The 58,764-nt window shown below is 32.1% G+C and overlaps 1 protein-coding gene across 3 annotated transcripts; it reads right to left on the reverse strand.

Annotated features, from left to right (window-relative positions):
- Positions 1 to 3,227: 3,227 nt before the first annotated feature.
- On the reverse strand, positions 3,228 to 51,423 carry LOC134707700 (ATP-dependent RNA helicase A-like). Of its 3 annotated transcripts, none has more exons than XM_063567695.1 (31): positions 51,378 to 51,423; positions 47,576 to 47,686; positions 41,953 to 42,093; positions 39,868 to 39,976; positions 38,846 to 38,967; positions 38,058 to 38,197; positions 35,392 to 35,438; positions 34,756 to 34,892; positions 34,188 to 34,277; positions 33,468 to 33,632; positions 32,740 to 32,817; positions 32,222 to 32,341; positions 31,662 to 31,733; positions 30,473 to 30,614; positions 29,535 to 29,617; positions 28,008 to 28,164; positions 27,331 to 27,440; positions 26,666 to 26,764; positions 22,472 to 22,586; positions 22,013 to 22,107; positions 21,210 to 21,283; positions 20,000 to 20,152; positions 19,547 to 19,707; positions 18,045 to 18,156; positions 16,614 to 16,781; positions 16,159 to 16,243; positions 12,859 to 12,957; positions 11,696 to 11,863; positions 10,922 to 11,037; positions 10,216 to 10,416; positions 3,228 to 4,192 (listed from the first exon to the last, which is right to left on the reverse strand). In XM_063567695.1, exons 2-31 carry the CDS (start codon positions 47,684 to 47,686, stop codon positions 3,862 to 3,864), a joined length of 3,801 nt encoding a protein of 1,266 aa, XP_063423765.1. In that variant the 5' UTR covers positions 51,378 to 51,423; the 3' UTR covers positions 3,228 to 3,861. The 3 variants fall into 3 exon arrangements, with proteins under 3 accessions (XP_063423765.1, XP_063423766.1, XP_063423767.1); XM_063567696.1 differs by having other exon boundaries at positions 51,326 to 51,394; XM_063567697.1 differs by lacking the exons at positions 38,846 to 38,967; positions 39,868 to 39,976; positions 41,953 to 42,093; positions 47,576 to 47,686; positions 51,378 to 51,423 and adding an exon at positions 36,819 to 36,871 and having other exon boundaries at positions 38,058 to 38,136.
- Positions 51,424 to 58,764: the final 7,341 nt, after the last annotated feature.

Genomic DNA, 58,764 nt, shown 5'->3' on the forward strand with positions numbered 1-58,764 from the left:
ATACACAAATATGACTAAACTATATAAAAAAAAATTATAAAGGGAACCAAAAAATATTTGCGAAGAAAAAAAAAAAAATTTTCTTCAGCCTTTCTCTGCTTTTTATAAGATCCCTGCGTATAGGTATAGGTGGACTGGGCTCAGCTGTTGTTGGTTGTTTCAATGGAATATCAGGTACTGCAATTGGAGTTTTGGCTTCATGAAAGGACATCCCTCGAGATTCTTCATAACTTCTGGGTCACGATCGTAACAAACATTTGTAAAGTGGGCGGAACAAAGTCTATATGACTAGTGCTTGGTAGGAAGTCCTATCTCTTCCTGGGTTAGATGATGATCTACTCGGAAAACGAAAAAAAAATAATTTCAAACTGTCTTATGCCTTCTGTTGCTTCCACTGGCAGCACACAGAACCATTTTTAATCACTGTCATGCTTTTTTTTAAGATATTCGAAAATGAAATTGCGCTAATTATGCCTATACACCCGTCAGTCAAATATGATTGATGTAACCACTGACGTCACAGCCTCGTTCTGAGTGACTTCCGGGATTGAAATATGCATAATTAGTAGGTCGACAGATCGATACATTTAGATTCATTATTTATCCATTTAAACGATAATTATATTGCTTTCGATGTTTTTTGGGGTGTAATTATGTATAAATAAATATTTATTTACAAAAAAAAAATTATAAAAAAATCATGTCACATCTCCTTTAAATACAGACCAAAAATAAGCAACCTTACCGAAAAACAATGAACCATGAAAATGAGACCAATGTCAGATAAAACCTGTCAGACTGATATGTACCCGGTACCATCATTCCATACACCACATATAGTTGACCTACTGCATATAGTATCTCAGAATCCTATATCATTAACCGTGATCACTGATCATTATGAGGTCAAGGTCAGATGAACTCTGTCTGACGGACACGTAGAAATTGCAAAGGACCGATATACTAAATATATTTATCCTGTTAATCAAAAGTGAGAAATTCTCTTAACAAAATTTTTTTTTTTTTTTCAATCAGTCGCTGAACCATGAAAACGTGGTCAAGGACAATTGACACGACACATGGGATCTTCTTAGCATAAAGTATATGCATACAAGCATCACGGTCTTCTACTTTCTGAAATATTTAGCTTAGTACAAATAGTTTATGCTACGCTGTGATGTGATGTAATAGCACCTTTATTGGCAATATTTATTTGGGTACATTTTTGGGGTGTCAAACTGTAGATTATTGAATAAGGTACTAATGATGTTATATATATTATATAACACCTTTATTGGAAATATTTACTCAGATACCTTGTTGGGGTTTTATCACTATGTACATTATTAAATACAGTACCAAAAAATGTTCTTATAATGTTATGGCACCTTTAATTGGAAGCTGAGTAGATTATTAAAAAAAGTATTAATGATGTTATGGCACCTTTAATTGAATACATTGTTGGGGTGTCACACTGTGTAAATTATTAAAAATAGTATTAATGATGTTATGGCATCTTTAATTGAAAACATTGTTGGGGTGTCTCGTACTGTGTAAATTATTAAATAAAGAAATAATGATGTTATACACATCACATTAGCTTTATTCGAAACATTTAATAGAATACATTGTTGGGATGTGTATAACTGTGAAGAATCTTAAATATGGTACTAATGATTTAGCAGCACCTTTATGACCGTTAAGGACCATTGGTTGACCATTATGGAATAACCGTTTCACAAATGATATTAGATATATTCCTTACGTTATAACTACAGTCCCATTTCCTTTCATAAATGTGATCTACCGAATTAGACTATTTACCGGATTTTTTTTTTATCTCATTAGCAACATGACGGGTGCCACAGGATCTGCTTACCCTTCCGGAGCAACTGAGATCACCCCTATTTTTGGTGGGGTTCGTGTTGTTTATTCTGTAGTTTTCTAATGTTGTGTTATGTGTACTATTGTTTGTCTGTTTGTCCTTTTCATTTTTTGCCATGGCGTTGTCAGTTTATTGTCGATTTATGAGTTTGACTGTCCCCCTGGTATCTTTCGTCCCTCTTTTATTGGAAACATTTATCTGAGAATTGGTAAATCTTAAATTAACAAAAATCATAAAAAGGAAGCTTTATACATCAATAGATATAAACAGTTCATCCCAGTTTCATGAAAATAGGTAAAAGGCTTTTTGAGTAGTTGTCCTACAGAACATTTTTAACTTGTCAGGTTGACATTTGATTGATCGGTTAGAAATGGTTTAAGTGTTCATGGATGGCCTTTGAAAAGTGATCAAACATTGAGGATAATAAGTATTGGTATTAACAACACATACTCAGGTACTCCTCTTTGTATACATTTATACATAATTCTACTGTAGCAGGTGGTTTACTTTTATAGAATGAAATCAGGATGTCAAGGCTAAACTGTACGTCTACAAATCAATGTTATTTACATAGAAAGTTTAAAACCCTTTTCAAAAAAATAAGCATTTGCAGTGATCTATACATAACAAACTAATACATGTTAACTAAGCAAAAGTTTCAAAATCAATAGACCATGACTGAGGGACAAGACCAAATATTCTGCATGGAAATGAGATGTGCTAAAGCTTATACAACTGAATACCAATTAACTTTGGCCTACCACTAATGGTTCCCCTTGAACTGACCTAATCACAAACTAATACATGTTAACTAAGCAAAGTTGTCAAAGTAAATAAACCATGATTACAGGGGCAGACTCAAACAATCTTTATCGTAATGAGATATGATGAATGCTTATACAACTGCATACCAAATATCCTTGAGCTACCACTAGTGGTTTCCCATAAACTGACCTAATCACGAACTTCTGCATGTAAAATAAGCAAAAGTTTCTCATTCAATATACCATGACTGAGTGGGAAGGGCCAAATAATCTCTATGGAAATGAGATTTACCAATTCTAATGCAACTACATACCATATATGATTGACCTACCACTTATGGTTCCCACAAACTAGACCTAATCACAAACAAATACGTTGTTGGACACCGACGTCACAGCCGGAAACAGCATAACTATGTCTCACTTTTTGGCTTCGTCAAGCAAGACAAAATCTGTGACATATTAATTTCCAGATCCACCTTTTCCATGAAATGAATATAATGATACACTTAAAATCAACTCAAAAATAGAGTGACATCTTTTAAAGTCTTTAATAAATGAGATATGACTCTGAAAACAACTGTATATTTATATTTATTTAGACACATAAATATTCATCAATATTTTCAATAAAATGGCCATTCTAACACAAAAACACATGATTATGGTAATTTCTAGATCCTATAGCTGTAATGATGCAAGACTTTTGTTTTAAACTTGAAAACTTGTACTTTTGTACAACTTCTATTACTTATAAACTACAAATTGCAAAAAGGATGAAAATAAGTTTTCATCAAACAATATTAAAATAATATGAACTTGATAGTTTTGAATTTATAATGCAATGATAAAACGATTTTCATAGCTGAATGAAAGCATACATCTATTTACTTTATGGTTACACATCAACATACCTAAATGTATTTAAAAAAAAAAATGTCTATTTATAAGATTATTTGGACTTTAGTTACAGGTAAATGTACTCCAAGATTTAAACAATCATTATTATAATGAAATTGTACATGTAACACAACAATTACAAAAATGAAATGTAACGATTAGTAGAAGACAGAACACTGGCTTTGGTAAAATAACAAAAACAATATTTAAAAAATCATTAACATTTAACAGGAAACTTATCATACTTGTCTTAAAAATGTCTTAAACAACGACTGTTATGATTATGTACAGAAAACATTTCACATATTAGAATTAATATCCCCCCCGTCCTCTAAAGTTTCCCCCACCAAATCCACCAGATTGTCCATAACCTCCACGTCCTCTTCCAAAGCCACTTGATTGACCACCTCTACTGAATCCTCCTCCTCCTCCTCCTCCTCCTCCACCTCTTCCAAAGCCCCCTCCACCAAAATTTCCTCTTCCTCCCCCACTGAATCCACGTCCTCCATACCCACCACCTCCAAAATTTCCTCTTGATCCTCCATAACTTCCCCTACCACCAAATCCTCGTCCACCACCGCCACCACTGAACCCACCGCCTCCAAATCGTCCTCTTTTGTGTGGTCCACCAAATCCTTTAGCTCTGAAAAATTAGATTTTGATTTAAAATAATACTTCAGACTCCATTTTTACATTAAAAGCAAACATCATCCTTAAGGATGTACTTAGGTGAGGTTTGGGAATTTGTGTCAGATGTTCGGACTCCTTGGTGTTTTTCCATACAATACAAGGTACAATATTTTGCCACATAACACCTATTCATTTTTTAATGTAAGACTTAATAGCTCATAAAAGGTCATTTGACAAAATTTAAGCAGATTCTTCATTTTCTTTCTTTTGATTTGATACTTGAATAATACCAATGCAAATATAAGGTAAAAGTCTGAGTCAGCCTTTTCCCGCCATATTTTATAAATCAAACGCTCCATAACCTATCAATATTTTAAGCTTATTTTGATCCTTAACTTATACTCTTCCAGCTTATAGTATCAACATGATCAACGGTAAATTCTTGATTTATTTAATTTCACATAAGATCACCTAAGTACATCCTTAAAATAACAAAAATATATATTTCACTGTAAATGGCATTTAATATTTAATTTAATTCAATTCTTAAATTTGCTTGATTTAAAGTACAAAGTTACTTCTTATATATATAACTTAACAAGTCTAAATTGAAAACTATGTTCAAACCTATGACTGCGTTGGATAAAAACCACAATTTTTATACATGTGCATGTAAAAACAAGTTTCCTTGTAGAACGGTCTAAATACAGCACAAAAAACATTTTCCATAAGACCAAGTCAGTGAAAAAGTATATTTAAACAAAACGCATTTGACTAACAGGTCAAACAACTGATGTTCTTTAACCCTGCTGACTGCCATTAGCGATTGCCAAATAAAATTGATCAAAAGATGTAACAAAATGGATCTTAATATAAATTTAATACTAATTCTAATATGACGTGCTTCTTTCGCTTTGTAAACAACACTGTGTGAAAATTCTCAATATATCTATACTTAGCGCAGACTCAGAAATATTGAAAATAATGGATGTTACAATATACCTCCCACATAAATCCACATGTATTTGAACTTATTTGCAAATGCACTGCCGATTTTATTGTATTAAAAATTGAAATAAAACAAAAGACAAAAGAATTTTTATTCTTATTTGGATGCATATTAAAAAGAAATAATATACTACAACTAGTTGTGTTTATTTCCTAAATATAGTAACACAGCTTTCTTCTGTGCAATGTCAATTTCATCATGGAACAATAGAATACAATAGACATATCAAACAAGTTAAAATGAGATGGTTAAACAGGTTTTATAGGTTTATTCAACACAAATTTATTTTAGAACATTTGAACATTAAATAATTACTGAACAACAAAACATTTCTACTAATTAACTACTATAACTTTAAATATGGGGAGGGTAAGAAGGATTAAAAAAGGATCTGAAACCATAAATCCTGTTTAAACCAAACTGTCTGACTATAACATGCAATTTGTTTTCATCTGAAAATCATAAATATATGCTTTAAATGTTTCAATGTATAATATGAATTTGAAATTAAAAAAAAATTGCATAAATTGCATAATCAAATTAATTTCTGAATTCAAATCAATATTTTTCAAATATACTGATGTGATGGATCTTTAAACATTTGGTTTAAACAGGTTCCACTTTAACAAAACAAAAACTGTTCCAATACAAAACAAACTTCCAGCTTACAGATACTGTTCCTGGGTTTGTTCAGATTCATTTTTTAATAATCCAGTCTTGTAATATCGTCCTCTATGCTCATTATTGATTTCATCCTCCATTTCAATCTTCATATTTCTGAATCCCAACTTTTTATTTTGTCCTATTGTCTCCTCTTTCACTTCGTCTGTTTTATCAATGTCATTCCTTCCATAATTCTGTTCTGAATCATTTCTTATTAATTCTGCCTCATACAAGTAACAACCAGTGTATCTTTCAGTATTATCACTGGTGATATCATCCTGTGTTTCAATTTTAACACCATTGATTCCTATTTCTGTATTTTGCCAATTTGTCACATCTTTGTATCCTCTTTCAGTATTTTGCCAATTTGTTTCAGGTTTGAATCCTCTTTCAGTATTTTGCCAATTTGTCCCATCTCTGAATCCTCTTTCAGTATTTTGCCAATTTGTCCCATCTTCGAATCCTCTTTCAGTATTTTGCCAATTTGTTTCAGGTTTGAATCCTCTTTCAGTATTTTGCCAATTTGTTTCATCTTCAAATCCTCTTTCAGTATTTTGCCAATTTGTCCCATCTTCAAACCCTCTTTCAGTATTTTGCCAATTTGTTTCAGGTTTGAATCCTCTTTCAGTATTTTGCCAATTCATCCCATCTTTGAATCCCCTTTCAGTATTTTGCCAATTTGTTTCAGGTTTGAATCCTATTTCTGTATTTTGCCAATCTGTCATAGGTTTGTTTCCTATTTTTGAGTTATGCCAATTTGTCACAGAATTCATTTGTTTTTCTGTATCCTGCCAATTTGTCACAGGTCTGACTCCCATTTTTGTATCCTGCCAATTTGTCAAAGGTTTAATTCTTTTTTTTGTATCCTGCCATTTTGTCACAAGTGTGACTCCCGTTTTTGTATCCTGCCAATTTGTCACAGGTTTGATTCCTTTTTTTATATTATGACAATCTGTCACAGGTTTAATTCCTATTTCTGTATCCTGCCAGTCTGACTCCTGACTGGTTCTCATTTCTGTATCATGCCAATCTGTCACAGGATTGTTTCTCATTTCTGTATTATGCCAATCTGTCACAGGATTGATTCCCATTTCTGTATTATGCAAGTCTGACTCCTGAATGGTTCCCATTTCTGTATTATGCCAGCCTGTCACAGGATTGTTTCCCATTTCCCTGTCCTGCCAATTTGCCATAGGTTTGATTCCCATTTCTGTATCCTGCAAATTTGTCAAAGGTTTTTTTCCTATTTCTTTACCATGCCAATTTGTCCCACTTATTTCCATTTCTATATTATGCGAATTCGTCATACAATTGATTCCCATTTCTGTATCATGTGAATTTGTCACATGATTGATTCCCATTTCTGTATCATGCCAATTTGTCACAGGATTTAGTCCCATCTCTGTATCATGCCATTTATTCAAGGGATTGATTTCCATTTCTGGATGAAACCATCCTGTTTCATGGCTGTCATAATTTCTATCTGTTTCCTGAGAGACTTCCAACTGTTTCTCTCTACTTTCAATATTTCTAATTGTATTTCCAGTCTCTACTTTCACCTGAACACCACCTCCTAAATCATCAATTGCAGTCCAGATTTTGATATTATCATTAGCATTGAAATTTAAACTGTCTTTCTGACTTCTTTCTTCAGTTTTTGAATGATTCATTTGGTAATCCAGTAGTGAGTATGAAATAGCATTTGTATCTTGTGGTTCATTTTTAATCATCACTTGCTCTGGACAAATCTCTGTATTTTTCTCTACCACAGACTGTTTGTTATTTGATTCCTTAGGCAACACTGATCCGTCAGAATCATTCAAATTTTTCATCTCTTCAAAGGTTGTCTTTGACACGTTCACTTGTTTGAATGAGTTCTCTATCTCCTTTCCTTTGTTCTTTTTTCCATGACTAAGCCTGGATGCATGTTTCCTGAAGCTATAAGGCTGGGGTATAAAGACAGGTATTACATTGTTATGGCCATCGCTTACTTCTTCTCTAAAACAGTTAGTGACCTGGCTATTGTAAATATTCATTTTTTTCTTCTGACATTCAGACATGCCTACCTTAGAGACATAATCTTTCTCTTCATTGGATTGGAAATCATCAATATCTTTTCTACTTTCTGTCTGTTTGTAACTGCTGGTTGTTTTTAAGTACTCCTCTCTTTGACAAGAAACATTATTTGTAGAAGATTTTGACTCCTTCCTGAGAATGGCTTTAGATTCAGTTTTCCTATAATCATCTACAAACTTATTTAGAAGTCTGTCTTTTTGGACTTTAAACTTTTTTGCTATCATAACAGAATCAATTTCCTCAGTGTTTACTTCATAGATTTTAGGATCAAATACTATTTTTGGTATTCTCCACTTTATTTTCAGTCTTTCATCTCCGTCTTTCTTTTCTGATTTCTCTGTTGATCTATTCCTTTTAGACTTTTCAAGTTTTCCATCGTTCTCTAACAATTCTGATTTCTCTGGCGACCTGTCCCTTTTAGGCTTTTTAAGTTTTTCCCACTTGACTGTAGTTTTTGTGGAAATGTTTTTTGTTGAGCTCCTTAAACACATTCTTGTGCCAGAATTGACAGTGATTCTTTTTGATTTATGAGTATTTGTTTGCCTCGTGAGCTTTCTATTGTCCAAGTCAGTTTTCAATGTCTTTTGATCAATATCAGAACTACTATGGCTTAATGTCATGTCAGAACCATTTAAACAGCTTTTTTTCCCACTGATGAAACCCTTCTTAGCAATATCGATCTCTTCTTGTGATGAAAACCATAAAACTGAATCTTCTTCTCTAGCATTGCCACTTACAGATATATCCTTGATGAATTCTTTGTTTTTAATATCCTCTAGCATTGATGCATCTAATTTTAATTTGTCAGAAAAAAGTGGGGACAAACAATTATCAACACCCAGGTATTGTGATACTTTATTCACTGACATTAATGTATCACTATTATCCTCTAGTTTCACCTTTGGGTATGTGTTACTGCCTATTTGTAGATTAATTTCAGGTCTTTTTTCCAGACTACTGCTAATTATTCCTACTCGATCTTCTGGGAAATATCCAACAATATCCATTTTGCATTGATGGAATGATGGCAAAGTTTGAAAAGCTGATGTTTTCTCTTGTGTCTGACATAAGTTTGATGTTGTTTCCTGAAGTTCTCTCTTTATAGTTACTATAGTAAATACATCTGTTTTGTTTTCTTGATTTGTAGTGGTCACAATGTGTTTTTCCTCTCCAACAGATTGATGGTCTTTAGAACCTAAATCCTTATGCGCATCAGCTACTGGTGTGAATTCTGAATTTTGATACAAACTAGTTATATGACTAGTTTCATTGGTGTTGGAATTTGTTGTATTCTGCTTTTGAATATGATCATAACCAACTTTCTGAAGATCAGCAATCTTGACAGGAAAACTATTTAAAGATTGAAAAATAAATAATATGTAATCAATTAATTATTGTGACACAATTACACTGTCTTCCAAGGAGACAGTTTTTATTGTGCATCAACTGATATAGAAAATCTGAAAAAGAACTAGTGTCCCTAGTAACTGTATGATTTGTAAATAATGGTGAAAATAAAAGACAACAATTTTTCTCAAAGTATAAATAATGTGCATGCTTCTAAAAGGATGTGGTTAAATGACAGATGGATCACATGATACACCCATCTAACAATCAGTTGGAGTGGATATTGAGTGAAGATTTAATATATGCTATCTAATTAGCTTCATAATTTTTGAAGAATTTGTTAAAGCTTACTAAAGCTATGGTGAGATGCATGAAAAAATGTCTAGTTTTTGACCAGTCCAATAACTCAAGACTGTAACACTTGAAAATCGTCAAAATCAAAAGGAAGTGTATCATGAATTTTCTTCTTAAATATATTGAGTGAACACCAGATTTGATCAAACATGCTTGATAGTACTTAAGGTTAAAGATTGCATTCATATTTTAGCAGTGGCTAAATAAACAATGAAAGGCAATATTTTGAATTGAAGATATCAGCATTTGTCTATTATTAGTTCAATTACTATTATGGACACAGGAAGACACTTTTCATATTAATTTTAACTTCAATGGTATTTTAACAAGTCAATTCACTAAAAAAAGTTTTAATGAAACTATATTGTAAATTTTTTAAATGAAACAAAAGTTGCACAAAATCCAAAAAAATAATACAAATTACAAATCAATCTTTTTTATTCAGAAAAGGCATAAAAAGACAAAAAAATGTGCTCGCTCTCAGCTGTTTATTTCTCTTTCTAAAAATAAAATTGAAATGGATAAAAATGGAGTAACATAAGAGGTTTTTGTTGGATTTTTAAAACAGAATCTATATTTAAACTTACGTTTTTTCATCCTGTGCAATACCGAACCTCCCAGCATTGACCTTTGCTAGAGTTCTGAAGGCAGCCATCAGTGGCTCCTCCTGGTGTCCTGGACTACTAACAACCTCTGGATCTGTTGTAGCTCTAACAACCATGGCTTCCAAAGCTGGTCTTAAACCTACTATCTTAGCAGCATGATCATAGTCCATTTTTAAATTAATCCTGCAAAAATATTCAAATTAAAAATTAACTGTCAAATGAAATTACAGTAACCACATCATTCAAAGAAATATTAAATGAAAATGTTTGGATTATCTCCAATCATACAACAACAATATAACACAAAATAAACTCTTAACTAAAGGTTAACATACTAAAAATATAAATAAACGATGCATGCTGTACATTAATGACACAAGAACATAAACACATAAAAATTCAAAGAAATCAAGAGATCAGCATACATTGTCAATCATTAGAAGATCTAAATTACCTCAAGCCTAAAGAGTTGTGAATACATTTATCAAGCTTAAACTACACAAATCTATGACAAGGTCCCTGATGGCAATGGTAATATAAATAAATGGAATATGAACACAACAATGAAAACTTAAGGTAAATGAGGATTATATTTTACAGATACATAGAAAATATTGGAATGCACCACAGTTGTCTTTCCTTGAACAATTTTTCTTGTACTATATCATTTAGTTATTGTCCAATTTACCAGTTGTCCAGAACAATGCCATCATCGTGAACTGCAACATGTCTTGAGCCAAATATCAGAAGCTGAAGAGGTGTCACCATTGTCATCTGTTTGCAAGAAACTGCTCTTGTTCGTATCTAAAATTCAGAAATTTTTTAAGTATAATTCTTAAATATATTTAAGGAATGACTAATATTTTTTCTGCCTATAAAGAAATAACATCAAAAATGTGATGCACACTGAATAACTGGGTAGATGGTTATTTTAAAGTGTGAACCATTATTTCGAATAGACAGAAAAAATATTACGATCATTTCTTATAATTTAAATTCCATTTTAAACCGGAGTAAACCATGAAAAAACGTTGATGACCACATGGTCACATGACAAAATTATGTCTGAGCTGATAAACAAAACAACTTCAGCCAATCAGAAGACTCGTAGCTTCTATCCCTTTAAGTTTGCAATGACATTTAAAGTTTTGTTTTTCTAAGTTTGAGCCTCTTACATAAATGGTCAGAAATATACAATAAAATTTATTGTACCATCCCATTTTTGATATCTTGTACTTAACCAAAATGAATAAATTAAAGGCTTATCAAACACCTATATTGAATCACAGTTTTTGTTTAATCATAATCTACTAAGTCTCAGTTAACCTTAAAAGTCCAAAGGCAATCAGATACAGTCATAGTTCTGATTATATATGATTCACAAACAAATGATCAAACTGAATTGCCACAATGACAACTATTTCTGCTTTGATATACAGCTTATACTTCAAATTGTCATTACCTTTTCACCAAATATAAAAAATGGAGATGGAAATTTGATCTCCTGGTTACTGCAGTTAACAGATGACTTGTGAACTAAGGCAGCTCTACTTTCAGTTGTTAACACCTTTCTCTTTTCCTTATGGTAACATACATTTGGATATAAACCAAGACAGAGGAGAGATATAACCTGAAAAAAGATAATGTTTATGACAAAATATTACAGTAAATAACTTATAGATACCTGAATAGCAATCAACAATATCTGGTTGGTCTTAATATATATCCATTTACATTTTACGGATGCTATGTGATAATTATAAATATTGATGGGGTTAAGTGGAAGAAACTATAGATAGTTTTCTATTGACATAATTTGAACTTGAGCTGTTTTCCTTTGCTGCTATGTTGTAGGCCAATGTACATAAATTCCTTCAAAAAATCAATATATTTTGAACTTATAACAATATTGACTGCTAGCTTAGAGAATGGACGGCTAGAGAAGTTATTTTCATATAAAAAATAAAGGATTTTGATTTGTGTAACATTTATTTCATTCATCACTTTGATCATGTATACATTTTGTTTTATACTGCCTCAAACTTTACTGTTAAACAACCAGCTTGCATTATGTATAAGGTAAGTCACAAGGAAAAAGATGGCCACACCAATAACAAGGATATGTTAGAAGCAGGAGTTATAGAACCTTGAGAAGGTCCATGGTCTCTTCAAATAGAGAAGGAGAAGGACTGGTCACAAGTATTTGTGTCGACTGTAAATGAATTAACTGTCAAGAAAGTATATCTGCTGCCTGCCTTCTATACACGAGGGCATAGAGCATGTTATGCTTGGTTTCTGCTTAGGTTACTGGTAGGAAGAAGTAGGAGACATTGACACCCCCTAAAGAAAAATGCTATGGTGTCAGTTCATTATATATAAAGGCAAAATGTATTGAAGTGGCAGGAACTCATGTATTAAATGAGCCAAAAGGAATACCATTTTTACTATGTATCGTGCATTCACAACATTAATGACGAATTCCCTATATGCTATTTCATCACAGTGAGGATTGAATAATGTTTTCAATCTGAATTCTTCAATAAGAATGTAATGTTAAGCTCTGCATAATTTTAGGTTTGTCTCACAACAATGAGAGAATTGAGACCTCTGCTTGTTTAAACATACCACATCTAGATTACTGTCAGGTCCATGAAAGTTGTAAGCTTGAGGCATCAGAGAGTCTTCAGGGAATCCAGAATTCACTAGGATATCTGCTAACTGTCTCTGAAAAACCAAAGATGCCATATTAAGGAAGTTCATATCTTATCATATATAATACCTCCATCATCAAATTCACCTTTTTATTGTAATTTATAAAATTCAGAATAATAGTTGCAATTGTGGACTTACATCAGAGTAAATTTCATTACTTACAGAAACATACCGTATTTATTCTAATAAACGCCCCGGGGCGAAGACAATTTCCGAAGGGGGGCGTTAATTAGAGAAACGAATTTCGTACCTTACTTCATTGACCTTTACCTGAATTTTGTTGAAACAGACTATAGTAACTTTCACGTGTTTCTTATTGTGTTCAGAATCTATAAATAGCGTTTATCGGAATGTGACCTCATCTAATAATTTGTTAAAATTTTCGAATGATATGGAACATAATTTCAACAGTTCAATTAGGGGTTATCATGTGTACAAAAGTATCTGGAGTTATGCAATCGGCGACAAACTAAGATGTGAACAAGAGGAAGCAAATCCAAACGATAAATTTGCCGTCAAACTCGTCTTTGTCATTGGAAATGAAGAAAAATGTGTAGGCCATGTGCCGATTGAACATAGTAAAATCTTCAATTTTTTCTTAAAAAGAGGAGGTAAAATCAACGCGACTGTGACTGGAAGCAAGTTTTTTAATATCGGACTGGAAATACCTTGCATATATACATTTTCCGGGAACGATACTGACATTGAAAAACTTAAAATTTTACTGAAATAGACCAAAATAATGGATTCAAAACCGTCAACGTCTAAAAATAAATATACTTTTAATTTTAAACTTAAAGTTATAAAATTTGCCGAAGAAAAAGGGAAACATGCTGCAGCAAAATTTTTCAATGTTGATAGAAAACGTGTGCGAGAATGGTCCCAAAATAAACTGAAAATTGAAAATGGATCAAAAACTCAAAACAGATTACCGGGTGCTGGGCGGCCTGTTAAGTACAAGGAAATTGATCAGAAATTGATGATATGGTTTAAGGAAAAACGGAGTGCGGGAATTCGTGTGACAGGAAAAGCAATGCGAATTGAAGCATTGAGACTTCACAAGGAGAATGGAAGCCAATCGTTTAAGGCATCACTTGGGTGGTTTAATAAATTTAAAAGGCGTCATAAAATTAGGTTCCAACGAGCAACGCATATAGCCCAACACTCAAAATCAATTGTTGATGACCGCATTGACAAATTTCTAAACTTTGTTATCCGTATGAGACGGTTTCGAGGGTATGCTACGAGTGAAATCGGGAATATGAACGAAACTCCTGTATGGTTTGAAATGCCAGGGAAATCCACATTAGCAGAATGTGGAGAGAGAGAGATACGTATGTCATCAACAGGACACGAAAAGGAAAAATTGACAGTCACGCTAGCTGCATATGCTGATGGCACAAAGCTGCCTCCTTTAGTTCATTTACCCGGGGTTCGTCCACTTCCAAAAAATGAAATACCAAACGGTGTTGTTGTATACATGTGTGGTTCAGGAAAGAAATCTTTGGCCAATGAGGATAGTATCAACTTTTGGTTGAAAAGAGTGTGGGGTTTAAACAATCAAAAACGGCGATTACTTGTATGGGACGCATTTAGAGCACATATCACTCCGAGAGTAAAGGAATCAGTACGAATGAAGTACAATTCTGACATGGCTGTAATTCCCGGGGGCTGCACTTCAAAATTACAACCAGCTGATGTTTCGTGGAATAGGCCATTCAAATCATACTAATCAGAAATGTATGACGAATGGTTATTTAATGGACCTGTTGAAAGAACCAAAGGTGGCAATAGACGGGCCCCTTCAAAGTCCGTAATTCTCAGTTGGATTAAAAAAGCATGGGATTCTATCACTCCAGAAATTATACGAAAATCGTTTAAAAAGTGTGGGATCTCGAATGAGTTGGACGGAAGCGAAGATCATTTATTTCAAAATGACCACGATGATGATAATGATCCTTTCGAGGGGTTCGACATGGAAGATGTCCAAATGGATGAGGAAATGTTGGCTAACGTTTCAGTGTACGACGAAGAAGCCATGGAAGTTAGCGAGAGTGAGGGTGAAATAGATTCTGACCTCAATGAGGCTACAGAATCAGACTGTGATAGCCCTGGTCACTGAAAAAACAATAACATTTGATGTATAAATTTATTCAATATTAGTTTAGAAATGCATGCCTGTTTATAACGTTGAACTTTTAAAATAGCGTACTGTGTAACTGACAAATCTATTTTTGGAACTTGTACACACTGTGTTGTATTATCGGAGTGGATTAAAACATGGAAGTTATTGATTTTTCGTTTCATGTTTCTGAGTTACCGGGTCGATGTCTTTGCAATATTGTAATGGGTAAGTTTCAAATTTATTTTTTTAACTACAAAATGGGGGCGTTTATTAGAAGTCAAAAGTTCTGAACACACTATTTTCGGTAGGGGGGCGTTAATTAGAAGGGGGGCTTTAAATAGAATAAATATGGTACCCTTAGAAACTCATTTATTATGTTAATTAAGTGATTGAAATTTTAATATCTAAACAAATAAAGACACTCATATAGCTCTTCAAAGTTCATCATATAGCATATTAATAGAAAAGCATCTCGGACACATGCAATTAATAACATTTTGTTTTCATTTCTTTGTATAACAACTGATACCATTCCTCAACTGTTGAAATCATAACTTTAGCTACATTGGCTAATAAAAATTCCTAAAGATTAGACAAGGACACCCTTTTTTTACCTTCCATCAGAAATCATTTTGTAAAAGCCAATTATTGGAATAAGTTACTATCAAGTCCATTAGTTTGTTCATATGATAAGTTCTTTCATTTTGATAACTTATAATTTAATGAATAGACTAATAAGATAGACAAAGTCACCAGCCATCATTGTACTGTCTTCAAAATTTAATGCATTCATTCATACTAAACAACAAATAGGAGATATATTAATTAGACTCCTGTAGATATTGTAGAATATATCACAATCACCAAACTAAATGAGAGTTTTAAATGGTGTGATGTTCATATCACATTTTAGCATGAATAAAAACCTTGCATTTGTTTATAATTCTACAGTATCAGATTTTAATGTATCAAATCAAAATGGAAAACAATCCAAATTCTTATAGAAAAGAATAATTATCTGAGAAGGCTAATTTTTTTATAAGCCTATATTAACATATCTTTTCCTATAAATGACAGAGTTATCTTACCTTGGCTTCAGATGTCATTCTAAGTGTTGGCATTGACAATGACTTTTGATCACAGAAATTCATCTCTGACATTTCTCCACCAGATCTGAAAATATATACATAACCATATTCGTATGACTGACTTTTTAAAACTCATAGATTGCAAGTGTTGAAGTTTATAGAAATAAAAAAGATTTTTGGGTTAGCAGATGTATTGATTTTATGAAATTTGTGTGAAAATCAGTATCAAGTCAATTTTAACACAATATGTTGCAGCAAAAAAAAGGCCATAATTTATTTTTTTTATTTTTGGAGCAGCAAAATGTTTTCAAGGCAAAATATCTGTATTAATATTTGATCGATCAATGAAATCATATTCAGAATTAGCAGACTGATAAGATTTTTTTTGTACCAATTTGAACAATTTAACCCTATACTTTAAAAACATTTATTACCAATACTTTAAGAAAATTTACCTTGAATCTTCCCACATTTGAAAAGCATTTAATAATGCTACATGATCACTGAATCTGTCTCCAGCTAAAGATTTATGTACCCAGCCTAATCTTCTTCTATCTGTAGGGGTTATAAATGGTTCTGGGAAGGTTGTACTGGCAGCTATTGTACACACTGCATCACCAACACTAAAATATTACAGGAATTATTTGTTTTGAATTTTTGTTTAATTAGAAGATCAGCGGTTTAAGGGTTGGTGGAATGTGAAGACACTAACAATATGTAATAAAATTGAGAATGGAAATGGGGAATGTGTCAAAGAGACAACAACCCGACCAATGAAAAAAACAACAGCAGAAGGTCACCAACAGGTTTTCAATGTAGCGGGAAATTCCCGCACCCGGAGGCGTCCTTCAGCTGGCCCCTAAACAAATATATACTAGTTCAGTGATAATGAACGCCATACTAATTTCCAAATTGTACACAAGAAACTAAAAGTAAAATAATACAAGACTAACAAAGGCCAGAGGCTCCTGACTTGGGACAGGCGCAAAAATGCGGCGGGGTTAAACATGTTTGTGAGATCTCAACCCTCCCGCTATACCTCTAACTAATGTAGAAAAGTAAAAGCATAACAATACGTACATTAAAATTCAGTTCAAGAGAAGTCCGAGTCTGATGTCAGAAGATATAACCAAAGAAAATAAACAAAATGACAATAATACATAAATAACAACAGACTACTAGCAGTTAACTGACATGCCAGCTCCAGACTTCAATTAAACTGACTGAAAAATTATGATTTCATTTTTAGAGAATGTTGTAGAGCGTTTTAAAAATAAAAGTTGTATTGAATATACAAGTTCTTTCTGATTAACATGATACTTTTTTCATACAAAAACATTCAACATTTGTTCACATTAAACAATCAGTATTCAGCATTTAACTTAACATCTTACTTACCACAACCTTATTTATATACCATCAATATTCAAAGAAAAGAGGAGAAACAAGATACTGTGGATTCATTTATTTTAGTGGGCACCAATTTTGGTGGATTGAGGAAAATTGCATATTTGTGGATATTCAATTTCGTGGTTTTGGTAAAGTCTGCAAACAATCCTGAAGAAAATTTGTATTTCGTTGAACATTTGAATTCATGGTTCTCCTGTATCCACGAAAATTGGTATCCAACGAATATTAATGAATCCACAGTACTTAATTCTGTCAATATTACACACACAAAAAATCTTATATTTTTAACTATCCATGGAGACTAACAAGTCTCCATGGATAGTTAAAAATATAAGATTTCATAATAAACAATATTATATGAAGGCTTAAAACTACAGATATGTCTTATGAATGTTAAGTTATACTAATTAGATACATATGTTACTTATCTTTTTCCTCTTCAGGTTATAAATTTACTTAACATTGATAATACTTACTAAAACATACATCCAAAGATGATCATCTTGCCTAGTCTTGGTTCTATAGGTAGTTTAGCCAAAATTTTACCAAGTGGTGTAAGCTCATCATTAGTATCCAAAGCTCTCATCTCTAATAAAAGAATAGGAAACCAATTATTAAAAGCTGTGTATCAGCATCACATGAACATTTAGATGCTATATTTATTTTAGATTTAAAAAGATATTTTTTTCTTTTTCTTGTTCATAACCTAAATAATAAACAGCTGCGCCATGAGCGCATGATACGCCCGACGTCTTGTGTGGAAGTTTTATGCAATAATCATAAAAAACTAAATATCACTAAAATAAAATTTTGAATCAAAATCAAAAAGTATACAGATCTTTAGATTAATATAACAAAGAAGTGTGTAAAGTTTTAAGCAATAATCATAAATTGTTTTTGAGATACGGCACAACATGTAAAAAAAAACCTCCCCCTTTTTTACAAAATACTCAATAACTCAAAAATGAAAGTTTGAATTATCACCAAAAAGTATACAGATCTTTAGATTAATATAACAAAGACATGTGTAAAGTTTTAAGCAATAATCATAAATCGTTTTTGAGATTTGGTGCGACATGTAAAAAAAAACTCCCCCTTTTTAAAAAAATACTCAATAACTCAAAAATATAATTTTGAATCATCACCAAAAAGTATACAGATATTAAGATTAATAAAACTAAGAAGTGTTTAAAGGTTTAAGCAATAATCATAAATCGTTTTTGAGATACGGTGCGACATGTGAAAAAAACACACCCCTGTTTTAGTTACAAAGTGCCGTAACTCAAAAAGTTTAAATCTTATTTTCACCAAAAAGTATACAGATAATTTGCCCATCATGAAAAACAACTATGTTAAGTTTCATGAAATTTGGATAAGTCGTTCTCAAGTTACGTAGCGACATGTTTACGCCGGACAGACAGACGAACGGACAGACAGACGGACGGACACCGGACATTTGTATACCATAATACGTCCCGTCAAAATTTTGACGGGCGTATAAAAAGGTATTATGTCACAACTTAAAAACTTGTTAAGCATTATTTTAGATATTTGGAGACAAGTGAAACTAACATGTAACACCATTTTACTGACAGTGGCCTATACTGTTGTGTGGATTCAGAAGAAATGAGATGACAAACTGTTGCAATAGTACATTCAGGCAAAAAGTTTAAAGGGCATTACTCCTAGAATTTTTTTTAATCATAATTTCCAGTCGATATTCACATCTACACAGTATTTCCTTGTGATCTATAAAGTTTCCTGAATTCATTTTGAGGTTAAAGAGGAGTTGCAATGACAAGAACAATTAAATGTCAAATTATGTGACTTTGACTTGCAAAGCATTTTGGTAGGAAATATTTCATCTCAGTAAACAAAACTGTAAAATTATGATGATAGGATTCCCCAAAATGAATGTTATAAAGCATACCAATAAAAAATCATTAGCAATGATCTTGTCACTGCAACTGTTACGTACCTTTAAGAAGAGCTTCAGCTTCAATGACAGCATCAATGGGTGGTGGTTCCACTGCTTTAGCCATGAATTTAGCTATTGGGCCCAGCCTCAGTAGCTTAATTGACAATGCTAGTTCATGAAGAGGCGTTCTGAAAATCTCTGGTGTTGTATGCTGTTCCAACCTATTCAAATCAAAATTACAATGAAGAAAGTTAAAATTAGACATACATCAAATTTTTTTGATATATAATATGTCAGCTCAAAATCAGTAAATTTACCCATAAAAAAAATATATGTTGGACAAAGAGACGAATTCCTGCCTTTTATTCCACAATAAGTACCAAACTTTTCCTATTATATATCTATATATGTACAATGCATATTTCCCTCACTTACCTTATAGTGCATTGTCACAAACATAAACAAAGCTTTCACTTTGAAGTAATTTTTGGACATCCTAAATATTGAAATAACCTTTCAAATCTGGCTCTACTGCACAAATGGAAGGCAAATCCTGGTCTAACACGTCCAGCTCTCCCTCTTCTCTGCTCTAAGTTGGTCTTTGATGCCCAGACTGTGGCATAATTGGTCATGTTGTTATGGGAGGTGAATAGTTTCATTTTGGCTCTGTAATCATTGAAAACATATTATCAAGTTTATCATTAATCTTAAAACCATCATAGTAAGAAATAAAACATATAAAAGATTCAAAATTCAAAACTTTCTTGTAGTTAGATAATATATACAAGAACCACTCAATAATCAAAATGCTTGTAGCACTGAAGGGTAAAAATTGTTTTAATTTATCAGTGGGAAGTAAAATTTAATATTGCATTGTATAAAGCATTAGTTGTAGTTGATTCAACAACATTTCTTGACAATTGGAGATAAATTTCTTGAATTGTTCATGGATAAGATGTATAGAATTTTATATATAATCAATGCATTATATTTTATGTATCAAAAAGGTAGTGATAAGACTTGGAAGATTTAGATATCAAGTCAGTAACATAGGGTTTTGATTGCATTGAGTGCAGTCTTTACCCCAAAATTTGCTATTGAATAATTCCATACTTCTGTATGATATGAATGTTACAATTGAGTATAAGTTTGTTCATTTGTTTGTTCAGCTTTAATCCCACTTTCTATGGGTTTATTTGAATTCATGAATCTGTTTATTTAGTGGAAGAGAACTGGAGTAAGAGGCACTAAGTAACATAGTGTTGGACTACAGTGATCTGTACAGAGAAAAGTCAAAGTAAGAATTGAAAGCTTGTTTTTGTAAATTCATTGGGGTGTAAAAGAGTTGACTGAAGTACATTTTGTATGAAGCGCAGAAGAGCTTCATTCATAAAATGTGCACATGGTCAGCGCTTATACAATCCTATGAAATTACAAAAAGAAGCATTCAATACTTGTTATTACATTTTTTAGCTAGGATCGTAAAAACACGATTTCTTTCAATGGGCTTTCTTCAATTTACCTGGGCACTTAACAGCGGGATCTTGTGTCATCATGAATGTTAAATTTCATTATGTAATAAATGTCAATTTTAGAAGGACGCGAGATTGCTGGTAGCCAATCAAATTATCGTATCATTGTGAAACATACAATCAATGTAATTATTAGCGTGTGTTGCAACAGACAGTTTCCTGACATTTTTGGACAGTATTTTTTTACTTACTTGCAGCTGTCAACAACAAAGACAACATCATTAATAGTAACACTGGTTTCTGCTATGTTGGTTGATAGAATAATCTGAAAACAGAAAAAAAACATTGAAAATTGAAAAAGAAAAATTATTTATTTCATGGTTATGACTGTAAGTATTCAATACACCTGAGTGCAATTTGTCAGCCATTACTGGACATCACAAAAGTTCCAGTAAAATTTTGACGTCATAATAGAAAATATCTGACGCCACAATGGAAAAGTGATTATTGTATGATGTCAAAAGTTCAAGCAGGACAGATTCTTGGGTCAAGCCGGAATAGCAATAAGGAATATATATTTTTCTGTTATGACTAAAAAATCAGTAGAATTTCACAAGTGAAAATTATGTTCTTATGGCTTTTGAAGAAATAGATGTTCAAATGACAGCCATGGCATTTAGGTCATCTAAAAAAAGGTTTATTCTTAAAGAGAAATACAAATAAATAAATGAGTCACAACTTAAATATAGGAAACTAACATCATATGTTTTTAGGGTTGATGAAAACATCAATCAATAATATATTTGTATGTTGCCTCATGTCATAGTATTCAATATCTATGGAACATTACAGCTGTTTTCCTAATGCATGTAATTCCAAGGTTTGATTTGTATGTATTACTGTTTGCTCAAGCATTGTAATTAAGTTTTACAATTGCTATCAATAGATAGGTGGGGCTTCAGCTTGTATGATGCTATTGCTTGTTTCAGCAAACATTTATACAAATAAACCTTTAAACTACATGCATTAGGATAATAGCGTTAACGTCTTTTACCTTAGTTACACCATCTGGGACTGGATCAAACACTCTCCTCTGGTCCTCCCTAGGTATTTGTGAATGCAAGGGTAACAGTCTATACTGTGGACCACCTGTTAATATATCAAAGTCATTGCAGATGAGGACAATAGTGTGTATACAGGATTAAAGTAATCATATATAATAAATGACCATGTTATCATTGTATGTACAGACAGATTGACAAGTGTATACCTTAATGCTCCTACCACTAAGACAGGGGCATAAAAAGTGCATTTTAATTGTAAATTAACATTTCTCAAAAACGTTCAAAGAATTTGGTTAATAATGATAGATTACTGCTAGGAACATTTCCATTTAATGATATAACTCAAATTGATATGGGGTTACCAGATTCATTTTTAGAATATACTTTGTCTAGATAGGGAGGAGGAAAAGATATTAAGCATATATTGGTGCAAAAACATTATTTCATACCAAATTCAGGATGCATCTCCAGATGTTTATGTAGGGCAAAGATAAGATTCCATCCAGGCAAGAATATCAATAAAGCTCCTGGTATACCTAGTGTCTTTATGTACTTGATAAGAGCCTGTAAAATATAGTATACAAATTATATGAAACCAGATGCTCCGCAGGGCGTAGCTTTATACGACCGCAGAGGTTGAACCCTGAACGGTTGGGGCAAGTATGGACACAACATTCAAGCTGTATTCAGCTCTAAATTTGGATTGTGATTAAATAGTTGACACAGCATAGGTTTCTGACACAGAATGAATGTGTTCTAATGAACTTAAAATTGTTTGTTTTCTCTTAGAGCAATTCACTATGCTGTTGAATATTAATCCTCTCAAAAAAATGTTTGAAGAAATTTTCTTTTTATTTATGAAATCAAATGCGAAAAATTGAACCCAATTTTTTAATCACATCCCCCTTTCCCTTATTCCAAAACTAATCTCAATTAAAATATTCTAATGGAGTTTGCAACAATAACTACTCATTTAAATACATCATAAAATATTAAGATGTAAAAAAACTGCTTGTTATCACTGAATGGTAAAGATTATTTAAATTTATCAGTTGGTAGTAAAAAGTGAATATACATTGTATATTGTATATAACAAAGATTTAAGTTGATTCTGGACAAAGAAAGATAACTGCAATTAAAAAAAAATCTTGCTATTGCACAATAATGTGCAATAAGATATTTCTTGCTTACTATTCTGGACAAAGAAAGATAACTCTAATTAAAAAAAAATTTGCTATTTCACAATATTGTGAAATTATATATTTCTTGCCATTGCACAATACTGTGCAATTGAAAAGACTTGCTATTACACAATACTTAATATAATAATTTTAGATCCTGATTTGGACCAACTTGAAAACTGGGCCCATAATCAAAAATCTAAGTACATGTTTAGATTCAGCATATCAAAGAGGCCCAAGAATTTAATTTTTGTTAAAATCAAACTTAGTTTAATTTTGGACCCTTTGGACCTTAATGTAGGCCAATTTGAAAACGGGACCAAAAATGAAGAATCTACATACACAGTTAGATTTGGCATAACAAAGAACCCCATTTATTCAATTTTTGATGAAATCAAATAAAGTTTAATTTTGGACCCAGATTTGGACCAACTTGAAAACTGGGCCAATAATCAAGAATCTAAGTACATTTTTAGATTCAACATATCAAAGAACCCAACCGATTCATTTTTTGTCAAAATCAAACGAAGTTTAATTTTGGACCCTTTGGACCTTAATGTAGACCAATTTGAAAACATGACCAAAAGTTAAGAATCTACATACACAGTTAGATTAGGCATATAAAAGAACCCCAATTATTCAATTTTTATGAAATCAAGCAAAGTTTAATTTTGGACCCTTTGGGCCCCTTTTTCCTAAACTGTTGGGACCAAAACTCCCAAAATCAATACCAACCTTCCTTTTATGGTCATAAACCTTGTGTTTAAATTTCAGAGATTTCTATTTACTTATACTAACGTTATGGTGCGAAAACCAAGAAAATGCTTATTTGGGTCCCTTTTTGGACCCTAATTCCTAAACTGTTGGGACCTTAACTCCCAAAATCAATACCAATCTTCCTTTTGTGGTCATTAACATTGTGTTTAAATTTCATTGATTTCTATATACTTAAACTGAAGTTATTGTGCGAAAACCAAGAATAATGCTTATTTGGGCCCTTTTTTGGCCCCTTATTCCTAAACTGTTGAAACCAAAACTCCCAAAATCAATCCCGACCTTTCTTTTGTGGTCATAAACCTTGTGTCAAAATTTCATAGATTTCTATTAACTTAAACTAAAGTTATAGTGCGAAAACCAAGAAAATGCTTATTTGGGCCCTTTTTGGCCCCTAATTCCTAAAATGTTGGGACCAAAACTCCCAAAATCAATACCAACCTTCTTTTTATGGTCATAAACCTTGTGTTAAAATTTCATAGATTTCTTTTCACTTTTACTAAAGTTAGAGTGCGAAAACTAAAAGTATTCGGACGACGACGACGACGCAGACGACAACGCCAACATGATAGCAATATACGACGAAAATTTTTTCAAAATTTGCGGTCGTATAAAAAAACTCACTCCCATAAACAAAATTTTATTATGTATTGTTTCAGACAGTTTTTGGTATACTTTTTAAGATATGTATTGCTGATGTTTCTGCCAACCTATTTTATCTCAAAAATAATAATATGTAAAAAGGTTGAAAATAAAAAATAAACAGCTGCGCCATGAGTGTATAATACACCCATTGTCTTGTGTTAAAGTTTTATGCAATTAAAGAACCTTAGTGAGAACTCTCACATACCCCACGTCCCCACATTGTCATTGGAGAAATTAAATAAGTGTAAGAAAAAAAAATTGTATAAGAAAAATTAATTTCCTGCCAATATGCACATCTAAATAGTATGTCCTTATTATCTACAAAATTTCATGAAAATCTGTTGTGTTTCAGAGGAGTTGAGATGACAAACTGTTGCAGAAGTACATTGAAGCAAATCAGTTCAAAGGGGCGTAACTCCTAGAAAAAAAATTGAATCGCAATTTCCCGTCGATATGCACAACTACATAGTATGTCCTTATTATCTGAAAAGGTTTCGTGAAATTCTGTTGTGTGGTTTGAGAGGAGTTGCGATGACAAGAAACAGGACTGACTGACGGACGGGTCAAAAACATTATACCCTCCGCAACTCGTTGCGTGGGGTATAATAATCATAAATAGTTTCTGAGAAAGTTTTAAGCAATAACCATATATTGTTTTTGAGATACGGAGCGACATATGAAACCCCCTCCCCCCTCTTTTTTTTTCAAAAAAACTAAATATCACTAAAATAAAATTTTAAATCAAAACTAAAAAGTATACAGATCTTTAGATTAATATATCAAAGAAGTGTGTAAAGTTTTAAGCAACCATCATAAATTGTTTTTGAGATACGGTGCGACATGTAAAAAATGCTTCCCCCTTTTTTACAAAATACTCAATAACTCAAAAATGAAATTTTGAATCATCACCAAAAAGTATACAGATCTTAAGATTAATATTACTAATAAGTGTGTAAAGTTTTAAGCAATAATCAAAGTGCCTTAACTCAAAAAGTTTTATTCTTATTTCACCAAAAAGTATACAGATCATTTGACTATCATAAGAAACAACTATAATAAGTTTCATGAAATTTTAATCAGTCGTTCTCATGTTACGGTGCGACATGTTTACGCCGGACTGTGGACATTTGTATAACATAATACGTCCCGTCAAAATTTTGACGGGCGTATAAAAATGTCATTTAGGGGCAATAACTTCTTTAAGAAATAAATATGTGGGTCCATTATGATATATTTCTATTATGAATTACTATATACGTTGAACCACAAACGTCAAAATCATTCAATCGGTAAGTGGAATTAACTATTTTTGGATACTTATAAATTCTATCTATAACTTTTGGACTAGTTTAATTCTCAGTCTATTTCTGTAATTAATTCTTACATACTTTTGATTTTTTCACCCTGCATGCTTACATTGCCTAGGTAAATTTTAAAATTGTTTGTATGCACATTGAACGACAAATTCATGTGACATATAAAAAAAAATTCTGATGTTAGACACTCAAATCAATCAATGTGTTTGTAGATAGTAGATGTTTTTGTGTTCTGTTAAAGTGTTCCTTTTAAAATTGTTATACTATGATGACTGATGTACCCATATTTTGACTATTTTATTCATTGTGCCTGTTTATTTAACGCATCAATGTAAATATAACGGAATTTGATGAGACTGTCATTAAAGTGAGAGGTTTAGCGCTATAGAACCAGGTTTAATTCACCATTTTCTGCATTTGAAAATGCCTGTACCAAGTCAGGAATATGACAGTTCTTGTCCATTTGTTTTTGATGCGTTTTGTTATTTGATTTTGCCATGTGATTATGGACTTTCCGAATTGATTTTCCTCTAAGTTCAGTATTTTTGTGATTTTCCTTTTTTTCAAGTCATATCCATACATTTGATGATCATTTTTCCTGTTTACAGTTTTCTATAAATGCAAACAAAATTTAAAAATGAGAAGAGATTATCTTGCATGTATTGTTGTAGATCTTGATTTCCTGATAATTTTGCTCTTAGGAATAAATAATTTGAACTTGTCTTACCTCTATCAGTTCAAAGGACAATTCTTTTTCATTTAGCATAGCCAAAGCTCGTTTGGTCTGTTCAGAGTATTCTGAACTCACTTTCAAATTACAGTTTTCCTGAAAAAGTCACAATTAAAATAATATTCCACTTATCCTTATACATGAACACCTATCTAGATTATGTGGATCAAAGTTCTTTATTCAATGTATTTTGTTTTCAGATTTGAACAATTTGCAGATGTAATGTAGGTAGAGCAGCATAACTTTGATGTTTCTATCCACATAAATCATTTCACAGAACATTATTTCAGGATCAGTTACCTCAATTTCCTTTCACTTTTTGAAAGATAAAAATCATAAATGAAAATATTTTTCTTTTTTCTTAAAATTAGGATTATCAATATCAAAAAATATTTCTCAATAAGATTAACAATTCATGACAACATGACAACAATCCATAAAAACCAAATGAGAAATTTGCTATAAATCATCATTTCATCTTTGTAGCATTACAATGTTGCTATAAGAATTGATTGCTACTTTTTGTTATTTCATCGGTTTGAAAAAGCACTTCATACAAAATGTGTTTCTGTCAATGATTTTACACCCCAATAAATTACAATAAGATGAATTCAATTCTTAAATAATGCACGAGATAATGCATATAATAAAGTATAAATTACTTCCTGGTCTCCTTCCTCAGCATCTAATTCATCTTTATCTTTCTTCTTCTTCCTATCATTTGGAAGTGGGATAAAATTTAACATCTGTATACAGTCTTCTAGGTAATATTCTACAATACAAATAACTTGCACGATCAAAGGTGGAGAATTAATGGAGTACTAATAGTCCTTTTCTGATGAATATTGTGAGTACTTCATCCATTTGGGGATACATTTTTACTAAGAAATGAACTTCCAGGACTTGGTTATTTCTGAATATTACTGCAAAAGTTTTCATAATTCTGAATTCTGTATCACAGATAATTCATATTACGACTTAATTTCATACCATTACACTGTTTAAAGAGACTCAACCTTGATATCCTGAATGAATACCCTGATATGGTAAATAAACTACCTTTCTTGAATTGAGAATATAGTAAATTTTTTTTTACTACAGTATTTAATTATAGAATAATTTCATATTTTAAAAAGAAGACAGATGTTTCACTACTTATGCAAGGGGATGCTATAATCACTTCAGTCTAGCAGAAACCAAAACTTCTTCCATTACAAGTTGCCATCAATATGCTATTTAACTTAATTCAAATGTAACTTTCTGCACCTATACCTTAGAGAATACTGCTTTCGTTATCATTCATCAAGTCTAAAGCCTCAGAGGAATAAAAACCACATACCTTGTACAGGATGAGTTCTTCCATACACTTCAACAATTTTACAATCTCCAAAATATTCAGAAAACAGTGAAGTATCTATTGTGGCTGACATCAGTACAACACGTAACTGTGGATATGTATTTACCATGTCTCGTAACATAATCAGAAGGAAATCAGTCTGAAATAGACAAGAGTATAAAGAAACTGACAATAAAAATCAATAAATATATAAAACATAATAAAGTGGACTGATGTATTAACAAATGCATATTATAACAAGAGTGCACACGCTGAAATGTCTTGCCTTCTTTACTTATCATTGGTTTTATGCCCTTAATATAAAGCTTTATTACAATTTAAACATACACTTAGCATTAACCCAGAAAACAAACAAAAATACCACTGAACCATGCAAATGAGGTCAAGGTGAGATGAACCATATGTACAGCTATACATTCCAACAAATATAGTTGACCTATTGCTTAAAGTTTTAAAAAAAACCGGACCAAAACACAAACACTTAACACTGAGCAATGAACCATGAAAATGAGGTCAAGGTCATATTCAATCTGAGCGACTGACATATAGATCATACAATATTTCCATCCACCAAATATAGTTGAATTATTGCATATAGTATTATATAATAATTTCGTATTTCTGAAGGGTTGCTTTTACAGTTAGACTTCTCATCTTTATGTAAGATGTTGTTTGCAGTTTCAATAACACATCGACAAAGACAAAAATATTAGGATGGCTAGCGTAAAACTGCTCATTTAGGTGAACATGAAAGACTCTGCACCATTCATTGTTCTCTTTTCCTCGGGGTCAAGGGGGGATGCCTAATTTATCTAATATATATTCAAATATTTATAATTTACCAGGTAATTTTCCGGAAAAGTAATAAATACAAATTGCGGAAACGTATACTTTCAATTTGCAGAAACGTAGTATTGGGACTTTGAAAAAATAGCGGAAATGCAATACGCCCCTTTATACACACCCAAGCTCATTAGTATAAATCACTATTATTGTAAACATTGTAAATACTTTTTTATGAATAATAACAGTGTATCACTAATTATTTATATAATTTCATAGGTAAACACTAGTGGAAATAGCATGTCATAAATTAATACAGTGTTCAGTGACTGGAAATTTAATTACACGTGTATAGTCAGATTAACTCTTCGATCCATTTAAATCCTGGAGGTCATGTTTTGACATATGTGTATTAGTTCGAGATAGATAATGAATTTTGAATGCTTTTGTTAACCTTGGGACCGCAAATTTAGTTTGACTCAACCGAAATTTCGACTCAACCGAAATTTCGACTCATCAGGAGTCGAATTACATACATTTATATGGAACAAAGTTCGGGACCAAGTGAAAACTTCGACTCAACTGAAAATTCAAGTCAACCGAGTTCGAGACAACAAGAGTTAACTGTATACTATTTCTCCTTTTTTTTATATCTCTGTAGAACATTTAAGTGATTGAATCAATAATTCTCATCTTTGATATCTTTGGAAATGTCTTGATACTTACATTGATATCTCTCTCATGTATTTCATCAACAATAACATGCGATATACCCCTCATACCATTCTCTAATCTCCTCAAGAGAGTACCTGTCAACACACATAAAAATTACAATTATTTGTATCTAGGGTTTACATTTAATTTAAAAGATAGCTTTATTATGGGAAGTCACCAAAGATTGAAAAAAGCTGACGTAAAAAACTAGAATTTTATATAAACAAAAGTTTTAAAGACTTTCATTCCATAGACCTAGAGTGGGTTACCAGATTACCAGAAGTGGTTATTTTAAACAATAAACTAAAGAACTTAGTTGGAAGACAAAATCAAAAGGCATTTTTGAGAAATTGTGTACCCCTCTTGCAAACTATGACCCAAACATTAACTAAAAGAAATGTACAAGTTTGCATAACATACAATATTTTTCTAACTGTTAACAATCCTTTTAATTTCCATTATCAACCTTATCTATTTTTTCTCCTTCTACTTTTAAAAAATTTAAAAAACAAGAATGTGTCCAAAGTACAGGGATGCCCCACTCACACTTTCATTTTCTATGTGCAGTGCCAGAGGACTGTGAAATTGTGGTCAAAAATCTAATTTGGCATTTAAATTAGAATGATCATATCATAGGGAACATGTGTACTAACTTTCAAGTTGATTTGAATTCAAATTCATCAAAATCTACCTTGACCAAAAAATTTAACCTAAAGAATGACAGACAGTTGAAGAACAGACGCACAGACCAGAAAATGAAATGCCCCTCTAAAAACATAGGTGAGGTAAAAAAATGGTATTCTTTACATTAAAAACTTATTTGCAGTTTCAGTTTTGAGAGTTTCTTGTGCTTGCCAAATTGGGTAAAAAAGATCAATGGAGTTAGAAAATAATTTCTGATTCATCCATCTAAAGTATACTAATTTTACTAAGTATACTCAATCACTCACCGACTGTGCAATACAGAATACCACAATATGGCCTTGGAAATACAGACTCAAATCTGACACTGTATCCTACAGACATGCCTAAGTCCTCACATCTCTCCTGGGCTACTCTCTCTGCTATAGATATGGCACTGATTCTTCTTGGCTGAAATACAAATTTGTTATCAATGTTTAACACATAGTTATTATTAATTCATTTAAGGAATGACTGTAATATTTTTTTCTGTCTATGAAGAAATAACATAAAAAAATTGGTACACACTGAATAAGGCGCGTAACGGGTTATTTAACAGTGTGCACCACATTTTTTATGTTATTTCGAATAGACAGAAAAAGTAATACAGTCATTTCTTTTAATTTAAAAACCATGAAAAAACGTTGATGACGTCACGGTCACATGACTAAATTATGTCTATGGGCTCATAACAAAATAACGTCAGTCAATCAGAAGAAGCATTATATCCAAAATTAAATTATTCTTAAACACTGTCACAATTCCTTTTTCCTCAAACATTATGCCACATAAAAAAATCATTATCTTGCATTGGGATAATGCTAACTTTTCAGACATGAAAGTCCACACTAAATATTGTTGGCTGATGAATATTAATATTATCACATAATCTACACTTCAACAAATGTCATTGTGTAATAATGGTTGGTTTTCTTATTTTAAACAATAGTGCATGTCAAACCTTTTATATTTTTCTAAACAGTACTAGTTTTGCTCATTGTTGAAGGCCATACAGTCACTTATGGTTCCTTTCAACCACATTATTTCTTTATTGTTGGATTTTTGTCTTACTGGTCATCAAATTACATGCTTTTTTTTTCAAAAGGTAACAATGTTTTAATGGATACCAACTTTTCAGGTTAAGGTGTCACGGAATAGAAGTTCCTTCATAACATAAGTTCCAAAAGGAAAGAATATTCTGGAACATTATTTCCACAGGAATAAATATTGCAGTATATGTTCCTAACGGAATAAATGGTATAGAATATTTGTTCCAACAGGTATAGGTATTATGACAATGTTTATAATAAAGTTTCCATTGAAACTTCTGTTAGGTGGAACAAATATACGTTGACAAATGGCTTATTTTAAGGTTAGGTTTCAGTTTGAGACAGGATTAGAGCTTTACTAAGATTATAACCCTATTTAACTATGCACTTCTAAAGGTATTAAACCTACCTGTGTGATTACAATATTACATTCAGCTCCTCTTCCCTGTTGTATCATCTGATCCATAATAAACTGGGTAACCTGTTGTAAGAAATAATACCAGTGCAAACATCAATCTCACGGAATTATTTATAATTCTAACAATACTTCTGAAATGTTTTGCTAAAACTCATACTTGGGTGCAAACATTTGAAGAAATCATTTCTACCTGGTAAACCTTTCTACTGCAACAGAAACAATTTTGCATCTACAAAATGAAAATGTTCAAAATTCTACATTTTCTCAACATTGGCCCACTATTAATTTTGCCAAAAATTTAGCCTTTATTTTGCTTTGTATCATTAAAAAATTCTTCCTTATTTTTTTTTAGTACAAATCATATACCTTAATCATATCAATTAGTTGTTGGGAGAGCCAATGTCACTTTGCACATTATTAAATTCTATTTTAATTCATATAATCTTTGAAAATTACATGCTTTAACTAATATGTACTTTTTTTTCCATTACAGCTGAAAACTATGTAAAATATTTCTGAATTTTCAATTGAACTTTAAAGAAAAAGTTTACCTGAGTGGTCTTGCCACAACCTGTTTCTCCTCTGATAATAATACAAGAGTTGTTGTTAATTTCATTTAAGATGTAATCATGTGACCCAGAGACTGGGAGATTTGTTCTCTCTTCTATCATCTACAAAATAAAATGCATGATTGTACATTTGTAGTTGAACCTATCTTTAAAAAGATTTATTCACCATGTATTACATAATTTTCAAAAATAAAATGTTTTCTTGACAAGTATGGTAACTAAAATACACATCATACTGAAACTTAAATATCAAAATATAACATATCATCAAAGGATCTAAATAATGATCACTTCACTACACTATTTCATTTGAACTATAAACCTCGGAAGATATAGATATCAAGTCAGTATCATAGGGTTTTAATTGCATTTCATTTCATGCAATATTTACCCCAAAAATGAAGAAAATTTCTACTCAGAACCTTCAAGGTTATATTTGATATCTACATGTACATGAAATTCAGACTGACCAAAGATATATGATAAATATTTGAACAAACCTTTTGTAAATTCTGGTCCGTATTTCTTTGTCTTTCTGTTGATTCATATAAATCTCTACTAATCTGGTCAAGGGTGGCCTGTAATTTTACACAAAATAATGTAATGTTAAATATAAAAAGATTTTGATGAATTTGATGAATTTCAGCATTAATACCTTTTATGCCAAAACTTAATTAAAGAAAGATAAATACTACTTTTAAAGTCATATGATTTGATTATCACAATTGTAGATTTAGTAAAGCAACAATTAATTCAGGCGCGGATCCAGAGGGGGGTTTCCGGGGGTTGGAACCCCCCCTTTTTTGGGACGAGCAATGCATTTGAATGGGGACATGTAATTGGAACCCCCCCCCTTTTGTCCTGGGTTAGGAACCCCCCTTTTTAAAATGGCTGAATCCGCCCCTGTAATTCAAAGTAACTCTCTGTCAAACTGTCATGTGATATGCTTTTTCTTATGAAACAGCAAGACTTCATCAACTTTTTAAAGAATTCCAATTTTGCAGGTTTTGTCTATTACAAAAAATGATTACTAAAATCTAGCTTTTGTTCAATACAAAAAAATACTCATGATTGCTTTAGCTCTAAAAGAGGCTCATTGTACTAGCATGAGCTAGTGGACCTTCATCAATATTAAAATTAGGCCATGGATTCCAGTTAAAGCTTTTTTCAATTAAAAAGAAACAAACTTTAGATTGCTCCAGCTCTAAAAGAGGTCTGTGGTACTTACGTGAGCTAGTGGGCCTTCATCAATATTACAATTAGACCATGGATTCCAGTTTTCCTGTGGTGGTGACCAGGGAACAACTCCACCTGTATTACGCTTGGGTGCAGGTTCAAATTCCTCTAATGATGTGTGTGACATCATTGATACAGGCTGACTGGTATCATCAGGCTGTATAATAAATTTATACAATGCAACCAGGTTTATTGTTGAACTATGGTCATGCCAGAAAATTGATAAATAGAAGTGTGATGGTTCTTATATAAGACAAACTTATGTCACAAAATGATGTGTTTCACTACTGAATTACATGATTTTGATGAGATTTCTTACAATGATGCTTCATGTTTACCACAGGTGAATGAGGAGTTAGAATTTGACACATATGACAATTTATACACACTTTCTCATATATGAAGCAAATATGGAACTAGTTTAATACTATATCCCCACCTCTATTGATATTGTTAACCAAATTCAATGTTTTTGCAGAGATGTAAAATGTTTCACTAACATACATTCTAGAACAGATTGTTGATTGAAATGATATACATGTACATTGTAGCTGAAAATACCAGAAAAGATAAAAAATTTTATTTTTCAAACGTAATGCTTAAAGTTCTAGCTTTAAACTGCAGTATAAAATCCAATGTGAAATATCTGTTAACATAAATTTGTTCACCTAAATTACTTGATAGCTAAATATAAACTTATTAATATGCATACCCTCTGAACAGGTTCAATATTCCATGCTTCCAAAGCTTTATTGACCAAGTTCTCTGTTTCACTGCTAATAGCAACTTCATATTCATCCAACTAAAAAAAAAATGAAAGTAGGTCAACAAATTAAGATTAATCATTATGCAGATGTATAGAATATTCAATCGAAGTGATCACTCAAACCATAACATTTTTCCTATCCGATTTTCAATGTATAAATCAATCATGGCACAGGGAAGATGTAAAATAAGTTGAAATGTATGCCATACCATTTAAAGTTTCAATGTTGCCATTTTTTCCTACCCATAACTTCTCTTTTAAGCAACATTGTACCACTTGCATGAAACACCAGTGAATATCACACATCTTCTGACTTTATTCGATCAGGTATACTATGATTCATTATCATTTTGTACAGGACTTACTTTTATTAATTTCATAGAAATTTGGTAAACCTGGAATTTCAGAGTTCTTTTATACTTGTATTGAAAATGATAGAATCAATTTCTATTTTTATTTCTCCTCAGTACGTGATAACTAGGCACCCATACAAAAAAGTGATCCCCAATTTTACCTTTTCTTGATCTTTCTTTTTTGTCTGTCCTGTGTAAGCTTCAATAACACCCATGTGAAACAGTTGTCTCACTAGAGACAAGGCACACGATTTAGAAGCTACCTGTTTGTTAGACCCATGTTCTCGAGCATGGATATCTGAAAAGATTTTTTTTTCATAATTATATAGCATGTATGTTTCATTGCAACAATTTTGAACAATTTTCGTGCTGGGTCCATAACCCATCATTGTAATCACACTATGCTACCATGTAAAATTTGGTTGGTTAATAATATATTATAACTTCAGCTCCTGTGGAGATGAGAGTAAACATAACATAAATATACAGATATAACACATTGATGGTATGGTGGAGGGTCAACGATCTTAAAATGAAGTGTTACATTCATGATGATATGAGCTTCCACAATAAAGTGCACAGGTTAATAAAGAAAACTTGATAGAAATCATGGTCCTAGCAAAAAAAATGTAAATGTAAGTATTGAGCGTTTCTTTTAATAATTTTCTAACTCCTCAAAGGGACAGTTGTAAAAAATTTAGGCTATAAAAAAATGTTTTACCACAACTTTTAAAGATGATGGTTTTAGAGAATTGGTAAAAATACTGAATCTGTTTTTATAATATAAAGTAACTTACATTGTCTCAGTTTGTTCACATAAAACTTCATCTCAGCAATAAAACTCCTACAAAACATTAACTCCATCATTAATAGACAATTTAACCAATAAAACTGGATTTTAAGGATCACTTGTGTATCCATTTATTAATGAAAACAACTTGAAAAATTAGTTCTTTAAAATGGTTTAAATTAAATTATTCAAAATAAAACTAAGTTCATTCATTCAGTATAAGCTTATTAAAATTATTTTAAGTGAAGTTAATTATGCACTTTGAAATCTATTTCTTATGTTTATGCATCTCAACTGTTACAGTTTCTGGAAAGCATTTATATATATTCTTATATTTCACTGTATCATTGATGTAACGTAATCAAAAACTTAAAACTTGTTAATGCTATGGTCTCATGACAATGGAAACATTGCTAAGTTACACATCAGCAAATAGCATTTTTAAAAACAAACAACTTTTCTGAAAACTTGTTTAAACAATACAGTTATATTTTACTGATAAATTCATTAACATCTGATAACATTGAAGACAACTTAAAATTAACTAAAGACAGACTGGGACAAAACAGTGAAAACAAAAACACACTGTCTGGTCTTCAATACCTACCTTCAGAGCTTAACAAGATGAGCTATATTTCATAAAGTTAACACCATCTTAAGTTTACAATGAGAACTTAGAGACTAAATTAAATGTAAAACAAGAATGTGTCCCAAGTACACAGATGCCCAACTCACACTATCATTTTCTATGTTCAGTGGACCATGAAATTGGGGTCAAAACTTTAATTTGGAATTAAAATTAGAAAGATCATATCATAGGGAACATGTGTACTAAGTTACAAGTTGATTAGACTTCAACTTCTTCAAAAACCACCTTGACCAAAAGCTTTAACCTGAAGCGAACAGACGCACAGACGGACGAACGGAGGAACAGACCAGAAAACATAATGTCCCTCTACTATCGTAGGTGGGGCATAAAAATAATGAGACATTGTCATGAATCTGTAGAGTTCTGAAAATATTGGTCTCCCCTGGTGGTCCTTGTAGAAAATCAGCTGGTCCTCACCATTATTTCTATGCAAAATACCAAACTGGTGTCAGCCCTTTTTTTAAATTTTGGAGGACAAACCCCACTTTTCAAGAGCTACAAATCTGGGGATTGACATAAAATACAACTGTTATTTTTTGACAGATGATCAAGACAATGGATTTGCTGAAAAACTTGCATTCATAATTTCAGTTGTGTTGGTCCTTGTTTTTTGCAATCACATTCGTAAAACTGAGGACTAACATATAGAAATTCACAAATTGATTTCTGAATTTACATATATTTTCTTCACATCTTGAAATAAATATTATTCAAATAAATAATGAAATCATATGTATAAACAAAATAATTTGTACTAATGCATCAATATTACTTTCTAATCTTACCTGGTATGGTCTTCAGTTTCTTAGGGTCTTACTTCCTCTTTCTGTTATTCACACTGTGACACAAATAATGTCTTGTTTCAAAACAATGATACATCATATCAAATCAATATTCCATTATCTACATGGTGTCAATTACACCACATAGGTAATGTTTTTAGTTTCCCCCTAATCATTTAACTCAAAATAGCAATACTTCAATATATGAAACTTTTTTTTTAATGTGGAAAAAAGCTATTCTTTTAGCTTTTTAATTTCCAAAATTTTCAAATTGATAAATATCATACTATTAACAAATGAAAATTTGTTTGAAATTTTTGTTTAAACTTATCATCAAATTACAATGTTTTATGAGCTGAAGGTCTTTTGATAAAACAGAGGGAGAAAATAAATAATAATCGACCTTTAGCCCACAAAATATGTAATTATATTAAATATATTCAAAGCTGATATATCATGATGTATCATGGTTGAAAACCAGAGACTATTTGTCAGGTGCCATATTATCAGACCCTAAGAAACTGAAAACTTTAAAAGGGCCATATCATATTATACATTTCTGACAAGTTAAGTGATTTACCAAGTATAGACTGAAGCAGATTTGGCAATATTTTATGGTTATTCAAAAACACACATGAATAACAAAAATATATAACCATTAAATTATACCCATTGTCTGTTGACAGACACCATCTAATTTTAGCAAATGCTCACACGGGCCATTTTGGCAAATATTAACCACATTATAAACTAAAATCTATGAAATATAAAACATCCCTCATTCAAACACAGGATACTATTCTAAATAAACATGGACTTTAAGAGGGGAGAACCAAATACACCTTCTCACTATTCATTCCATTCAAAGTAAATATAGCTATTCATTCCATTCAAAGTAAATATAAAGTTACACTTCTTTTTCATCCAGTTGAAGCTATCTGGGACCCTGTTTAAACAATGCACCATACATGATACTTATTGATGAGACCTGTTTAAAAACTTCAAATTAAATATTTTTTTTACTATAATTTGAGGTTTGAAAAAATGGATTATTATCTATCAAAGTTTCCTAGTGATCACTTTCTTACTTTTTTTCCTCCCTCAGCTCGTTACTGATGACATTTGTTCTGCTTCACCATTGACCCTAACAGGAAGTAGTTTAAATTACTGGGATTTTTTTCCAGTTTGGACTAAATAGCGATAAGGTGTATATAAATATAAAGACAATTCTGCACCAAATACCTGTTATGATCAGGTCCAACCATATTATACTTATAGTCTGCCTGGATTTTGTTCTGTTGAAGCCACTGATGTAAGCGACTCTTGGAATTCTCTAAAGTCCAGTTACCATGGATATCAGCATTGAAATCTACATCTTCTGACTGTTTAAATAAATATAAAATATAAATTATTCTACATTAAATATATCTTATTCAATATTTACAAATGATGTTTCTACTTGGGAATACACATTAGTTTACAGGACTTTTGCATAACATTGCATATCATGAGGATTATTTCTAATTTTTGAATGCATAATGCCTGATATTGAGAATTGTGGTCATGCTGATTTTAATATCTGTTATTTTTTTTAAACAAAAATTGGTTGTGTAACCTGTTCTCTCCAAATTATAAAAGCAGAAACAGAAAAGTTCATGCTTTGGTATAGAAAACCCAATTAATCACACATCAAAAATTACAACAGTGGGAACACAACTCAATGTCTTGTAGATGAATATTTGAATTGCTATTTAGACAGAATTGCGGATTAACAAACAGATACAAATAGAAATAGTCAGTATTTTAGTATAGTAAAATCCCCATAAATCACTCAATATTAAAAATTAAAATAGCAGCTGCACAACTTTAAGTTCTATAAATGAATTGTTTGAAGTTTGGTTGAATTCTGTCATGGTGTTTTTAAGGATTTACAATAAACAACACTGACAACAATGCAAACGACAGAAGTGATCCCAATGTGTCACTCAAGCTTGATGCTGATAGGAGACACACAAAAAAATATAAATTACTTCTTCCAGTTTTCTTTTCTCTGCCATTCTTTCCATATAACTGAGAGGAGGACCTCTTTCATATGGTGGAAACTCTCTTGACATGGGCTCTTCTTCTCTCTGGCCACCAAAGTTTCCCCCACCTAAAATCAGATACAATAAACTAGAGGCTTCTTAAATTAAAAAGCAAAGCAGTTGAAATGGGTACAAATTCTAACAATCTAGAAAATTTCCCGATTAAATATGAATTGGGGGAAATAGCTATATGTATAGTGTATTACAATCATACTCGAGAGCAATTAGTGTATTACAATTGTATTCAAGATCAGGTACTGTTTTCTTATTGTTTCTTATTGCATTCAAAAACAAGTAATGTATTATAATTTTACTCAAAAGCAAGTAACCGTATACATGCATATATCATTAATGATAAAAGACATTATTACATTGGTTGCAATGAATTACATTGATTTCCCAGTTAAATAAAAACCAATAATTTCACATGTGAAATAAACGTGGTTATTTCACTCTCTGACATCATACAACAACAGGCGTTGTCAAGACGTCGATAACGGCGGATCAAAACAAATTGTGAATGCGTAGAAAAAAGATATAGTTCCTTACATATTTTACATTAATTTCTTTAAAAAAAAAGCCATTAGCCAATGTAATAAGAAGAATAGCTTATTAAAGAATTCAAATATCGAAAAATATTCAACTCATGACCGAACAACACTGATAATTAACTCATGCGCTACGCGCATTTGTGAATTAATGTGTTGTTCTGTCACTCGTTGAATATTTTTTTTTTATTTGAATTCTTCGATTAGTTATTCTATAATTAATTATCAGTGAATAGTTAAAACAAAAAATCATCTTCTTAATAAAGTTTATATTTACAATGTATACATAGGTAGACATGGTATACTTCGTCAGTTTTCTACTCTTTGGTCAGGTTGTTGTCTCTTTGACACATTCCCCATGTCCATTCTCAATTTCATGTTCCCAATTGATTGATACCTTACCATTTTATCAAATATTACCTAATCCTAAAGCTTGATGTGGAGCTAGACCACCTGGTAATCCACTAAATCCAACATCACTACTAGCTTCACTAGGACCAGGCCTAGGTTCCAGCATTTCTGATTGTAACTAGAACATCAAAGAAAATTACAAGCAGATGCTCCGCAGGATGCAGCTTTATACGACCGCAGAGTTCGAACCCTAAACAGTTGGGGCAAGTTTGGACACAACATTCAAGCTTGATACAGCTCTGAATTTGGATTGTGATTAAATAGTTGACACAACATAGGTTTCTGACACAGAATGAATGTGGTCTAAGAACTTAAAAACTTAAAATTTTTAAATTGGACATTTACCTATTATGGTTCAATATCCAAAATCTAAATACATGGTTAGATTCAGCATATCAAAGAACTCGAAGAATTCAATTTTTGATGAAATCAAATAAAGTTCAATTTTGAACCCTTTAGACCTCAATGTGGACCAATTTGATAACCAGGCCCAAATATCAAAAATCTAAATAATGGTTAGATTCAGCATATATCAAATAACCCCATTTATTCAATTTTTGTTCAAATCAAACAAAGTTTAATTTTGGATCCCCATTTGGACCAACTTGAAAACTGGCCCCATAAGCAAAAATCTTAATACATGTTTAGATTCAGCATATCAAAGAACCCCAAGGATTCAACTTTTGCTGAAATCAAACAAACTTTAATTTTGGACCCTGAATTTGGACCAACTTGAAAACTGGACCCAGTATCAAAAATCTAAGTACATGTTTAAATTCAGCATATCAAAGAACCCAAAGAGTTCAATTTTTGATGAAATAAAACAAAGTTTGATTTTGGACACCATGACAACTTGAAAACTGGACCCATAATAAAAAATCTAAGTACATGTTTAGATTCGGCATATCAAAGAACCCCTAGAATTCAATTTTTGTCAAAATCAAAATATGTTTTATTTTGGACCCTTTGGACCTTAATGTAGATCTAGACCAATTTGAAAACAGGACTAAAAATTAAGAATCTACATACACAGTTAGATTCGGCATATCAAAGAACCCCAATTATTCAATTTTTGATGAAATCAAACAAAGTTTAATTTTGGACCCCTTGGGCCCCTTATTCCTAAACTGTTGGGACCAAAACTCCCAAAATCAATCCCAACCTTCCTTTCATGGTCATAAACCTTGTGTTTAAATTTCATAAATTTCTATTTACTTACACTAAAGTTATGGTGCGAAAACCAAGAAAAATGTTTATTAGGGCCCCTTTTGGCTCCTAATTCCTAAACTGTTGGGACCAAAACTTCCAAAATCAATCCCAACTTTCCCTTTGTGTTCATAAACCTTGTGTTTAAATTTCATAGATTTCTATTTACTTATACTAAAGTTATTGTGGGAAAACCAAGAAAAGTGCTTATTTGGGCCCCTTATTCCTAAACTGTTGGGACCAAAACTCCCAAATTCAATCCCAACCTTCCTTTTGTGGTCATAAACCTTGTGTTTAAAAAATAATTAAAAAAAATTAAATTTTTGTGGTCGTTTAATAAAAATAATCAGTTACTGATAAAATTTCTGATGGGCATCATTGAGTTCTACAATTAAACATACAGCTTCCAATTATTTCCTGTCTGATTCAATGTTCTCCTGAAGGGCAACTACTGTAAATATTTGTAAGGATTTATTATTGCGAAAAATGCGACAGATTTGCATTTAGGTTTAAAATGACAAAATCGCAATAATAAATGCATGCAATAATTTCTGAATTTACAGTATATAAAAAATTTCTACTTTGTGATGGAAAAAAAGGTTCATAATTCAAATGTCTCTTTATCACAAAGATTTTAATACCTATAAGTACTTCACTTTTAGTAGCCATAGAAGTCAGATGATGGAATTGACAATAACATAGTATGTTGAAGATGAGAACACGCTTACACAGATTTTGATACAAACAAGGGGTGCTTCAACCTATATTTGTTAATATAATTTCTGTGTCATTTGGTCTCTTGTGGAGAGTTGTCTCATTGGCAATCATACCACATCTTCTTTTATATAATAATCTCCATAATGTTGTAGACAAATTGAATAAACTTACCCCTGTTGAAGGAACTTCTGATTGTTGTACCAGGCCTTGACGAACCAAAAACTGAACAAAGTCCTTGGCACAGTTAGCTTGTGCATCTTTCTTATTTGTAGAGTTACCTACTCCCATATAATCAAACCCTTCAACTCTGACCTACAACATTCGAATATATATATATCTACTAATCTATAGAATATCTTCACATTGATGTTACACATTAAATTACAGGATACATAAATTCTAAACATACAACAATGTATGATTAAAACTTAAAACAAAGTATTGCTATGAAATTTAAAGAGAGCCGTGGTGTAGTGGTTAGTGCGTCGGACTTATATCACAAAGGTTCCTGGTTCGATTCTCGTTTGGGATGAAAATTTCAGGCTCTATTTTCAGCTCTCCCTTGACACCATTTGCGAGTATGGTCTTGAGGAAACGATGATAGTCCGTCGGAAGGGGAGAATAAATGGCTGACCCGTGTTAAGAGAGAGCCATATCTCTTGCATGTTAAAGACACCCTTGAAGATTTCGAAAAAGAGTAGGCTAATGCCGCTATAAGCAGCACTCGCATCCGCAAAGTGGAAAGGGATTAATATAAGTTGCAAAACTTGTTTTCCAATCCACTGTAAATAAATATGTTTAAACTATAAAAATAAAATTTAAAAAAGAAATGCAGATGACTATGTGCTAGGCATATGATATACATGTTATATTTATTCTCATCGGATTTTGTCTTATGCTTCGTTTGTTTCTGTGTTTGTTACATTTTAATGTTGTGTTGTCATTCTCACTGTGTATCATCGCCACCGGAAATTGGGTACTAACGAAGCGGAGAGAAATAGAAAAACAAATAAACAAGTTAGGAATTCGTTCAATTTAAAGCATTTCCACTCATTTGATGAGGGTGCCGCTGAAGAAATGATTTTCTGATATATAATTCTTTAAATTATTAGGCCGATAAGTACAAAATAAATACAAGATTTTGTGTAATACTCCAAAACTTGCCACTTAGTACCGGAAAATTTCGAGGTCTTTCGTCCTCTGTAGCCCCATTCTCAAGATATTGAACTGTTTTTCATTATTTTTCCAGACACGATTTTAGAATATTATAGTGTGGCATCATATTTAATGAAATTTGTTGTCAAAAACATGTTTTTTAAAGAATATGGACAAAAACATTGTTTGTTTGTTGTACGGCAAATTGCAGGACGTTGTACGGCGAATTGCAAAATAACAACTTTTGTCTGTACGGCGTCTTGCAATATATTATAATTTTAAGAGGAAATTAATCACTGTTTAGATAATATCAAGTGACGATATTTTGTTGATATCAAAGCTTTACAGGCTACAAACATACAAAATGTCCTACTTATCAAATATTATAAATATATGCCGTTAATTCAGTCCTTCCGCCTTTTGATTTTGTAAAAAAGTTTTTTTTTCAACCATATTATCCTAAATACATTAATATATATATCGTTATACTACTAACGACTGTAAATGTTGTCTTATTTGTTGTTAGGATGAAATTTTGTAAGTTCAATAAAATAAACCGTCCATTCATCTTTTGTTGGTGCTAGTTTTTTTTTTTTAGATAAAAACAGTTAAGATGTGGTATGATAGCAAATAAGATAACTATCCATCAGGATCAAATAAACTGTATGTAAGCAATTATATGCTATCGTACAGCCTTCAACAATGAAAGCTCGTCCCTTATAGTCAGCTATACAAAGCACAGACCGAAAAATGTGGAAGGCCTCAACAAGAAAGCAACAGGCTTAACTCATAACAAAACAATTTATGAAAAAAAAATAGAGATGAAGCAACGACAACCATCTAACCACAGGATCGAGAATTCGGACAGACACATAAAATTGTTTAATTATTTAATTTCTGAAATGACTCATTTGTAAAAATAAACTTTGAATTAAGAAAATACTTTGTTTTCATCGAAAGTAAGAAACATATCATGAATTGCATTTAACAACACCTCGATTTTGGCAAAAACAGATAACAACAAATGTTAAATGCTGATAAGAGTTAACAGCAACTTTATAATGACACATGGACAGACAATTGAACGGATGGAAAAGCAGACGAAGTGATTGACTCCAAGAAAAAAGACTATGTCATGAATAATCGAAAATGCTTCAAACACCAAAAGGGAGGCTTCTTCTGGTTATGTATATTGTTGAGTAAATGTTTTGTGTCAATCAATCGTAGAAAACTTGGGTTATCGTCATGACGTAGGAAAGTGTAACAAACGGATAGAATGAGTGAATACTATAGGGCGCGAACATTTTTTTAATGGCGGGGGCTTTTATAAATTATAGTTACATCACAGTCAGGGTATTCATACGACTCATTGCTTACATGATTTTATTAAAAGGAATAACGAAGGTTTACTGATTTTTATTTTAAATCATCAAAACCAGTGTAAAATCAGAAAGTAACATGTAAGGTGTCACAAGTTGAAGCACTCTTTCATCTCCATCTGAGCTGATATAAAGAAGCCTTGGTCTATCTTTAGATCCATTCTGAATTTCTTAGACTAGCAAATTTGATTTCAATTTGAGAACCAATTCCTTTTTTTCGGCCTCTTCTACCAGGCCACACTGTTCAGTTATTTTACGAATTTACTTTATTTTTCACAATTCCGTCCAGGTACTCTGGGTCGATATAACTTATCAAACATTCCATATACATGTGAATTATTTTCGTCATAGAACTGACCAGGGTTTAAGCTGGATAAGAAGTGACCTTTCCCTTTAACGTTTTGGATACATTACACATAGAAGCTAGAAATAACTACATTGGTTAGACGTATAAAGAGGGGCATGAGATAGCTTTAAACATGTTTAACACTGCCGCATTTGTTGCACCTGCATGACCCAACTTGAGTTCGTAACCTTTGCTATAAAGTCTTGTATTTATTTCATTTTTTAAATTTGGGTTCATTTATATGTTTCAAGAAACAAACATTGAACTTCGAACCATTTTGTAGTTAATTGATTGCTCACTTAGGAGACAGCTTCAGGTATACCATACAAGTTTAGTTTCGAACCATGGTGAATTTTCTAAATATGAACGTTTTTGTACAATTGAATTGATTTTTAGATAGTTGAATAATAATATAGCCTTCCTAGTGGGTTCATATGAACATTTAGATTATTTCTAGCATGTTTTATAAGCCATTGTTCAGTTTGACCGTCCAAGCGTTCCTATCCGTACCGCCATACATTTTGAAAATTTTGTATTTTTTTCAACCAAGATTCGACGCTCGATCTTTTCAATTCAATTTCATGGAAAAAACCAGCAGAAATGCATATGATTTTTTTACCTCTTGATAGATATATGTCTATGGTATTAGGAAAGGTATCACACTTATTGATTGAAATTTTCCTTTGGACCAAATTTTTCAGATCTTTGTGACATGTTCAACCCCCTATTTTGTAATATTTGGTATCAAATAATTGCTCATTGTTGCCATAGTTACACAAAAAAGAGATTATATTTCACCATTATTACTATTGGAAATCAAATCTTTGGACGATTCTCTTTCCAGAAATATACACATGCATAGCTCAAATACGGTATTAAGCCTTATTTATTAGGAAGGAAGGGAAAGAGGAAAGAGGGTGTTTAAAAATTAGGAGTGTCAATTCTATTTTTTTCCTATATATCTGTGACTTGACACCCACCCTAGTGCATAATTTTCTCGCTGCGTTGGGTTGTTTCTTCTATTTGGTCGAGCTTCTGTTTCTTTGACATTTCCATTCTCAATTTAATCAAGGATTTACTATACTCACTGAAGATTTTTTTAAAGACTGTACAGTTAGTTTAACCATATTTATTTATAGTGGATTGGGAAACAAGTTTTGCAACTAAAATTCATCCCTTTCCACTTTGCGGGTGCGAGTGCTGACTTGTAGCGGCATTATGCTACTCTTTTTCGAAATCTACAAGGGTGTCTTTAACGTGCAAGAGATATGGCTCTCTCTTAACACCGGTCAGCCATTTATCGTCCCCTTCCGACGGACTAACATCGTTTCCTCAAGACCATACTCGCAAATGGTGTCAAGGGAGAGCCGAAAATTGAGTTCCTGAAATTTTCATCCCGAACGGGAATCAAACCAGTAACCTTTGTGCTAGTAGTCCGATGCACTAACCACTACACCACGGCTCTGTACAGTTACATATAATTATGCTGTTAATGTCACTCCTTTGCGGAAGCAACGTTAAGTAAGAGATGGTCAGCAAATTTTAATGTGATTCTTGTAAATAACAGTTAAGATCAGTTAACAGAGAAAATAATGTCAAAAACAGTGAACACTTTAAGTATAACAAGAATCTCAATTTCAAATAAACAGTTAACATCATTGCAAATTTTAACAAAACAGATTACAGACAGTGGGTCGAAAACAGTTAACAGTTTTTAAAATTTATCAGTCAAATAACAGTTTAAAAAAAAATAAACCTTGAAAAAGACAAAATCAGTTTAATATAAAAAGGACCCCCCACCTGAGATATTTGAACATAATACTTTATTTTCTTTGAAAGGACGCGGTAAATAACTATTCTAAAATTAGCAAGTTGCCATACAGTTGAAAACAAGTTGCCATACAGTAAATTTGTCAACACAAGCAAGTAGCCGTACCCTAGACTTTATTTTTTATGGTCTATATTCTTTAAAATACATCTTTTTGACAACCAATTTCAGTAAGTATGATGCCACACTACAATAATCTAAAATCGTGTCTGGAAAAATAATGAAAAACAGTTCAATATCTTGAGAACGGGGCTACAGAGGACGATAGACCTCGAAATTTTCCGGTACTAAGTGGCAAGTTTTGGAGTATTACACAAAATGTTGTATTTATTTTGTACTTATCGGCCTAATAATTTAAAGAATTATATATCAGAAAATCAGTTCTTAAGCGGCACCCTCATCAAATGAGTGGAAATGCTTTAAATTGAATGAATTCTTAACTTGTTTATTTTTTTTTTCTGTTTCTCACCGCTTCGTTAGTACCCAATTTCCGGTGGCGATGATACACAGTGATTCTCTTATATTTAATGCGTTTTCTTCGGTTTTGGTTTGTGAACCGGATTTGTTTTTTTTCTATCGATTTATCAGTTTGAACATCTGTATACTACTGTTGCCTTTATGTATACCCTAAAGTGGGTTCAAAGAGACACATGTTTTTCAACTTTTTTCCTTTCTAACTGCAACCATTTCAGTATCTGCCAAAATATCTATTTTGAAATAAAAAATCAGCCAAAATTATTGAATACTTTAAATTTCTTGCCAAAGAATTTGAAATTTAACACCAAAAAAAAAACCTATACAGTATTACCCTAGATGCTGCTTAAACCAACTGTTTCAAATTCTTTAAGTTGTATGCTCTGTATTTAGTCAAGTGGTCCATACTTTTTGACATACCATGTTTTTTAGACACATTATTTTAACTAGATTCAAATTCCGCAATAATCATGATGCTGAACACAAGAGAGAAGTCAAGTTATGAAAATAGCTAACTTGATCCTGTAGGCATGATCATTGATGGGTCCATTGAGATAGGAATGGTTCTGTAATGTTATGCATGCATAAATGAATTCAAAAATAATGACATACCTCACATTTAAACCTTGGTTTATGTTTTGACCCTGTCTGTCCAAACTCATAACACGGTGTGACCTTTCTTTTCCCACACCAAGCATATAAAAATTGTTTAACATCACCCATCTACAATAAGTAAAAAATCATAGATATTTCAAAAATACTTCTGTTCATCATAATTGTTATTTATAATTGTATTTCTTAGGTTAAATTATTAGATTATGAATATTATAAAGCATATACCAATCTCTATCCAGCGCTCGCTTCTAAAATTCCATATACTCAGTACACTACAATACAATAAATCATAAATAATGTAGTGATACGAAGTAACTATGAAACAAATGTGAGATCTGCTCTGGAGATTGATTGTATACATGTAAATTGTTTGTTCACACCAGCATTTGACTCAAATAGACAGCCATGGATATCCATCAAGCTGAGTCTTTGACAGAACTTTACCCATTGTTCTCCTGTAAGTCTTCATTTCATCAACATAATGTTAATATTAAAGAATTGTCAAACCTGTGCATCTAGAAAAATATTAGATGCTGGCTGGATCTGGACCATATAAAATATAAATGCATTTTAAGTTTCAGAATACTAAACAAGAGGCTCTCAAGAGCCTGAATTGCTCACCTTAATTTTTTTGGTTAAATCTCAAATCAATGATTATTTTGGCTTTTCAATTTATTTAAATATTCTTTGAATCGTCCTATTTTCTTCAAAAGCAAAAAAAATAAATCATTTTCTCCTATTGCATGTCCTTTGTTTCTTAGATAATAACCAAAAACTGCAAAATTTCTTTAAAATAATCAATTCAGGGGCATTATACCTGAAAAACCAGTTACCCAATTCGGCTGAAAATTTCAGGACAGGTTGACCTTGACCTAATAAATACTTTAACTTCTTGTCTTATTTGCTCTAAATGCTGGAGTTTTTGAGATATAAGCCAAAAACTGCATTTTACCCTGTGTTCTATTTTTAGCCATGACGGCCATGTTTTTTGACGAAATAGAAAAAAAATTACAAACTTTATTTTATACACCCTACTGATCATTCAGTTGAAGTTTGGTTGAATTTGGTTGAGTAGTTTTAGAGGAGAAGATTTTTTAAAGTTAGCAAATATGATGAACAAATTGTGAAAAATTGTCATTAAAGGACAATAACCCCTTAAGGGGTCAATTGACAATTTTGGTCATATTAACCTATTTGTAGATCTTACTTTGCTTATCATTTTTGCTGTTTACAGTTTATCTTTATCTATAATAATATTCAAGATAATGACCAAAAAACTGCAAAATTTCCTTAAAATTACCAATTGGTTGTTTGATTCATCTGAAAATTTCAGGGCTGATAGATCTTGACCTAATGAACATTTTTACCCCCATGTCATATTTGCTCTAAATGCTTTCGTTTTTGAGATATAAGCCCAAAACTGCATTTGACCCCTATGTTCTATTTTTAGCAATGGCGACCATGTTTGTTGATAGATCAAAACTTCGGATACAATTTATAAACTAGATACCCTAAGGAACATTCAGATAAAGTTTGGAAGTATTTGGCCTAGTAGTTTCAGAGGAGAAGATTCTTCGAATAGTTTACGACAACAGACGCCAAGTGATGGCATAAGCTCACTTGGCCCTTTGGGCCAGGTGAGCTAAAAACTTTAACTGGATTTAGCTTTTCATTTTTTTTCATTCCTGCAGAAAATGCAAAAATTAACTAATTTGGGAAAGAGGTTTGAGAAACCCCTTTCATTAATCATATTAATGACATTATCATAATATGATAAATCTTATCAGTTGCATTGAATGGACAATACATTATTATGTAACATATTAATTGCAAATATGATTTAAACTGTGTTACTGATTAGACTGAATCAAATTAATTTAAACTTAAGGTGGTACCTAACACTTTCACTAAAATTTATTTGGCTTGTTTAATTTTCATAAAATTTTGTCAATGTATTTACTTTGACCCTTTAACAAAAATATAAAAATGTCAAAAATTTTGAACCAACTGTTTTGTCAGAAAAATTACACTGGTTATATAGCAGTTTGACAAACACCAATTTTGATCATTGAGAAGCTTAATATTCCTTTTACAACACAACGCAACCTCATTAAAACATTTACCTAATTTTACAGAGTTATTTCCCTGTAGTGTTACATGTAGGTACCACCTTATAGCAAGTGTTTGGTTGGGTTATTTTTTGCTATCCTTAATACAGACTGAATGAAAATATTCATCAAAAAATTTAAATCCAAGTACATTTTTAATTTTTTGAAATCCAAACTTCATAATTTTTTGTATATTTAGTGTCATAAAACTTTCCTGGATGCTTCTGTTGGTCTGTACTCATTGTCAAGGGTAGAATTTGTAGTGTAAATAAGACTTTATTTTTAAGTTCCATTTGATTAACCTTAATTTAAAGCATTTATAATTATACACCATTTCTGGAGTCAAGTCCTCCATGGGAAAAGATCATCAATTTTGCATGCCTTTATGATGTTATTTACCAGAAAGAAGCTTTAAGGCATGCCTGTATCCCTGTGCTATTAACATGATTAAAGTTTCAAGCACTTCACGGTCATAATTCTGCAGGGTAGACCGTAGTATAGAAATAATTCATGTTTCATAAGTGCGTATTCTTAATTTCCTTACAACTGAAGAGATGGTGACCTACTTAATAGAATTAATTTCTAAAATATTTTGTGCAGTTCAACTTCAAGATACAAATGTTTTACCTCATTACATTTACATACATGTATACATTGTACCTAATCTCTCAAGTTCTCAACATCATTACATGAGTTGGAAATGACAATGCCTACACTAAGTCTCATGGTGATGGAAGTAACATGACAGATTCAACTAACTACTGGGCTATTGTCTGACATGTTGAGGATGGAAGAACAGACAGACAATGATATACCATAATATGTCTCGTGAACAGGGTAATAAAAAGTGATTGTTGTATGACCTCAGATGGCCATTTGTCAGCAATAACTGGACATCACAAAAATTTTAAGTCCTAATACAAACCATCTGATGCCCAAATGGAAAAGTGATTGTTGTATGACTGTTCACGTCAATACACCTTATCACTATTTGTCCGCCATTACTGGATATCACACAGGTTTCTGTAAAATTTTGACGTCATAAAACAAAATATCTAAAGCCACAATGGAAAAGTGATTGTTGTATGCGTCAAAAGGTCAAGCAGCCGGTTCAGCCAGCCGAGAAGGCTAATAGCGATAAGGTGTATTGTTTTTAAAAGCTCAATTCGTGACTTAGCGTGGCAGATACTCAGGCCAACCGTCACAGATTTTCAAATAGCGATAAGGTGTATTCAGTTATTAGATTAATTAAGCAGGTTTGTTACATTTCATGAGTTTACTATCCATACAAACCACCAAATGACTTTTTTCAGAGTTCCTGTGGATAGTAGATGCGTCACATAAAATTTGTAACAAACCCCAGCGATTGGCAGTTACCTTTGTAAGGTTAGAAAACATACATATGCTAAAGTTTTATATAAAGAAATTTGCTTAACTATGATATGCATGAATATTTCGAATTTACTTAAGTTTTTAAATTATGGGGTCGAATAATTTGCAAGTAAAAATGAAGTAGGGAAACCACTTTCTCTTGCAAACGTATCTGCGTACAACTGTTTGTAACAGTCACCCTCCTTGGAATTTATATGTACAAAAACTCTGCTGCTAAATACCACATATTCAAATAATTTCAAATGACCTTAGAATGCCTTCATTAGCTGTAAAGCGGTTTCATTTAGCAGAGCACTTACTCTTGTTTACGGGGACGTCTACTCTTTCAGCAGATCTACCTTATTTCGACCCGAATTCCTTTCGCCACTATGCGATCACAATCGTCGACCCAAATCAGCTCTTTGAATTCATTTGGATATTATAAGTGCTCAACAACAACAAAATGATAATAATAATAATAATAATAATAATAACTAGAAAAAAATATTCCTTATTATTTAAAAGAGGCATGTACCTTGAACAAAATCTTGATACCTGAAAAAAATAAATCAGTGATTTTTTTTCTCAATCAAACGTTTTTTAACAGAAATATTTAACTGGTGACCCTGTGTTGGTAAAACTTGTGTCCTCCACGAGTTCTACTGTCGACACCTTTAAGGTAGGTACTCTTGTTGATGTCTATCAGCTCATTCTGCATACGATAGAGCATGCATAACCTGTTGTCACGGCGTCTTGTCTGTAATGACGCAGACTGATCAATGCGATATTCGAGTTGTAACTTTGTGCAATTACTGTCCCACTTGTGAATGGAAAAGTCAGGGATACCATTTACGCAAAAAAAAAAAGAAACAGAAATTGCGCCAATATTCGGAACTCATTACCGCCAATTTACCTGTGGGCTAATATATCAAACAAATTAATGATTAATAAATAATTATTCTTATTTTTGGCTTATTAAGTAGAAGTCTCATTCGTGAAATTATTGTTACTCTTGTGCATATCATGACACTGGCAAACCCACAACAGTTAGAGTGGTAAATAATACGAATGACTCAACTTAAGACCAACTAGACAGTCCATGCATGTACAGATTGAGAACGAAAAGAACTGTACTCTACCCAACCCAACTTTCCTGATGAAGGTAATTTTTGTTTGCTATTACGGGGCGCCGAATGGGACTCTTGTGGTTTTGTACTCAAAATTCAATTTTGTACGGACAAAAGTGACTTTTGTTCAACAAAAATGAGTTCAGTTTAACAAAATTTGTATCATACTACAAATTTGAAATTTTGTCATACAAAATTATCTAGCAGCGGACAAAAGTCACTTTTGTCATGACAAAATTCATTTTTGTTACACAGACTTGACTTTTGTTACCTAATTTGAAAATTGAGCGACAAAAGTCAATTTTGTATTTAAATTAGTTTAGTTTGGTTTCTGTGAACTAATTTGCATACAAAATCGACTTTTGTTACACAAAATTGACTTTTGTTACACAAAAATTACTTTTGTTACACAAAATTGACTTTTGTTACACAAAATTGACCTTTGTTACACAAAATTGACTTTTGTTACACAAAATTGACTTTTGTTACACAAAATTGACTTTTGTGAGACAAAATTGACTTTTGTTACACAAAATTGACTTTTGTGAGACAAAATTGTCAAAATTGAATTTTGTCTCAACAAAATTAACAAAATTGAATTTTGTCTCAACAAAATTGATTTTTGTCTCACGAAAGTCAATTTTGTCTCACGAAAGTCAATTTTGTCTCATAAAAGTCAATTTTGTTGTTACAAAATTGAATTTTGTCATCACAAAAATGAATTTTGTCGTCACAAAATTGACTTTTGTTTCAACAAAATTGACAAAATTGACTTTTGTCTCAACAAAATTGAAAAAATGACTTTTGTCTCAACAAAATTAACAAAATTGACTTTTGTCTCAACAAAATTTACAAAATTGACTTTTGTCTCAACAAAATTAACAAAATTGACTTTTGTCTCAACAAAAATGACAAATTTGAATTTTGTCTCAACAAAAATGACAAAATTGAATTTTGTCTCAACAAAAATGACAAAATTGAATTTTGTCTCACAAAAGTCAATTTTGTCTCACAAAAGTCAATTTTGTCTCACAAAAGTCAATTTTGTCTCACAAAAGTCAATTTTGTCTCACAAAAGTCAATTTTGTCTCACAAAAGTTAATTTTGTTTCACAAAAGTCAATTTTGTCTCACAAAATTGAATCTTACCGTACACAATTGACTTTTGTGATTTAATTTCCATATCAGGTAACAAAAGTCAATTTTGTATGCAAATATGTTTATATTTGCATACCTTTAAGACAAAATTGACTTTTGTCATGACAAATATGAATTTTGTCTACAAAAATGAATTTTGTCATGACAAAAATGAATTTTGTCTACACAAATGAATTTTGTCATCCCAAAATTGAAGTTCTCACAAAACAAGTCTGTAGCACATAGTTTTGTAAGACAAAAATGATTTTGTTATGACAGAATTGAATTTTGTACAAAACCACAAGAGTCCCATTTGGCGCCCCGTAGCTATGGTGTTATCAATTTGTCGTTGGCTAATGAGTTTGAATATTTTTTTGGAATTTTCAACTTTTCTCTTCTCAACCCGGAATAACTTTCATTAGATGCAATCGAGATCAAAAGTTTTGGAAGACAACTTGTATGAGACGAAAATGAATGATTTCTAGTCATATACCTTTAAGGTTAATGGTCACTTCGAGTACGGACAGTCCACAAACATTGAAACCAATCCAAAAAAGTTATTATTGTCATATGATAGCAATTTCATTTCGGACGACTCGTGTTTCTTCAACAAAAAAGAGGGTCGAAAGATACCAGAGGGACATTCACACTCATAGATGGAAAATAAACTGACAACGCCATGGCTAAAATAGGGGAAAAAACAAACAATCAGACAGACAGACAAACAACAATACACCAGACACAACAAAAAAACGTAATGAATAAGCAATGAAATCAAAATCTTGAGGTGATCTCCGATGCTTCGGAAGGGCAAATAAAGACAACAGTAGTATACCACTGTTCGAAATTCATCAATCGATTGAGAAAAAAACCAAATCCGGGTTACAAACTAAAACTGAGGGAAACACATCAAATATAAGGGGAGAACTACGATTTAACATGCAGAAACACAACATTTACATGTAACACACACAGAAACGAACTATAATATAACAATGTCCATTTTCCTGACTTAGTACAGGACGTTTTAAGAAAAAAAAATGGTGGGTTGAACCTGTTTTTTTTTGCATGCCAAACCTCCCGCTTTTATGGCAATGTTAAATATAACATTAAAATGACAACATACAAATAAATAGGAGAACATATAGGACAGAGAAACACGCGAATGATAGCTTACAAAGAGTACCAGGTATAAAATGTAATACGCCAGACGCGCGTTTCGTCCCCACAAGACTAACCAGTGACGCACATAAGAAAATAGTTCGAATGTCAAAACAAGTACAATAAACTCATCATAGATACCAGGACTAAATTTTTTATATACGGCAGACGCGCGTTTCGTCTACAAAAGACTCATCAGTGACGCTCGAATACAAAAAAGTTAAAAAGGCCAAATAAAGTACGAAGTTGAAGAGCATTGAGGACCAAAATTACTAAAAGTTTTGCCAAATACAGCCAAGGTAATCTATGCCTGAGGTAGAAAAGCCTTAGTATTATAAAAATTAAAAATTTTGTAAACAGGTAATTTATAAATATTACCATATCAATGATAATTCATGTCAGTACAAAGTGCTGACTACTAGTCTGGTGGTACCCTCGGGGGAATAAATTTCCACCAGCAGTGGCATCGACCAAGTGGTTGTAAATAAACTCATCATAGATACCAGGACTTCATTTTGTAAATACGCCAGACGCGCGTTCCGTCTATGAAAGACTCATCAGTGACGCTCGAATCCAAAACAGGTTAAAAGGCCAAATAAAGTACGAAGTTGAAGAGCATTGAGGACCAAAATTACTAAAAGATTTGCCAAATACAGCTAAGGTAATCTTTGTCTGAGGTAGAAAAGCCTTAGTATTTCAAAAATTTAAAATATGGCAAACAGGTAATTTATAAATATTACCATATCAATGATAATCCATGTCAGCACAAAGTGCAAAGTTGAAGAGCATTGAGGACCAAAAGTTCCAAAAAGTTGTGCCTAATACTGCCAGGGTTTTCTGCCTTGGATATAACATCCTTATTATTTAGAACAATTCATACGTTTGCCAACTGAAAAATGCCTCTATTATAGTACATGATAAAACCGAAGTGGTGACTAACTACAGAATAAAACCAGCACATACAAAAGGGTAATCAGTTCCTGTCCCTCGTGTGGCACCCAGCGCGCAATCCTCTATCAAGGAAATCATCTCTTTTGTCGAAATTTTTTATTTCCAACCGACCCCATTGATAATTTCGAGATTTAATCCAAGATATGAGGCAGACTTAACTGTGTCTGTTGTATCCTTTATCGCTAGTTCGAATGGATAGATGCGTTCAACATAGTCACAATATTTTGAATAATTTAGCGAGAGAACATTATCTTTACAACGGAAAGTAAAGTTAAAGGACATTGTTGACTTCTTTTCTTTCTTCCGATGACGTTCTTGTATGAAGTCAGCATCATACGAATAAAGGAACAATTCGACAAGAAGAGGGGCACAGTTGTTTCCCATGGGAATACCGATAGTATGTTGAAAAAGTTATCCAAACGTAACAAATATGTTGTCAATCAAGATATCAAGCATCTTGATAATGTCAGTTTCAGAGATTTTTTTTGTTTGATTCAGAGTGATTTTTTTTACAAAGAAGAAAGTATCCCTCACAAAGACAAGAAACTTGCATCTACGTTGGCTTTTCTTTTTTATGAAACAAAGCAATACGTACTCTTTCAATTTGTATTTTAGCTTGGAAAAGGAAATACTTGTGTAAAGTTTAGAAAAGTCAACTATTTCAATATTAATGGAAGATGAGTCTTGGATCGATGTAATGTAATTGATGCTTGGAATTTTTTAGTATCCACATCTGATTCACATCACCTCTAGAATAGGCAGCTTTAAAATAACTTTGAAGCATTGCTTTGATTGCTGATAAATGCGATGTAAATAATTAAGAAAGAGGTTTCGTGGAGAACTTGGGAGACACAGCAATATACCGTTGTTTGTAAGGGCACTTATGTAATTTAGGTATCCAATACAATGATTGAAGATTATTTTCTTAATCTTTGGTTGTATTTCCAAGGGAACATAGAAAAGAATAAAGAAAATATTATCCAGGATTTCTTCTTCAGTAATTGTCGTGTGGATATATGTTGAGTTTCTAAGTGAATTGCGGGAACAACAACATATTTGCCATGGAGGTAGGACAAGTATTTGCAACATTTGGGTATTTAAAGATTGAAATAACGTGGGTATTGATAGACCTATCCAGTTGCTTAATTCTGGTTTGCATCAACGACCTCACAGTCTTAATTCATATGGAAAAAAGCATCACGTCTTATTTCTAGTGTTTAACCAATCGCCTGGAATAATCCCTGACTTACTCCATCAGTATTTCAAAGTTGTGTTTCTAATTGACGGATTTAAGCTCACGATATTTTGGATCTATGGATTACACATTTCGCAGGGTTATTGACAATGTCGAGGTCACCAATAATAACGTGACCAGCCGGATTTTATATGAGAGGGAATCTAGCACAGCTGCAATCAGGAGTTTTAGACTTGAATTCGTCAATATTGATATCCTGCAAAACCTGCTTGTAGTTGAAAATCTTAGTTGCAATTGGTTTGGTATTGGTATAAGACGGATCTTTAAAATAGGGAGATATTTGTGTTTGAACTAATTTATGATGAAGGATATTGCCCAATTTGACGGCAGCGAGGCCTTTGTTGGCAAAGGAAAGTTTAAAAAAGGATCTCTTTCTCTTTTTCATCTTTTCCAATGCGAACTGGTTTGAAAAGTCTGTAACTTGGAATATCCAAAATGATAGCTGTAAATTTGTATTGGTTAGAATGAGGGTTTGTAACAGTGGTTTCCAATATAAATCGAACAGAGAATGAACTTTAACAACATTTACCAGATTCTCTCAAGATTGATGTTTTTTATGTCGTAAACTTACCGACGACATTGTTCTTTATCATTCGTTGCTTTGATGTGATGGAAACCAGAATTTACTCGCAGAAGTTTCTATCCACTCGAAAAACATATACAGTTTAAAATTCAGTTTAAACAAGTTTATGATAAATAAAGATGCAATTTCTTAACGGAAAATATAAAACTAATACATACAAAATGGAAAGTAAATTGTTATATGACTATTGTTTCTTATAATTCTATTAAATACAATTCACCGTTCAAAGTTTTGAAATTCTCCTGGCATATTACTTAGTTCTTTAATGGTTGGGAATTTTTTTGTATCCCTAATTCTTTTAGTCACCGTTATATCTGGTTGAGGTCTAGGGGTCTTAGAAGATCTGTGTTTCAAATCAACTGAAAACACTGATAAATTTGCTTCAGACATAACCATATCAATACTAGAAGGTCTCTGAATCGATAACGGTGTTGAAGTTCTAGGATCATAACTAAAAGAATTGTTAAAACTATTGTCATGAGCTGCTGTTTTAATTGTTCCATTTGTGATTTTATTTTTGCGCATGCTCATTGTTCGACTTTTTGCTTGAGGGTCATGAACATATTGACTCATTCTACTTTTAGGTGGAAAAATTGATGCTGCCTGACTCATTTTACTGGCTGCTGCTTCTCTATTATATGCATCTTTATTCGCAGCATCCTTAGCCTTTAACACTGCTATAACACGCAACTCCCTTTCTAAGTTAGTTTTCACTCTGTCGATAACGAGCGCCTGGTTGCGTTTACGTTCACTGTCTTCACGCATCTGGGTAGCAACTCGACTTTTCATTGTGTCTATTGTCGCTATGGGTGGTTGCGGTTTTGTTACTAATTTAAGCTGTCCTTCTGGTTCTTGAAACTCAGAGTTTTGTTTCCATTGTTGTAGTTCCATGCTCTGTGGTTGCCCATTCCTGATTGGTTTTACTACAAGTTTAGGCTCTGTTATTATTTCCTTGTTTACCATGGTATTGGTGTCTGACAAAGTAAACACAGTATGGGCTCCTCTAGGAAGTGTTTTTGGAACTATAAAATCAAAAAATCAAAAACGATTATATTAATTTATTAATTGGACTTATTCTCTATCTCTAATCTAAGAGGAAAATTTCTAAACATTTTTCATTTGATTAAGCACATACATATACATGTTTTGATTCACTATAATATATAATGTGTTGTACGTATTGACGTTAATGCCTCAACAGCTTTGGTTAAAAATCCTTTTTGAAATATTCATGAAATAGGAATGAAGATGTTACATCATTCAAGTTGTATAGTTGTATAGTTATTTCTCAAACTGTTTGAAATTTTATTAATTTGCACTAATATTGTGTTAATTTATCGCTCTTTGGATTGAGCACATTTGGGAAAAAGATCTGTTCCATGGCAGTAAATCAGATGCATGAATAAATTTTAAATAAGATAACATTCTAACTAAATGATAATAAACTATCGGTTTTGTCATTGGTTTAATAAATATTTTGATTTTAGCGTCACT

Source organism: Mytilus trossulus, chromosome 2 (genome assembly GCF_036588685.1).
Source record: "Mytilus trossulus isolate FHL-02 chromosome 2, PNRI_Mtr1.1.1.hap1, whole genome shotgun sequence".
NCBI classification, from domain to species: domain Eukaryota; kingdom Metazoa; phylum Mollusca; class Bivalvia; order Mytilida; family Mytilidae; genus Mytilus; species Mytilus trossulus.

What these genes read in the sequence shown, in the direction of transcription:
- LOC134707700 (XM_063567695.1), bottom strand. Translation starts at nt 47,686, where the DNA reads ATGGGTGATGTTAAACAATTTTTATATGCTTGGTGTGGGAAAAGAAAG. An exon ending in AACCAAGGTTTAAATGTGAG is followed by an intron (nt 42,094 to 47,575) that starts GTATGTCATTAT and finishes CGAATGTTGTAG; the next exon opens with GTCAGAGTTGAAGGGTTTGA. An exon ending in TGTCCTTTGAACTGATAGAG is followed by an intron (nt 22,587 to 26,665) that starts GTAAGACAAGTT and finishes TATATTTTACAG; the next exon opens with GCTCTTATCAAGTACATAAA.